At 35.1% G+C, this 72089-nt stretch overlaps 3 protein-coding genes across 47 annotated transcripts in view; 2 read left to right on the forward strand and 1 right to left on the reverse strand.

The window, feature by feature from the left end:
- Positions 1–8721: 8721 nt before the first annotated feature.
- Positions 8722–14892, forward strand: LOC18427211 (uncharacterized). The gene is made up of 6 exons (XM_006836265.4): positions 8722–9015; positions 9594–9762; positions 10093–10698; positions 11664–12165; positions 13080–13161; positions 14494–14892. The coding sequence occupies exons 1-6, from the start codon at positions 8986–8988 to the stop codon at positions 14701–14703; spliced, it is 1599 nt and encodes a 532-aa protein (XP_006836328.2). The 5' UTR covers positions 8722–8985; the 3' UTR covers positions 14704–14892.
- An 11338-nt stretch (positions 14893–26230) lies between these two features.
- ARF6 (auxin response factor 6) lies at positions 26231–35884 on the reverse strand. Its single transcript, NM_001305826.1, has 14 exons — positions 35651–35884; positions 34124–34236; positions 33152–33250; positions 33010–33066; positions 32755–32910; positions 32443–32527; positions 30788–30878; positions 30446–30610; positions 30235–30357; positions 29785–29860; positions 29440–29587; positions 27935–29133; positions 27067–27257; positions 26231–26628 (listed from the first exon to the last, which is right to left on the reverse strand). The coding sequence occupies exons 1-14, from the start codon at positions 35691–35693 to the stop codon at positions 26430–26432; spliced, it is 2745 nt and encodes a 914-aa protein (NP_001292755.1). The 5' UTR covers positions 35694–35884; the 3' UTR covers positions 26231–26429.
- Positions 35885–67507: 31623 nt separating this feature from the next.
- PTAC12 (plastid transcriptionally active 12) overlaps positions 67508–72089 on the forward strand; it is a 19475-nt gene continuing 14893 nt past the window's right edge. For 7 of the 45 annotated variants that reach the window (XR_016048828.1, XR_016048832.1, XR_016048838.1 and 4 more), the window contains exons 1-3: positions 67889–67944; positions 68859–68947; positions 69043–69101. Coding sequence is in view for 15 of the 45 variants with exons in the window: in XM_020662981.2 (XP_020518640.2) it covers positions 68914–68947; positions 69043–69101 (93 nt within the window). In the remaining 30 variants the exon portion in view is untranslated. Of the gene's footprint in view, positions 67945–68858; positions 68948–69042; positions 69121–72089 lie in introns of all 45 variants that reach the window. The other 38 variants (XR_016048834.1, XR_016048837.1, XM_088857352.1 and 35 more) reach the window with 16 other exon arrangements.

The raw sequence follows: 72089 nt of genomic DNA on the forward strand, positions 1-72089 counted from the left end.
AAAAATTATTCAAAAAATTGTTTAGAAAACCATACCAGCAATATCCATCTATATGAGAAAGATTACCTTAGCTAATAGTTGGAATTTGTGATTTCTCTAAACTTGATCAAACTTCATTTGTTGTAAATAATATCGTATTAGAAAAATCGAGAATTGCCTATAGGCAGAGGTGGACAGGGTGGTTGGTGCCACAACGTGACGTCTATAAAGCTTCATTTATCCCATATTAACATTTCAAAAGAATAATCATAGCATAAAATGAATCATAAGATGGTCGGGCCAGATGAAATTTTAAAGCTAATCCTCATATTTTCCTGTCTAGTGATAAAGTTGCATCCATTTGTTGCTTTCTTCAAGAATCATTCCTTTGTCCAATAGTAAGTCCTTGATTATTCAATGGAACTCCTAAATATCTTCTATGTCTCCCACTGACATTCAAAGTCTAGATATCCAAGGAAAAATTTACAAGCAAGAGACATACTACTAATTTGCTCTTCAAGTTGTCCTAAGAAGAAAATGAGTATTACTTTGGTTTTGGTTTAAAGAAATTGAAAAAAAGAAATGGGTTAGGAATTTGTGAGTGCCATAAAAACCTTTGGGATAGAAAAAAGTTGATAATTTCATATTTGCCTAAAAAATGAACTTAAAAAATGAGTTATATGATACATGTAAATATTTTTTGGTGAATTTTCTATGGTTACTAAAAATAATAAAATAAAACAATATTTCAATTTATAATGCAAAGTAATCAAATACAATATCATCTTTAATAACTTGTCATTTTTATCAAAATTCGATCGCGTAGCAAAGATTATTTATTTATGATTAAAATAGTAGTACCAAGACCAAGTATTACCATAGGGCATTGAAAGATCAAATGTCAAGGCCAGGGTTTTAAAAATCACACCAAGACCTTAAATTAGGACTCCAACATGTTCACCCCATGATCACATTAAGTCAATATATTAAAAATATTAATTTTTAGAATGATTTGGGTTCTTAGACCTGGTTTAATCTTTCTACACTCTTATTCAATTTTTTTAAAATTTGCTGAGTTGATCGAGGCGATTGATTAAAGGCTAGTAGTCATTTTCCCCAAGTGGTCCCAAAGGCCCACACAATCTCCACGAGTTGCTTTTCTTGGTCTTTCCATTTTCTCTAGAAAGTAGTTTTTGAGCCATCCCCAAGTCATCGATCTAAGTATCGTTGGCACTATGGGGTCGCAATGGACTCGAATCAGACTCCGGAGCCGAGGGATAGACTTGATCTGGGTTTGGGTATGAGTTCAAAAATTAAAACCAGCAGATCAGTTTTGGGTTCAAATCTTGGACCCGAATACTATTCGGATCTGGATCTGGTAATATTTTTTGGGTCTTAATATATGAAATACTTTTAAATATAATTAAATATATAAATATTTTATTTTTTAGATCGGCTAGACCGGACCCGACCTGTTGCCACCCTTGGTACAAAAATAGGGCAGGTAATAGAACGGGTTGGCTTCGGGTCACCAAAAACTTTAGCGAGTCACATCGCTAATACCCTAATTGAAACGAGCTTGGTTTGTCGTTTCCTTCATCAATTGACTCAACACCAATACAATCCGGCATTCCGATTTCAAACCAAAATGTGGGGAGACAGAAATGGGGGAAAAGAGTGAGACGGAAAACAAGCCCCTCATCAAGAGCTTTTTTTTTTTGTAATGCTCAGCACTAAGGCCTTTTCATGGAATTGGCTGCTGGAGCACGTATTATATGCTTTCATTGGAGCATAGTGTATATCTACTCCCTCAGTTAAAAGACTTTCTTAAGGATCACCAGATGATCATTGTTAAAAAATTTGAAATTTGACTTTTCTAACACTTAGATCTCATCCTCTGAAAATTGGATGGTCTCTTTTTAATCTTGAGACTGTATTTTTTTCTAAGTGAGATGCAATTAAGATTTTTTTTTATTGAAGTTAATTTGTGGGCTGAAGAGGTTGTTGCATCCCCAAAATTAATCTTAGAAAAGTTTTACAGTGAGGGGGTAACAGTATAATCTAGGAGAAATATAATATCTTTTGGCTTTTCTTTATATGGATGGAATTTTTCTTTGCATATACAAAGAGATATATAGGGGAAGAGAGAGAGAAGCGGAATTCTTCCATAGACTTTGTAGGGAGAGAGATTGGGGTCATGGTGGTAGCGCCCCGACAACGTAGTCATCATGTTATGGTTTTTATTTTACCAACACAACGCTGCTAACACATTCAAAAACTTTAACTCTTAAACTATTTGAAAAAAACGGATAGGGACTCGTCATCCCCACTTTAATTATCCAAATGAGAGAGTGTGTGTGTGAGTGAATGGGGGATTAGAAAGAAAAGCCATCCAATTGAGACATAAGATAGAAAATCCACCTAAATAGAGAAGGGTTGAAGGAGATATTTTCACACTAATGATGTGGTTTGTATAATGCCGAAACTCTAAACAAGCAAGGTGCACCTTCAAATAGTGTCAAAAGATATTATTTTAGTAATAAAAATCTTTATGACGGCTTCAAAATTTATTTTTATCTTTAAATATAAAATTTAAAGCTCATCATGTTGTGGTTTTCATTCCCACAACTAACACCATCCCACTAATACTTTCAGAACCCTTACTCCTAATCTATATAGTGTAGATTGAGCAGAACTATAAACACTTCAAAATCTTGAAAATTGACCGTCAAAATAATATATTGCAAAATGCATTATTTCTAAAACTTGAAATTTAATTTTTTTTATGTCCATATATCTTGAGGTCGAAATGATCAATTTAAATAATTTTGAACATCATAAACAAAATCTCTTAATAAATTTTAAGGCGTCCCTTAATTTGATTCTTTGGGGCCTCACACTTATATTAACTTTTCCCCACTAAAGGAAAAGTAACCTCAAGCCAAATAAATATGTGCAGGTTCTAAGTTACATCAGCCGTAAGTAAGGGCCATTAATTTTTGAAGTTTTTCAACCAATAGTAATGGATTATGGTTATGGGAATTGTTAAAAAATAATATAAAATTTTAATGAAAAATAATCATATTTGAGCATGAAGGGTCACATTATAGAATTCCGTGACCTGACAAATATAATACTTAAACATTAAATTCCATAATTAAAAATAAAAAACAATTTTAGGAATCAGACTTATTGGGAACTACGTTTGACTGAATCTTTTTTAAGGACGAATTTGGACGAAAGGACTCGCTCACTATTCCTCGCGGAAAACTCGGCGATTTATTGAGAAATGAAATTACTCAAAATAAATAAATATTTAATAAGTTTTGAGAGGGTACACTTTGCCCCTCCGGGAGCATTATATACGTTTACTCCATCAGGCAAAACATTTATTTCGGAGATTTATTTTGATTCAAAATTTTGAGAACTATTTAATTATTACTAGATGATTCTTTTCAAAAAAAAAAATTGGATTATAAGTTCTTAATCATTCCCTCCAATGGTTCGCGATGCTCATTTTTTAGGGTGTAGTTTGTGTAAGGCTAAAACCGCAACAAATCAAAGTAAGATGCACCTTTAAATAGTATCAAAACATGTTTCAGGATTAGAAATCTTTGTAGTGGCTTTAAATTTTATTTTTATATCTAATTATAAAACCTAAAGATTTTAAAAAACTGTAGATCGAACAAAACTATGAACACTTGAAAATCAAGAAAATTGACGGTTTAGATAATACAATTCAAGATGCACTATTTTCAATACTTGAAATCTATTTTTTTTCATGTCCATATATATTGAGATCGAGATGATCTAATTAATAATTTTTTTGCATCGAAACAACCTCTTTTAGTGAATTTTTGAAGTGCATTTTAATTTGATTGTTTAGGGCTTCATCTTTATATAAACTTTTTTTATTTCTTATAGATGGAGAGTGTGAGTTAATCTTTCTCTTTTTTTTAATTTTGTTGCTGGATTCTAGATATCACATCCCCAAAATTTGGGATCTAAAGGCATTTCTAATGTAAGTTTTTCCCGAGGGAGTATATTGATAGTACACTCCCATAGTAGTATGAAACCTAAGTTTTTATTAGAGGGGGAGAGATATAAGGTTACGGACCCACTTGCACGTGCGATTCTTTGTTTGTGGGTGTGGTTGATTCTCGGATTATTTGGAAACATATATTTTCTATTTCGAGAGATTTGTTTTAGGGTAATGATCCTAGGAGACCTTCCTACATTCATGTGTGTAGGATTTCAAATGATCACTATTAAATTTGACATAGATATGTAGAAAAGTGATTACATGGTGGAAGATTTGACTTTTCTAGATATTTGAGTTAAATTTAATGATGATCCTTTGAAGTCCTACACATATAGATGCAGGAGGGTCTACACATATGGATGTGGGAGGGTCTCACAATATCATTTCTCTTTTATTAATATACTTCTAATTTGCTTACAATTTAATCATTTTTCATTTTCCACTATCCAAAAGTATGTGATTGGGACAGTTATTTGTGTCCACTCACTCATTAAACATCCATTTTTAAGATGGATTTCAAAAAATGGTGCCCTACCAAAATTCAAAATGAATGGTGTTGAAAAAAAGAAAATAATTGTTATTAGGATCGGAACAATCGCCGAACTAGTGGAGGCATTAGTTTAATTAATATCACTCTGACTACTAGTCAACCAATTTGACTAGATTTTAAAATATAAAAGCAATATGAATAATTTTTTTTTAAAAAAACATTGGTCAACTTTATTGGGTTGTTCAAACTAGTCGAAAATGGCCGATTCGAATGCTTTTGACCGGTGTTTTTCATCAAGCTAGGTTTTTAATTTGGACAAGACCGACCAAGACGTTGTCGGCGGTTTGATCGGTCAGACCACCAATCACGTCCATTCTCGATAAATATGGTAAAATTTGTCATTTACAAATTTAATAGTTATTTTTCTTTTTTATATTTGTGTTTTTTATGGTTGAGATTCTTGACCCCTAAAATATTGGATCCAAATTCCATTTCTATAATGGGTTTTGAAGAAGGGGCACATGTAAATGGATGAATTGTTGGCTTATCAAAACTTTAACCTTCGGCTATTCCAACTCATGATCATGTATACTTGATGGATTTTTAAATTAAAATCAAATAAAATAACAAATAAATAATTCATCTTTTAGGCCCATGTACCTCTGTCTCTCTCTCACTCCCTCTCTCCCCATGGCTTTATGAAATTTTAAGTCACATAAAAGGAAAACTATCAACTTTGAGAGATGAACAATTAAAATCCACATTACGCGAATTGGAATAGTTACAAATAATCAAAATGTTAAATACTTTGTCTCTAATGGATCTTAAGATAAATTTCCTATAAATGAAAATTCAATGTCGAAATATTTTGAAGTGTTTATTTCGCCCTTGACTGTAACCCTTAAAGCTTAAAAAACAATACAAATATAGTAGACCTATGAAGATATAAAAAAATCCATAATCATTTTTATAACTTAAAGGCCTTTCATGCTTTTCGTTTGATTCATAATAGGAGACAGATCTACAATGTTTTCATCATTTTCCTGATATTTGAAATTCAGCCTTTGTAAGCCCGCGTTTCCACCAAACACTTTCCCAATCTCATTTAACACCAATTGCTGTGTCTCTTTCTTTTCTTTTCTTTTTCTTTTTTTTTTGTTTTTTTGGGTGAGTTAGTAGGGAGAGGGCCTTACCCGGGTAGGAATTGAGCCTAGGACGTAGCGTTATCTCAATCTCTTTTAACACCAATTCTTTGCTGTGTCTCCTTTTTTTTTTTTTTTTGGGTGAGTTATTAAGGAGAGGGCCTTACCCGGGTAGAAATTGAGCCTGGGACGTAGCGTTATGTCATATCTCTTGACAAGGCATTTAACCTATGAAGGTTGACAAGACTTAGAAACTTTTTTTCGGAGATCTTGTTATGGAAAATTGTTTCATGCGGGCTGGATTGCATTTTTATAATATGCAGTCCAGAGGTATAAAGCATCCATTTTGAAGATGGATGCAAATAGGTGGTCCATCTAAAAACAAGTATAACTAACTGTCCAAATGTTTTCTTAATATAATTATTATTTTTAGTTTTTTTTTAAAAACAATATTTTCATATTCATGATCTCCATGTTAAAAATTATATATTCTCTAAAAATTGAGATAAAATTATATTTAAAAAAAATATTTATTACCAAGCCGGCATTTTTAGACTATGCAGGCTAGCCGCATAGAAACCGTGTCCTTTTTTTATTTCATTTTTGGAGAGGGTATGTTTTGTATAAGGTTGAGGCCCTAAACAATCAAACTAAGACATACTTTCAAATAGTATCAAAAGATATTGGTTAAGTACGAAATCTTTGTAATAGCTTGAAAAGTTATTTTTATCTCTAATTATAAAACTTAAAGCTTAAAAGATGTTGTACATCAAACATATCTATGAACACTTGAAAATCTTAAAAATTAACAGTCTAGAAAAAGTGTTACAAGATACACTATTTGAAAAACTTGAAATCTATTTTTTCTCATGTCCATATATATAGAGGTCGAGATGATTGATTTAAGGATTTTTTAACATCAAAATAGCATCTTCTAGTGAATTTTTGAAGTGCACCTTAGGGCCTCACCCTTATATAAACTTTGGCCTTTAATCCCTACTTGAAAAATTAGATTGGCTTTAATGCATAGCTATTTTCTTGCAACATTTTATTCAAAATATTATATAGATATAATGACATAGAAAACCCACCTACCAAGGATGGCATCATGAATCAATTTAGTGGCTTTAATATTCTTGTAGAAATTTTTGGGTAGGTATTAGCGTTTATTGAGAAAATATGTACCCTATCATATCATGTTTTCAGTTTATAAGAACTGGTGTGTACCTTAACTCTAAAAACATGCACTGAAAAGAAAACTGTATGTACCTTAAAAGGCCTGGCCTACACTTAATATTTTTTCAACCCCATAATAATTCAAGGATTGGAATAATTATTGCATTGTATAGGATAGTTATGAAGGCCGGATCGGATCACTTGATTCTACTAGTCGAACCACCTACTAGTGCTTTAGCCAATCTTTGATCTGACTGGTGCTTTAGCCAATCCTTGATCTGAAGTACTATTGTATGTGGTAGAAAATATGTCAAAATTGATGCTTGATCGGAAATTGGTTGGTTGCCAACTGATTTTAATCAATATAGTTGATTAAAACAAAGTTGGGCAATTTTTTGTAATGTAGATCATGCTTTTAAATTACTCTTGGTATGTTTTTTTTTTTCAATATTTAAAAATTCAATCCAATCAGCTCAACCATCCAATTTTAACTTAGCCCAAACCCTCATAATTGGCAAGTCCCATGCGGATAACACTATTGCATAGCTTTATTGAGAACGAGGCATAATTATCTTTCTAAATCAACTCCCTCTATTTTCCTTCAAAAGTATTGAACCGCCTCATGCATCTACCTGGTTTTCGAGGGATTCAAAACTCAACAAATCCCCTAAGCAATTGTAAATCCATTTCTGCCTCAAATCTGTAAATTTGGACGTCCCACACGCCATGCAGATCGAACTTTCTACAAAAATTAAGATGAGCATTCAAAAAATACAAAAGCCACAAAACATTATACTCGTGTAGGAGTATAGTGTCCATTTACTCCGTAAGGTAAAACCTCATTTAGCCTTAATTTTAGGGCCCCAATTTGAGGAAATGACCTTTTCAACTATAGATTAACCTCAATAACCAAATAATAATAATCTAATTGCACATCTATGCACATAAAAAAAAAAATGTCTCAAAGACTGTCCAATTCTTAGAGTTTGAGATCTAAGTGCTAAAAAATTATAATTTCAAATTTGTTTTTAGAGAATAATCATCTAGTGATTCTTAGCTAGTTCCCAAAATTTAAGATTGAAAAAAAAGAAGTCCCTAGTAGGTCTTTTGATTGAGGTAGTATATGCTCTCAATCCAAAATAGACTATTAGAACTCGAAACTCCTTTTTATTGGATTTATGAAATTCTCATTTATACTATCTATTGGGATTGTATACTATGAGACCATTTAGCTATGTTACAAAAACATCATAATCGATGCTAGGCATTAGATGTTAAAATTAATTAGTTTGGGGTGTCGCATGAAGTCCAAGAATTTTTGTTTTGAATTTTGAGTGTAGTCATTGCCACTCTTACAATCATCAATTTGAAATTTAATAGACAATAATGTTTTGTGACATATTGTGCGAAAAATATAAAACGTATTTTTATATAAGAAAAAAAATATATAGATCCTCGCTCTAAATTAACTTTTCCCTATAAATAATGAAAGGTACAATAATCTATGCTTCAACTTTATTGTCACCCTCTAATAATATTGTATGTTTAAAATTTAAAATTAAATGCTTCATTTCTTCACACTATAAATGATCATTTGTGTGATATAACTAATATCTCCTTGTGATAGAAATTTGGAAATAGAATTGTCATTTAAAAGAGAAAAAAAGTGCAAAAAATTGCTATTATACATTAATGGAAAATTTTAGAAAAATTCCTTGAACAAAAATGGAAAAAATTAGAACTATTTTTCTTTATCATATGCAGAACTGGAGCTGGCGCTGAATTGGCGGGGTATTCCAAAAACTCGCCGAGTTCTCCCCCCTGTCTCTCTCTCTCCAGTCCTGCTGCATTTGCTCTTTCTCTCTCTCTTGCTGCATTTGCCATCTGTTCTATCTCTCTCTACATTCTTGACAGCATTTGCCATCTCTTTCTACACCCTTCACTGCATTTGTCATCTCTCTGTAACACTCTGAAGCATGTGCCATATATAATAATACAACTCTCTCTCTCTCTCTCTCTCTCTCTAGTACACAGACCACCCGGAAGAAGTGCAACCCTGTGAATCGCTATTCTTTCTCTCTCTGAGTACATACTACATTGAGCAACCGCTAGAACTGCAACTCAGTACTCTCTCTCTCTCTGTGAGGCCAGCTTCAATGGACTACGAGAGGATACACAAAGTGCAGGTACTTCAACAGTTAAGACATTACAGCCATTGAGTTTGCAAGTGGTTTAGTTGTCTATCTTTTCTCTATTTGAAATCATTTGGGCCATGTGGTGAACTTGGGTTCTTTGATTTGTTCTGGGTTGTTACTTCGTAGAGGGGCTCTGATTGGTTGTAGAGAAAACAGTTATACTGTGGTTTTCATGGAGTTGTCCTATCTCTTAATCTTAATGGTTTCGCAGCTTTTGCTTAATTTGGTCAGGTCAGGAGCACATTGGTTTTCCCCATGACTTTCTCTCTCTCTCTCTCTCTCTCTCTCTCTCTCTGGTTTTCATGGAGTTTTGGGCTTTTAGCTTCTCGTCTACTGTGGTTTTCATGGAGTCTTGGCTTATCACTTCCTTCTCTCAGGGTGGTTTTCATGGAGTTTTGGCCTATCTCTTAGTGAGTTTTATTTAAATTGGTGTGTAAAAGGTTGTTCTCTCTCTCTGGTTTGCTTAAGGTGGTCTGGAAGAAAGTTTTTTCTCTCTCTCTCTTGACACTCTTGAAATGATAGTTGATGGAAATTTGATTGTGTAAATTTGCCCCCTTTCCTGAATATAGGGAGGAACACGTTCTCCTACTAAAATAAGGCTTAAACTATTGGGATCTCAAAATAAGAGGAAGGAAGGAGGGAGTGATTCATCAAGAACATCTCCTACTAAGTTTGAGGACTCAGAATTTGCTAGAAACAGCTTATTGAAAGGAGATGGTGAAGAACTATGTGAGCCATGTAAGCAGTTATTTTTCACTTCAAGTTTAGCATTTTATTTCAACTTGAAACAGGGTCCTCTCTCTCCTGTAGGTAGGACTTTGTTCTATTTCTCTTCATAAACCACTGATTATTGCCCTTCTTTTATTTCTATTGCATGCTTGCAGTTACTAATTCAAATTTCTAGAATGTGGGGCTTTGGAGTTAGAACTTGTGTACTTGTCTTCCATGAATGAGTGACTGTTTTTAGTGGTTATAAGCATTTTATCATTTTTCTTTTATTTCGTGGGTTTCAAAATTCAACAATTTGGGATTTTTCTTCTTATGAATTTGTTTTAAAACTCCAATCAGGTGCATCAAATGATCTCGAAGAATGCCAACCCCACTACTCTTCCATAGCCCTCACTAATGAGGAGGGTTTTCTTGATTCAAGCCCAGTTGATCAGAAGGAAGTCCAAACCAAGGAAAGTGAACCAGTTCACTTCAGGGTTCAGAATTCTGCAAGACTTATTAGTGACACAGTTGGGTCTAACAGTAACTTGGATTTAGTCCATCATTCAGTGAGAAACTCAGAAGATTATAATGAAGAAAGCACCAATTACTCTAGTTTCGAGTTTTACAAAGAAGAGAAAGGAGGTCAAAAATCATCACTGGGGCCATTGACTAGGACTTCAAGCTCCAGCTCGAAGTGGGTTGATGCGGAGAAATGGGTTATTAACAAACCAAGAGTTCAATATCATCCCACTATAAATACAAATCCAATTAAGAAGAATTCATTTCAGGGTCAGGTGACCAAGCAATCAGGGATTCATGCAACAAGGGTGGCACCAGAAGCCATGGCTTCAGACCAAAAGGTTCTCCTTTCCCATATTTTGGTGACAAAGAAATTTGATTCAGAACTATCCGTATCTGAAGTTAGGCCTCCGGTTCATATAGAGAGGACTTCAGGTGCAGCTAGTAAGTGGGGTTTTATCTGATTGATTTGTGTATTGCTTAGTTAAAATATCTCTTTGAAATGGAATTTGATGTCATATTTTTTAAGACTCCGAAGTAATTTTAGTTACTGTGCTTGAATCGATTATGTGATATGGATACAAGTGGTTTGTTTATGTGATATGTCTTTGCTCTGTTCTCTAAGATTATAGTAAACTTTCAATGTGAAATATTGAATTTTAACCCATAAGCAAACTCAAATTGATAGATTTGGTTGGAATAAAATTTACATTCTAAAATTATTATATTCTTTGGACCAATGCATAAGAATACTTGTTCTTAGGTTGTTGCTCTGTTTTCTTCAATATTTTTATTCGACAGAATATTTTTGCAGAGCAACCTACGCCTGCCTATAGAATCTGACTTTCATTAAGGCAATAACATTTTTCCAGTAATTTTTCATTTTCCATTGAAATTTTCCTGATGACCGTTATGTCATTGGCCCAGACCTTTTCTGTTTTGTTCAATACTGATGTGTTGTCACTCATTTTTTTCACTCAAAGGGAGGGAGCCACCAGACCAGGGGCCCACTCGCTCTCCTTATCACTGTCCATCATTTCATCTGACAGTAATGAACCCAATGAATAACAGCTTTCCTTTGTGCATCGGACTGTAGTCTATTCAACTGTAAGAACCCAGAAAATGAATTTTCTTGATGACCGTTATGTCATTGGCCAAGACCTTTTCTTTTTTGTTCTTTTTTGTTCAATTGTGATGTGTTATCACTCATTTTTTTCACTCAAAGGGCAGGGGCCACCAGAACAGGCCATGGCCACAACAGTGGGTCCCACTTGCTCTCCTTATCACCGTTCATCATTTCATCGAACAGTCATGAACCCAATGAATGACAGTTTTCCTTTGTGCATCGGACGGTAGTCTATTCAACCATAAGAACCTCAGATTCTTACCTCAATTTGTAATTTTTACAGCTAATCAAGGACCGTATTTCCATTACAATGGAGTTGAAACCAGTAACTCCGAAGTTTCAGCAGCTGTGAAATCGGTGTGTATGAGAGATATGGGAACAGAGATGACCCCAAGTGCTAGCCAAGAGCCTTCAAGGACTGGTACTCCTACTAAAGCTACAACACCAATAAGAAGCCCTGTTTCTTCTCTTCCTTCTACACCAGGAAGAGCTGAACCTGCTAGTTCTCCAAGAGAGACAACTGGTCAAGAGTTAGCTCAAAATTTAGATTATCACAAGAGAGAGTTATCTGAAAGAGAATTGCATTTGAAGACTAGGAGAGAGATTATGGCACTTGGTATGCAGCTAGGAAAGATGAACATTGCAGCTTGGGCAAGCAAAGAAGAAGAGGACCATCGTGCTTCTGAGTCTCTCAAGACCATGGATGAAAGTGAACTTCTAGAGAGAATGTTCAGAGCGCGTGCATCAGAGTGGGAGGAAGCTGAAAATACAAAGCATAATGCCAGGTATACATAGATATGGCTCCCCTGATCCCGTTGGAATTTCTTGGTTGTTTAGCGAATTTGTCATATGACTGGGCTCTCTCTCTCTCTCTGTGCAAATTAAGAAAGCAAGGACATTTCAAAAGTAAGGGCATGAAAAGAAGAACACACAATGAAGCAAATGTAAACTGGCAACTTATTATGTAGGACGAAAATTGCTTACATATAACAATAACTTCCCAAGTTTTTTCAACTGTGTTATCCATGCATACTTTACAGAACAGAAAAATTAAAAATTCGCTCTTCAGAATCTGTTGTTTGAATAATATCTCAATGACACTAAAGAATTTCTGAAATTTGTTCCATTAAAGGATTAGGGATTTTTAAAACATGAATTTGAAACATCATAGGTTGATGAAAAATGCTGAATGCCCTCTGGAATGCTGTATACCATAACATTTTGGAATATGGTATGCTTTCTCTTCCAAATAAGAGGTAAAGTTGTAGTATTTGTTATAGCTTGGAAATAGAATACAAGATTTTCAACTCGCAAAACCATTGATCATTGTTGCTAGAATATACCGGTGTGGTTGTGCTGAAAAAGGTTCAGTTTTATTTGAAAGTTTAATTATACTATAGTCCAATGAAGAGTTGAAAAAACATAGACATAGTCCATCGGGGTCATTACTGTCCAATTGAATGGATAGTGATAGCAAGAGAGTAGGATCCACCATTAAAGTCATGGCCACTCTGTTGGGCCATACTCTCCCTCAATCCATCATTTCATGGGACATGTCCATAATCCCTGAGGACTGCTGCTTCCCATAGTCCATTACAATTATTGAGTACGCTCTCCCTGCTGGAATTGGTCTCTCTGCAGCATAAATAAATACGTAGCTTGCAGTCAATAATAATACTCAGTAATTTAAATTTTCCAGATACAAGCGTGAAGAAATCAAAATACAAACATGGGAGGCTCACCAGAAAGCCAAAACAGAAGCTGAAATGAGGAGAATTGAGGTACTCTATGCCACTCACTACTTGCAAATTTTTATACTTACAGTAATAGGCATAAGTTATCACTTTACCATAATTGTAGAAACTGGTATTTAGTTGCAGTTGTTTGTTTAGCATGACTTGTTGCCCAACTTTGCCATCTTTCTATTTCTTATTATGATAAATCAGATCTCCTTTTTTCCATGTTATTATCATTGGGGGAACAAATTGGGGTGCTTTTTAAACATGTTTACACGCACATACACACACAACATCCACCATAATTTTCTATATTGAAGGAAATATGTACTTGTTATTATCATTCTTCCTAATAAAATCTCTGTCGTCGTCATCACCATTTTCTTTTCATAATATGCAAAGAAACACAAACTACTTGTAGATTGAGATGGTATGCTATACAACCATGGAGAATATAAATGGTTAGCTCTGCGGTTGTTCACCCAGTGATGAACAATGGAAATTCACCTGTGGTTCACCTTTGTTACGACTAAGCTCTTCCATCTGTCACCGATAACAGATATAGCTGATGCCCCCGTAGTGCACCGTGCACCACAACATCCATGCACCTCATACCATTGGTGTGCCATATTATCATCTACAATATAACCAATACAAAACCGCGTGATCATGGTAAGTGGTAACAGTATGGCTCCTCACCGTCCCATCAATGGTTTTGATGGAGATGGAGGGAGACTGCGTCCCTCAAAAATGTCACTAATTCACTGGTACATACCAGTCTTCATGACTGTCCATTGATTAGATGGCGATGATGTCAACTACCTTATTGTTCCTGAGATCATATGTCATAGTATATCTTTTCATACAATTTACCATACCATATAACATTTATACTATATAACTTTCTCCAGTGAGCAGTATATGAAATATATAAAAGAGTATGTAGTAATGACTATCAGTATATGACTATCAGTATGACTACAATATATAAAATAGTATGTACTATTCAGTATAAAGTAGAATGACTATTATGTAGTAGTATATACCAATGTTCATGAACAAGGTCGGACTCGGTAGTCAGTAAGGTCTCGAGTCAGTGTCATATATTCCAACGTGGCTTACTTAGCTGAGTATGTATAAGTAATAATGATAAAATATAGGAATAGCTCCTCGGCACTCTGCTGAGTCTGAGTAACTCGGGCGAGTCCAGTGGACATGCCCGAGTTTTAGAAGACCGGTATATACTATACTATATATTATATGCCTATGGAATGTACCGTACGATTCCATACCACACTATATATTATATGCCTATGAAATATACCATACGATTACATACCACATACCAGTTTAATTAGCATTATCTGTAATATACAGATTCAGTTGGAACAAATGAGAGCTCGGGCGTATGAGAAGCTGATGAACAAGCTGGCGGCAGCTAGGAGGGAAGCAGAAGAAAAACGAGAAAATGCTGAAGCCAAAAGGAATCAACAGGTGATTAGAGCAGCTCGACAAGCTGACCACATTCGTCACACTGGTCGAATTCCGGTGTCTCTCCTTTGTTGTAGTTGGTTCACTCGCTACTGACGATTTTTCTCTCTTCTTATTTGGGGAAGCAGGCCTGAAACTGATCCCAATGAATCAGTTGTAAAAATGTGGAATATCATCTATTGATGTCATCAGATTTAGAAGCAACTAGCTACCCACTTTGTAATTTTATGAGATTTTCATGTTCGACCCCATATTGAAGAGCGAGATTAAGAGTTTAGAAGAGTATATTACTTTAATTTTCATGTTAAGCATGTGTCTAAGTGTCTTTTCTCATATGATATGTCATTCTTAACATGTTTGAGAGAAAGAAGCGGGGGGCGGGGGGGGGGGGAAGAATGAAATGAAAGACATTTTCAACAATCCGATTAAGATCTGATGGCTGGGAGCATCTCAATCTAAGATGTATGGATGTAGAAAAGAAAAAAAAAAAAGAGACTTTCAAAATCTAAAAAAGAGTACATCTTGTAATACATTATCTAGACCAATCATTCTCAAGATTTTCATGCTTGTAGATTTGTTCGATATATACTATATTTTGATTTTTAAATTTCATAACTAGATGTGAAATAGATTGTCATGTCATTATTGAAATTATATCTTTTGACGGGCTTTGGAGGTGTGCCTGGATAATTTAAGGTTGACACTTTATATAAACCACACTAATAATTGAAATGAATTATCCAAAGAAAATACAAGATGGATAACCTTTTAGGCTCAAAATTCATTTTCTATATAATACATGGTTGATGGTAGACCTATGAAGTTTCAGATCCCCAACTCTACTCCAAGATTTATTTTGGAAGGGTAAACACGATATAATAGATGCATTTAGGGACGCGTTTAAACCCTAACCTTAAAATGCAATACCTTTTACCCAAAGTTATTGGGGATTGTCTACGAAGAGACTTTTTGTCTTTTATACATGGAGGTTATAATCATTTTTATTCATTAGATGTCAAATTGAATGGTTTGGGATGAGTCACGAAGTCTAAGAATTATTTTTGTGTAACTTTGTGTCTATTCAATGAAACTCTTACAACCGCCCATTTTGAAATTTAAGAGACACGAATTATTATAATCTTCATGCATAAAAGATAAATGATCTCTTTATAGACAATCTCAAATTGTTGGACACTGGGTGCACATTACCAGCCAAACTATAATTGAAAAAGTATTTAATGAGTCCACTGACAAAGGATTTAGGACCCAAAACACATCCTAAATTGCTACAAGCTTATTTTCACCTCAAATTTCAGAATTTGGAACTCCAAACAGGCAAATATCATGATCTGTGTGTCATAATTTATTATAAAGATTTTAAAACTCAAATTATTTTTTGTCAGATTCATGATACTCTGATCGAGGGAATAAACCTAAGAGATTTTAGGTTCAAAATCCATCTCAAATCGATTGACAGAGGGCAGCCTCACTATAACAGCGTTGAATTGGGAATCTACATCAGTTGTCAAAGGACAGTGGATGGGAACCATAGTGCACATGATGGAAGGACACCATCACCCTTCCATCTTGAGAATGGACGGTGGTAAGCCCATTTGTGTAGGTAGACCATACACAAGGGATTGTCCTTTGCCTACAACTTTTGGGTTCTTATTAAATTTCTCGAATGACTCATATAGAAATGAGTCACCCCTTAAAAATCTATTTTTTAGATGAATTTTTTCACCTAATTTTGAAGAACATGTAATCTCTAACGTAGAGATCATGAATATGAAAAAATAAGTAAGTTTTGAAAATTAAAAATAATAAGTCTATTAAAAAAATATTTAGAACCATTAATTTCGATTGTTTTTAGATGAACCACCTATTTACATCCATCTTTAAGATAGATACTCTATACCTCGGGGACCGCAAATGTAGAAATGCGGTCCCCGACACATGAAATAATTTTCCTTCTCAATTACATTGATCAATTTCCCAAACCCCATAAATATGATACGGGGTGAATTATTTTCCTTTGCCAAATTACAACTAATGGGGGAGTTGTCTATACTTCCCTTACTGCATAAAGCTAATATATTTCTCCCTATCCAACTATTCATTTTGACTGGTCGTTTTGAATGGGCGGCTGAGACGACCCCAATCATAATGTCACGTATCTATACTATTTTATTTTTAACCTTTTTTTTACAAAATATTTTTACACCAAATTTTGGGCATCCACTTCTCTCTTAAACATATAAAAAATATATTAAAAAATTATTCCCAAAAATAAAATAACTAAAATGCCCCTAAAAGTTTCAAGTGTATTTTGGTTATTGTATTCTATCAAAATATTTTTTAAATTTTTTTTTTATGTGCCCTTGAGATGATAGCACGTACCAATTTTTATATTCATGTAATTTGTAGGAACAAAATTAAAAATAAAATACTTTGAGGCGTTAGCCTAGATTAAACAATAAATGACTCACTTAATCTGCATTGTATGCTGGATGAGGGCAAATATATATCTTCTATACAGTAATACAGTAGGGGAAGTATAAAAACCTTTCACATTACTAACTCCCCCCTGAAGAGCACGATACTATTTAGGCAGATCCAGTTTTGGTTTGTTAGCTATCTCGTCTATTTATATATGTCCCCCCTCCAAATTCATTTTCGAGATGAAATTTGGATTTAAATTTCTAGGGGTCGAAAATCTCTACCAATGTAATTATCAAAATAAATAAATAAATTTAAAATTTTAAAAATAATATTTTTAAAAATTATCTTTCAATCAGTGATTTCACCTTTTTGGGGGCATCATTTTGTTACAAATAGGCTCCAACGGACATTTTGGGGAACATTGTCCAACAACTAAGTCTCCTTACGCATCAAATTCTTTCCTTATTTAGATTTGCGACATGATCAGTACTTTTAACAACACTTTTCTTATCAATTGAAATAATTTGATATTTGGAACACTCAATGTTGCAATTTGATGTTTCAAATAGTTTACGCATCATTCAATAAGATTTCATGCTCTCTCATAACTATCTTTCTATTTACTCCCTCCGTTAAAACCTAATCTAAGAGTATTTTAAGACTCCAAATTCTACGGATGTGCAGTTTTCAAGTTATAGACTAATCTCAATAAATAAATAAAAATAAATTGCATTCTCTATGCATTTGAAAAATAATAATGTGCCAAGATTAAACAAAAATTGTTCAATTTTTAGACAGTGACATCTAAGTATAAAAAACTCTATATTTAAAAGTTCTTTTCATTTAAAAATAATCATCCAATAATTCTTAGATGTTTCCCAAAAATTCATATTAGTTGATCTTCTAACCGATGCAGTAGGTGTGCAATATATGCTCCCGCCAGGAGCACAACGTACACGCTCTTTGAAATATTGAGGATTACAAAGTATTTCCACTAAACATTGATTAATTCTCAATATGAATGAGACGGCAAATAATTTGTTAACGAATACCAATTAACGGCTCTCATCACTACTCTCATCATCATTGTCAAAGCTTTTTTTCAACTAATTGAGATCGGCTACATGAATCTTAATCTGCCATTAAGCTCTATTACCCTACGTGAGGTCATGAGTCCTCAATTTTATTTTTATTACTTCAAACCATGTCATTTGGGACCCTACCATTTACCCCTTTTTAACCTTCAACTTGAACTAACTCGTACCTCGTAACATGTTTATCGGGTCTGCACCACATATAGCCAGCACACCGAAGTCTGGATTTGATGCTATCCAAAATCACCCACATAAAGAAATCCCATATTATGTTGAATTGGGTTTGATATTGATAGGTTTTTTAAAGGAAATAGAAATTAAAAAAAATACGACTCTTGAATAAATCACTTGGTTTTTGAGATATATGTAACAGTTATAGGAAGTGTCCTGAAGTTTCCTATTTAGTGTAGATTGCTAAATATATATATGGGATGAAAGAGCAAAGAATTTGTGTGCCCCCTCTAGAGAGAGAGGGGGCCATGAGTTTCCTGTGCATGAGATGCAAGGTCTCCCCTTAAAGAGAAGAGAGCTTCTTATGAAGAGAAATATTATAATAGTACCGCCTTTAGACTCCTAAAGATTGAAATGATGGTGTCTCCTTTAGACTCCTGAAAATTGAGAGGTTGGTTTCTTATAGATAAGTGGTTCCCATAGAGATTTTGGTGATTTCTCCTTTTAGTTAAAAAGAAAGTCAGTTTCTTGTTGCTTTCACGTCTTTATATGGTGTTGTTGGTAATGATTGCCAAAATAAAAGAGAAGAAAAAACGACATGTGGTGTTAGTCAGGAGAGTGGCTTAAAAGGTTGTTCGACTGGGTTTTTGTTGAGGGTTAACTCTGTGTTCTAAAATCTCTGATATAACTTTCATTGGTATAGTGGATTTCAGTTTGTTGTGTCCATGGATATAGTTATGTGATGAACCACATAAATTATTTGTGTTTTTGTAGTATGTGTTTCATGCTTTATTTGCCAAAATAAACGCATCAGATTTAGAGCTTCCTCGTACATCTTATCGCCTATTGGTGCCAACCTAAATTTTCTCGAATGTATTCATTTTGAATTCTATTCATTCTTATCTTGTCACTCATCCATCTTAACATCCTCATCTCTACTACACTCATTCCATGAGTGTAATGTTTATTGACTGCCAAACATTCCACCTCATAGAGCAAAGCTAGTCTCATTCAAGTTCATTGGTATGCATCAACCACATAAAATTCAGTTGTACATCTTCACTTCACCCACCCAACTCTCATCATTCCGCTAACGCAAACCAAGCCTACTATGTGCTAGCTAAGTATTAGAAAAGGGCAACAAGCCGTTTTAACCCTACTTTAAAGGCCTGTTTTTAAAAAGAGAAATCAACATTAACATCCCACGTATTACCGATATTTATTTAGAATTATACATTAGGGGATCATTTACTGTTGTTACAAGAAGGCCACAATCACTTTTAACCATTAGATTTCAAATTGAAGGGCTTGAAGTGTATCAGAAATTAACCTTTTCTTTTTAGAACTTTGAGTCTAGTCACGCTTACAAGTACCCGATCTAAAATTTGACAAAAAAGAGTAATTGTGACATCCTTGTACTAAAGTAAATGGTATATTTGTAAACATTTTCTATTTAAAAATCCCACTTAAGAATAGTTTTTTACATTCATACCACTTTTTCCATTTCTTTTTCTTCCAAATTGCCCCTATTCTAGACTTTAAACGTCTAAAGTTGAGTTTGAAGTTCTAGACCTTGAAGATTCCCTCGGATGAAATCTAAAGTCGGTGTTATTTGGACCTTAAAGGTCCGAAGTTGACAACTTCATACCTTAAGTTGTTCCAAACTCAACTTCGAACCTTCATAATATGAAGTAAGGACATGGTAGACAATATAAGGTGTAAATGTAATAAAAAGAATTTAAGGGAAGTACAACCGTATAGAATATATCCGAGTAGATTCTCTCCCCACCACCCTCCAACCTATTCAGCCGTCTAATTTAGATTAAGTGAACCACAGATAGTTTGATCTACATAAGATGCCTTAAGAGTTTTTTTTTTTTAATTTTTTTTTTACAAATTATATGAATATAGAATTTGATATGTGACATCATCTCAATACGATGCACCTAAAAAATATTTAAAAATATTTTTTTGTAAAATACAAAAATCATAATTCCTCTAAAACTTCCAAAAGCATTTTGGTCATTTCATTTCATTGGGAATATTTTTTTATAGGTGCGAGTTTAAACGATGAGTTGATGCTCAAAATTTAGTGTCAAAATGTTTTGTAGAGAAAAAAATTAAAAATAAAATATTTTTGAGATGCGACATTGTGATTGAGACTATCTCAACCATCTATTCAAAATCGACAGTTGGATAGAGGAAATACATATAATTTATACAATAGGAGAAGTATAGAAAGCTTGCCTAAATTTTAAAAGAGAATTCTTAAATAACAGATATTTGGGGTTTATCGGCGTAAAATTTTCTATTTTAAAAAACGAGATGAAATAATTCCATAATGAAAGTCACATGACGCCAGCCTGTACACTAAGATTTTTGAAAAAAAAAAAAAAAAAGAGCAGGACATGCGAAAAGCCATCCAAATCGATTGGTCCAACTTGAGCAATTCCCTAGATTGGATCATACGGCTGAGTCACCAAATCGATGGGTCCAACTTGGGCAATTCCCTGGATTGGATCATTCGGCCGAGTCAGATTGTGGCATGTATGCAACAGGAAAATAAAAAGGGGGGGGCAGAAAGAGGCACAAGTGAAGAGCTCCTCAAACTAGAATCACCCACACACCAATTTTCAACCAACTCAAAACAATTCTGAATCTGCTCAGTGATTTTTAAAACCCTGATTCTCTCAGAGGCAACATTATTATTCCTTCTTTTTTTCTCTTGATGGAACCACAAAGAGAAATAGCCATCACGACAGCCTTTGTAAAGCTTATTTTTTATCTTGGTGCTGGCACATAGGTTAGCTAGACTTAAAAACTCCCCTAAAATGTGGCAAGGGTCAAAATTGTGTCAAACCAAATTACCCACTATATAGTTTTAGGCAAAGTTAAGAGCCAAAATTTGACAATAATGGTAAACTTGAATATGGGCCACCTAAAATTCACATATCAGCACTGGAATTTCCACCATTTTCAACCAAAAATCAAGTGAGCTTCAATCTAGATGCCACCCTAATCACATGGTAAGTGGTAACATTCAAGATTGATGTGTATCATTGGCAAAGTGACAAATATGTCAGGGTTAGAGCAAGGGTTGCTAGGAGAGGGAAGGGGCCACCATAAGGGTCACTGGGGCAGCAAGCATTGAAGAGAGAGAAAATGGAACTCACCAAAAGCAACAAGAGGCCATACCATGTGTAAAGGACCCACACCATAAAGATTAGGGTTGGACCTTCAAAAAATGATAATGCATGGTGAATCACCCCCTAAAAGACCTCCCACCAAACCATGACCCCACACACACACTCTCTCTCTCTCTCTCTCTACAATAGACAGCAAAGGCTAACCCCTTTACAGCCTGCCCACCTCTCATAAAAGGTAATGTATTGATACATATCCACAAAATCAAGTAGGAGATCGTTCAATCAATCCAGGAAAATGCATACCTACATATTTACAAGCATACATCCATATGCGCAGTACACATCAGCCCGTGTTCACTTGCAACAAATGCAAACATCTTTTGGACACTCTCTCACACACCAAAAAAAATGCATACACGTGCTAACCTCTCCAACACTGTCACACACCAAAAACATGCATACACCTGCTAATCTGTCTCTCCCTCCAAGAAACATGCACACACGTGCTAATCTCTCTCTCTCTCTCCCCACAGACCAAAATATCATGCATATACGTGTTAACCCCTGTCTCATGCATACACGTGCTACCCTCTCTCCCTTCCTCTGTCTCACTCTAGCTCAAACATACACACACACCCCACATGCACAAATAAGTATGCATCCAATGAAGTCACTCAAGGGTTCAAACCTTGATGGCCCCGGAACTTACCAAGCTAGATCCCAAATAAAACATAAAAGTTTACCGGACCCTCTTCTATTTCGTATATGTATGGGAATAAGGACAGAAACCCACAAAAGGCGAAATCAAGTTCACGAGCAACACGAATCTCCATGTGAATTTAGTGATGGAGAATGAAGGGGACTTGGAACATAAAACCGAAGAGGTCAACAACTGAAAGGAAAAGGAGCCCATGAGCCTGCCATACTGAGTGAGGGCCCTCCACAATAATGAGACATTTGAAGCTCTCCAAATTCTAAATATTAGGTCCCACCATGTGATTTATGAGCAAAATAAAGAGGTTAGATAGTGCAGTTCAATCGAAAACTCCCGGATTTGACATATTCCGGCATTGCATGGGCAGAAAAGGGACACACGGCTAGAGAAAGGAAGGAATCTAAAGTTCTAAACTGAAAGGGTTAATGTGCTCAATTTTTTGACCAATAAAAAAAAGGCAACTATTCTCATTTCATTGAAGCTATATAAATTTATGGCTGTCGCTGAAATTCTTAGAATCTAAGGACTGTTTCGTGTGGGTTCAGCAAAAGGCATATGCCCAAAGAAGGCCGTTCACTAACAATTACCTAAAGAAGGCCGTTCACTAACAATTACCTGCCGAGCCTCTAATGGAACCAGTAAGCGAGACAGTTCTTCTATTTCAGACGAAAAAGGGGGAGGGGCAGCACACAAAGAAGAGAAACAAAGGGTACTGACTTGACTGCTCTGTCATACATAAAACACATAAAATAAGAGGTTAGCAAAAAATCAACAATTAATTAATGAATTAATTAATCATCTGATTGATTCGTTAATTATTAGTTTCCGACATGTCAATATGACAGCTCTGTCATACATAGCACACACAAAATACGAGGTTAGCCAACAATCAACAATTAATCAATTAATTAATCAGATTGATTCATTAATGACTGGTTTCCGACATGTTTTTAGTTTAAATATCTACTGCCCCACTAAGTTTGGACAAGTTTGCCTCCATGTAAACGAATTGTTTTGTGGATAAAACTGAGTGAAATACAACAAGAAAGTGCTTCTTGTACCTTATGTCTATCAGAAGAAGGCAACTAAACTAATCAAGGACCCCTTTTCTAATAAATTTAAATCCCGCATCAATTTCCTAAGGATGATCAAAAGATTACCAGATATGGTTATGAAAGCTAATGCCTAAACACAATACTTTGGGGAACTAGTTTATATTTGCTTCCTAAGTTAGAGAGAGACGTCCTGAATATGAATAATGTCCTAAAGGTGATAGGAAGAAAAGATGATGCATGGTGAAATCACCCATGGAGACCTCTCAACAACCACCAAACCCAGGCCCCACTAGTCCCCACAATAAGACAGCAAAAACCCAAAGCCCTTACAGCCTACCCACTTGCCCCTAAAAGTAACCTAGTGACTCATTTATGCCACCAGTTCCTGTATAGGCACACAAAATCTAGCAAATCAGTATCCAATTCACACACATATATATACGCAAGTACACACATACATAAGTACGTATATATAATGCATGCAATAAATTTAAATTTACATGCACCTATGCTTATGGGTGTGCGTGCGTATCTTGTGCATCAAGCAATGACGAAGTTAAAGAAAGATCAAACATCTTGAAAAAACAAAGTCAATAGGAAAAAAAGACAGATGAAAATTCCAACTTTCAAGGAACAACATAATTGCAAACAGATTATTTTTAGAGGATAAATGAGTGTTTAGATTCATTTTTCATAGAGAATCAAACAGAATGTTCCAGTACAAAAAATCTAAATTATTTACGAAGTAGAACAGGTCAAAGACATATTTGCCCCAAAAAAATGGTGCTAAAAAATGGTGCCTTTTGGAATTGGGATTAACTGGGTGGCTAATGGTATAGATAATTTTCCAGCTTGAACTGCCAAAGATTCCTTGTGTGGAAACTACCAGGTTATTGCAAGAAAAATGATTTTGAAGCATGAAAATAATTTCAACTATTAATGCTACCTAAATACACCAACAAAATGTACAAAAACAACTGGTTTAAAAACTCTACATGTGCTTTATGAATGCATAGGGATTCCCAACAAACTTCTACTTTGAACCTAAGTTTTTGGGTAAAAGACACCCCACCGACTGATGCAATTCAGTTTTGGGTTGAGGTAACCTTCGCTACGTGCTAAAAGCACAAATGGAACTGCAATACAAATATATGGGTATTTGCATCGAGTGCACACAATTATTGCACTGAGATCAGCCAAATGGATCGTCAATGTGTCAAACCAAAACAAACACCTGTCATTTTCAAGTCCTCGACAAAGGACAAAACAAACATCCCCACCCCCACGCCCACCCCACCACCTGCAGGAGCCCCACAAAATAAAACCAAAATATAGAAAAGTAAACCCAAAAATAAATTGTACATCAAAGGACAAGGTAAATTTCTCCTCATTAAAACTCCAATTATATATAAATATAAATATGTATATATAGCGACAGAGAGAGAGAGAGGAGCGAGGGAGGGAGGGAGAGAACAGTGACCCACAAAAAAATTGAAACCAAGTTCACGTGCTGGAAGTCCACAAGAAATGGGTGCGGAAAGAATGAAGGCAACCTGGACAGAGCGAGACTTAAAAGGGTCAACATCTAGGCCAAAAAGGAAAAAGGTGCCCACGAGCCTGCCATACTGAAAGAGGCACCTCCACTTCCTTAATAATTAGACATCACAACGTCACCGAATTCTAGTTTTTGCCCCACCACATGTTCCCAGTTGAAGAAGTGATGTAGAAAGCAGCCTAAAATCTAACGGGTGCTGCCATGGCATGGTCAGAATAGGACTCAAGCCGTAAGAAAGAAAGTGGGCGAGGCTCACTGTTCTTCTCAGTTTCAGAAGAGTCTTTCACTTTTATGTAGTTGAAATCCACAAAATCGAAGGGTTGTCGGTGTGGGTTAGGTTTGAATCCACAAAATCTAAGGGTTGTCGGAGTGGGTTGGGTAGGTGGCCACACCCACAATGCACATGCCGCCTATCCAACAGTGAGAACTATCAGGTACCAGTCAGCAAGCCCTGAGGGATGTCCCCCTTGGACTACTTGAAAATATATCAACTTATTTCTCATGTTACTCGAAATAAACCCAAGGATAATGAAGACATAACAAGATATCCAAAAACAATTTAGACGAAAGGTTGGAAAATCCCCAATATGTTATGGACCACAGATTTCTAGTGCTGGATAATGCATAGCAAGAAGACCATATAGGTTTCTTGAACGAATAAATAAACAATTGTTAGGTTCATTTATCATTGATTTTCGAAATGGACTTCTCTTAGTATACTGCTACGTAGATCCCAGACAAGAAAAGAATTATACTGCTATATCGATCCCAGAAAAGAAAACAATCACATTCTTCATTTAAACGTAGATATTTAAAAAACTTCAGAATCTGAAAACAGGAACATACTTTGGGCAAACTACCTAGTTCTTCAGAAGACAACTTAAGCCTCTAGGATATCATAGTCTAACAAATGTGACCCCTGCTGATATTTTATTGGAAGAAGTGTTTAGACGAAGTGTGGTCAGGATGTTAACCACAGGATATCACAACAAATGGTTTATAAGCTATTGTACGTTGACACTAATTCAGAACTGCTTGAAATCTTACCTAGTTAAGTTACTTTAAGTTCTTGAACTATTCTTGATCAATTGTTCTGCCCATTAAGTCCTGAAAATGGTAGGAATAAGAGAGGGACTTAAAAAAATTAAAACCCCCAAAAAATGATAGGTAGCTGTTATTTATCAATCTTTATGTAAACTCAACCAAAGATAAAAACACAATTTCAATTGGAACCCATGAAACCCTGCAGAACTATTTTTCCAATAAGCATTCAGAAGTCCGACTCAGAAAACTGCCAGTGCCCCAAAGCCCATCCACATTAACCCCACAGTTTCCGAAAAGGAAAGGAAGGAAGGCACAAGACCACAAAAGAATCTAGGAGCTCAACTTACCTTAAGAAGACACAAAAACACATAAAAAACAAACTGCTCCTCTCTCTTCTCCTGAACACAAAATCTCCAGTCTGTAATATAAATTGCATGATATTCAAACACACTAGTGGGCTCAGCTTCCAGCAGTCTCGTAACACGTATATATTTATAATACAGTAACCATCTACCTAGCTACTTACTCAGTGCTCTTGCCAATTCGCAAAGGGGAGCTCATATTACAGAGGCTTCAGAAACCTGAAATTTTTCCTAGAGTTCAATATTCCAAAGGACCCACAGATGCGATCCCATTACTTAAATTTCGTGAGTCCTGTCGACTTACATAGTCATCACAGATGCTGCTTTGCTGCCTCTGCATTGGAACCGTCCTCAGAAGCTCGATTCCCTGCTTCCCCATCTGCTGCAACTCCTGTGGCGAGAGTATTTTGATACACGAAGCATTCTTCACAAAGTCCCTGTAAAGAACAAGAAGCATGACCTCAGGTCCATCTAAGAGTATAAGGATGAGTAACTAGCATAAGAAATTATGGCACCGTACAGCGTACTACAACTGAGTATATATATATATATACGTATATATATATATATATATATATATATATATATATATATATATATATGGATAGTCCAAGGCTATAACCAATGTCCCTTCTGATGGATGGTTTGGGGATTAACTAAACCCAAGTGAACGTCCATGCAAGCCCCAGTCCAATTGGTATCCAACCATACATCAAAAGAAGGAATCCTGAATCTAGCAAAGGAGTACCGCACACTTAGGTCCAAACCGAACTATGTCATATATTCCCAAAAGTCACAATTCCACAAGACATGTTTTAGCATACAAAAAGTAGCAAGAAAAATAAATCTAAACAGTAAAGAGATATAGGAGTTACGGCCAGGGGTCGTCGCCAAGGAGAAGAACATCATTGTCCCTGTCGATGTATATAAGCTGCCAGCCTGATCTCAGAGGGTCCTCCAACTGGCCTTCAAGGCCAAACATACGAGCGAGCTCACTGCGCAGCTCAAGGTAGCTGCTAAACCTTGTGATTTCCAGTGACCTCCCGAAGGACCCTGACTTACAAACCTAGAAAGGGGACAACATAATCATGAGAAATGAAAGAAAAAAGAGGAGCATGGCAAAGGAATGTAGAAGTTGACTTTTATATACTGAAGAAATACAGGTTAAAAGTTATGTAAAAGCAGCCAAAACCCAAATGAAACAAAAAATCATATATTTTCATAGCCTCGCCTAGGTCCTGGCAAATATATTTAAACCTACATTTCTTTCCGTAATTAAAAATAATTTACAACTAATTAGAAAAGGTAAACCATGAAATCTAGATCAAAAAACATGGTACACACCACACATATCAAAGGAAAAACTATCAAGGACCACACCAGAAGAATATCCAACAGACAATTGTAGTAGCAGTTTGGTAGTTTCTTAAACATATGAATTAAAGGAGAGATACATTGGCCTAAGATAAATTATGGAACAGGAAGGGGGGAAGGAAGAAAATCATGTTCTCCAGAATAAAAATATTAATAAACAACTTCAGTAAAACTGTATGGAATATGTGGCCATAAGTGCTTCATTCTAACCTGAAAATATAGTTCTGACAGTACAACCAAATCCCAATACAACCAGAAAAAAAAGCCAGCAAATTTCTGTTATTCTAAGAGTAAGAACCCATAAAAATAATTGAGCATCAACCTTTTACTAACAAAACCAAACAAAGCATACCATGCAGCATCTTTTACCTTCACAAAATTTTGTGGATTTATCTGACCCACATTCTCCGGTGAAGGCAAGAACCCAGATTCATTCAAGCAACCGCTACCCGCCATCCCTGGGTTCAGAAAATCCGTTCCCGTATTCCCTAAGAAATTTGATGCCGCATATGACAAAGCAGCCGAAGGATCTATATCTCCACCCAGTCCTCTAAGAGCCGAAACCCCATTTTGCATCATGAGAGATGAAGAGTCTATGTTCACACCAAACAGTAGATGGCTTTGTGGGTCTCCAACGCTACCTTCCTGATCAACTGAGCACTCTCTTCCTGGAAATGGTAGCAAAGAGACTGGGTGTTGTGCCATATTGGGTTGTGTAGCCAATTGCTCCACATGGGGCAATACAATTGGCCCTCCTGATGGTAGAGAAGAATCAATAGAAATCCTCTTGGAGAGCCAAGGAGCAGAAGGTAACATGTGATCCCTTGGAAGAGTTGCAGAGTTGGTTCTTGGCAAGTTGAGGTGGGAGCTCTCATCAGGTGGGAACGACCCCAATATACTCTGTAATGGGGATATGCTAGTAGTTGTAACGGGGTTTCCATTGGAGTCTGAGAAGCTAGATTGCTGGCATAATGAAGAAGAGATAGATTGGAGAGATGGGGATTGTGAAGAGGAGGCGAGTTGTGAAAGGGCTGAGACCACATTAGGGATTTGGAACTGTTGTTGCTGGGTTTGTTGTTGATCAGGCAATTGTTGTTGGTTTTGTTGTGAGTTGTGCTGCGAGTTTTGCTGCTGCTGATCATTGAAGGAATGTTGGTGCTGCAACTGATGAGAGAGAATATGATTTGGAGATTGCGTCTCTTGGATCGCTTGGAGAAGCGTTTGCTGGGATTGAGGGGGTTGAGTTTGTTGCATTATTTGTCGTTGCAGCATAGGGTTTGGTCTCGATTGAAGGCTTTGTTGAGTTTGTTGAAGAGGTTGTTGAAACTGGAGAAGGGAAGCAGCCCCTTGTTTTGAAGGATCAATACCCCCCCTCATCTCTTGAAGGGCAGCTGCAGCCATTGCTTGGTATACATCAGATTGCATGCCAAGAAGGGAGGAGTCAAACCTTTGAGGCATCCAAGGGGAAACCCCAAGTCCTTGAAAATTGAGAGACTGCATGTTCCGGTCTGCACCATCCCTCAGCCACATCAGAGGAGCACTCATGCCCAAATCATCATCTTTGTTGCCTGCAAAACATTATCAAGTTTAAGAAACACACAACACAAAAAGGTAATCATCGGTGTGCATGTATGTACACGATCACAGTCCACAGAGAATATGTATGTGTGCACATAGAGAATTTTCTTTTTTCAATTTATAAAAAAAAAATAGAATGGTAGATATATGCTTTTGTGTGTGTGTAGCGCAAACGTGTCTACATGTGCCATATGTACCGAGTACAAATGAATAGGTGTAGATGTGGAAAGAAAAGATGAACTTGAAGGTTTCCTTATGACCTTGTGTCATTTCTGAAGAACTAGCAGAAAAAATACCATGAAGAGAGGGTAATCCAGGGGGCCATGGCCGTTTTAGCCTGAGAGGAAAAGGAGATGGATACATTGGGAATGTCGTTAAAGGCTCGATCTCCCACAGGGAGACCCTCGGCTGCCTCTCCCCTGCCGTGGACTCATCCCAGCCAACCTTCAGAAATTAAGAAACGGAAAGACATTATGGCACTTCTACCAAAAATCTTCTCTGGTAAAACCATAACAATACGAAGTTCATGAAGAAATAAACTCAACAATCCATTTTCAACGTCAAGAAAGTCAGGGCAACATTTATTTTCCATAATAAGTAAATGAACCAGTTATCCAGTAAATAAACCACAATCAACACACCTTGACAGAACGCCAGTGTGAGTTAGGCCAACGAACGGGATCTAGATCACTGATGCCAGTGATAGTTCCCATATACCTGCCAGAACCATTTTGCGATTATAACAGTTCATAAGATATCCTAATATTTACATGTAGAGCAGAATCAAGCAGAAAATTGCGTCAAATAGAAAAGCAAAAGAAAATATCGAGGAGAGCATTTTATTTACTAGAATGAAATCTTTGCTTGAAAGAAAAATTTTGAAACCGAGACAAAAAATCAATCTTTTGCTATTTCCGTTCGAACAGTTTGAAATCTAATTTTTCCGACAATGAATTTCACTGAAATTCAAACTTTTCCTTTGCATCACCAAGACCAAATTATTACATATTAAAGGATTTCAAGCCAGGATAAATCATAGCCAACATCTAGTAATTGTCATCCAAGAATTTCCATAGGAAAAAAATATCTACCTCCGTACACTCGACTCTTCAGTCTCAAACAGCATTCGGAAACGCATTCCAACTGAGACACGTGTATGGTACACAGCTTTAACATATTTGGCAAGAGGTATCACAAATTCAGAGGGGCTTGCCCTGAAAAAAAATATAATCTATAAATTAACCCATGCAAACAAATTAGCATCAGAGACGCAAATTGATATTCTGTGAACCGAACAGCTACCTTGGGTTATAGAAAATAGTAAATCGACTATTTGTAGCAGCAGCATGAGCAGCTGCAGCAAGAAGCCCAATATGCATACTATCACTTGATAGAACAGACGAAGGCATGACAGTTTGAGGGCGATTAGCACGCCGGATACCCAGGAGTAACTGATTCTTTTCATTCCTGATATTAATAAACAGTACGAAAAGTGAGAAATGTGAAGAAACAGAGCAATACCTATTTTTCCTTTCCTTTGGGGTATCCATTTTTTTCTTTTTTAGGGAAAAAGGAACAATGCATTATAATGAACCTGAATGAACAAGAACATAACAAAGAGGCCAACAGGAAGATTCAGAATACCAGATAAAAAGGACTGAGTCGCCAGCAACAAGCCTCTTTGCACTAACAAATACACTCCACCCTGTTGTAAGAAGATGCCTCTTAGGCTGACCTGCAGAATACAAAACCAAATGAGAGCACAAATAGAGTAGCTTTTCTTTTTAATCTAATAGCAGATAGATTAATTTCATCCCTAGATGACCTGCTAGAGGACACATATGGTTACAGATACCATAACCATAAAATGTGAAATCCTTCATTTTATAATCAATTGGCAAGGAAAAAACAACACTTATTTCCAAAGTGCCTTTTCATGTTTCACAGAACAATTTATATTACAATCTCACGTCTCAGCATTAATGGGGAATAATGTACAGTATAGCAGCTTTCATTTCACCATTTACTATAGAATATAAAATTGCAGGACTTTCATAGGCAAAGACGAAGCTAAACAATAAATTGGCAGTTTGGAGAAGTGTAATACTTTTCCACTCCCTGAGCCCATTCATGAGGAAATAACATTCACCAAGCATATCAAAGTACAAGCGCATAAATAAGGAATCTGATGTCATAGCAAGAGAATTATGCATTGGGTAGCAATATTGCCCCTGAACTAGTGCCTTCCCTGCAATTTTGATAAGATCCCTAATGCGAAATCATAACTTTGCATCTCCATGTACTAAGTGCTGTTTCCTCGACATCTCTAGTATAAGCCACACGGCCAATCACATCAAACTCCATGCTATGTGTAAGCTAATGAGTCAGCCTACATCAAAAACCTCAATGGATGGATCAAAAAGGGTACAATTCAAATAACACAAGTCACTAGGGCCATAAAAACCAGAGGTTAAGTTCGAACTCAGCAAAATTCAGATCAATGTAGTACAAGCATTCCTAATTTGTCTTAGCACTCCTCCTCAGGTGACAAGGCTCCAAATGAGCTCCAAAATAGTGAACTTTAGTGCTCCCCATTTGTGCACGCACAACCAAATTTTTTAATTTTGGTTTCACAGGACAGCCTTGCGGTCCCATTCACCTTTGACAAACCAAGCCATCCACAATAATGCCTAAAAGTCATTCTAGATAAGTTTCCACCATATGATGGTCCCTTTGATTTTCTCTCCCAGTTCAGCACTGCAGATTTTCTTCAGAACATTCTCACGTTCATTTTCCTCCATAAACTGTTAAAGGGCCATCTCCCAAAGGAAATATCCACTTTACAAGAATGGTCTGCAAAACCAACTCTCAAGGAAACTCAAGAGATGAAAAAAAGGTCTAAGAAAAAGCACCACATACTTATTGTGAAAATGCAAAGTGAACATATGGATAAACTACCCGCAGACAATGCACCAAATGCGTTAAATGAACCCCAAGAAGTATCATGTGACTTGTCTGACATCATCCATCATCCAAAAGCAAGGGCACAAACTTCACATAGGCCAACAGGATGGTATCAACTTCTTCATCCTCAGTAATTAAAGAGCAGAAGAAGTTTATAATTCCTTGAAGGCAGACCACAACTTTCCCCAAGAGTAACTTCAAGGTGAATAGTTTTCAAATGAATCAATGTACTTGTTACATATCAGTCTGGGATGAAAAAAAAAATGAAGTACAGAATATAAAAATCCTAGATGCAAAACACATACTGTACTACTGAAGCAAAAGAAGATACCCACCACGAAAGATGTGGCGGAATTTCCACTCATTATCATGAAGGTCCCTTGCAATCAGCTCTTGAGCAGGTGGTTGTTGAGTGAAGTCCTAAAGCAAGAGGCACAAAATAGAAGATAGGTCTAATAAATTAGACGATATAAACAAATAAGGAAAGCATACTGTATCCAATGGAATGTGGAAAAGTCCATTGATCACCGTCCACTGAAATGAACAACGGCGACAGAAAGTGGGACCCACCATTGGGTTGTGTCCCAATTGTGGTTTCTTTTTGGACTTCTTCAGCAGGAGAGAAAGGATCTGAATATGAGACTAACCAATGGAGGGAACACTTTCTCAGCAGCGCGTCTAGGAACAGAGAATCCCCCATGTGTACTGGTATCACTCGCAGTCAAAGTCTTACAAAAGTAGTTTGTTGGTTGCTTGCCAGAGGTACCCAAGTCGGCCGGGAGGAAAGCATCCTTTTGCTCTTGCTATAGAAAAGCATTGTAGAATTAGATATAGAATATGCCCAGGTCTGGCAGATATAAAGAAAACGGATTGATAAATCAGTAGTAGCAATCTATAATTACCGGATTCAATGGTTGCAAGGTCATTTGAGCATAAACCTCATCTGTCTCCACATCTGCCTGAATTATGACAGCTTACCGTCACTGAGAGCAGTTCAGAAAGTGTAGAAATCCAGATATATGACAAATGTAAAAAAAAACTCACATGCATGGTGACATTGTGAAGCTGGCAGATAAGTTGGGGAGGCAAGCTGGGATAATTGGGTATATGAGCATCAACTTCTTTATTTGTTGAAGCAGCCACCTGCAAGCACACAATCAGCATTCAACATATTTGAAATAAGAAAAATGGAAGTTTTTTGTTCAAATATCATGAGAGCATAGGAGGTTGCATGCCACGAATGCAGCCTTTAGATACAGCCACACACGTATGAACGTTGATTATCAAGGTTGCTTCAGCTATTCTCCAAATAACATTTCTCAATGAAATTGGACAAGTTTTACAAGGAAATTCGGCCAAATTTATTTATTTAACTCACAAACACGTTGCATGAAGACACCCACCACTCACTGCAACGCATCACAGTTGCTTTTTTTAACACTTCACAGTCATGACTCATGCAAAACTAATAGAGAACCTTTTCCGAATTGTGTCAGACAGGCAGTATGGTTACTTTCTGATTTTGCCCCTCCACCAAAATACCTGCCTTTCTTTAAAAAAGACTTTCTTTAGAAGAAATAATACTGATATCTTGTTTTACTATTTTAATTAATACCTACTTGAGAAATTTTCAAACACTGATAGCATTCAAAGAACTAATTGCAACATCAAAGTTCAGCATTTCGAAGACCAATATCTCATGACTGGCAAAATGTCAATCTTGAAGGAAACCGATATTTTGAAATGGTGCTTTAAAACAGAAAGAGCTTTCTGGCAGAGGGACAATACGGAAAGTGACCGTCCTACAAATTACTATGTAAATACAAAGAATAAAAGGAGGTGACTCGTCAAAATCACCATCTCCTAAGGCTGATCTCGGATTAAAGAAAAAGAAAAAAGAAAAAAGAAAATAAAAGCCCAAAAGTATTTTCATCCCATTCCCCACACATAAAAAAAGGACATCAGTGGAAACTTTACTTTCAGGAATTAAGCGAAAACAAACAAGCAAATATTTACCTGCTCACTATGACCCTGAGGGAAGTATACCACTCGGCTCCCAACAGCAGGGAGAGACACAAGAGGACCAGCACATGCATGCCATAGTTCTGAATTAAGGCATCTCTTTTCTCCTGCCAAATTCCCATGCAAAATGCAGTTGCTATTAAATCACACAAAAATAATTCAAACAACCAAAATTTCAAAAAAACTATTTTTTCACTTCAACTTCTTTTTGAAGATTCATTCTTTCACTTCATCAGTACTAACAACAACATGAATGTGGGATTAGGTCTTGGGCTTGATTGGTTAAGGTGTTAATGCTTGCAACACAACATCCAAAGTTCGAATATTACCACTGAACTTCGAAATAGAAAATGAATATCATGCAGATAAGAACAAAATAGAATATCTATTAAGAACAAAATATAATATCCACTAATCAACGAAAAAAAAAAATCAATGCTGGCAAATCACATAATTAGACAGTATGCACAAAAAAAGTAAAAAAGGGCACAAAAGGAAAAGGCACAGCCAACGAATTTAGTAATCTAAAATCCATTTCTAATAATGGTGTTTTTATCTATCCAAAATTCATTGGAAATATTGGTGTAGAACTCATCAGAAAATACCATCTCACCAAAAAATAAGTTTTATTTTTAAGATCTTGGGTGGCATCTGTCAACAGTTTTAAATACAGCTTTATCAAGGCTACATGTATCATTCCTGTTTCCAATTAATATAGCATATATACCGGAATAAAATGAAAAAAAACCAGAAAAAGAAAAATAAGTATGTCCAAAAACAAAGCAAGCAGATGAAGTGGCTAAGAAGCTGAGAACTGCCAAAATAGAATTCCTGTTCAGAAAAAAAGAACTGCCAAAACAGAATTCAACTTTCTGGTCCCCACATCGTATCAAGCAAATGAACAGCCCAAAACGACATCCCCACATTCAAATGGCATAAATTATAGGGTTTGAGAGAGGAATCAGAAGGTGGGACAGTAATAGAAAAACCAAACTCGAGTGAGGCATGAAGTAAGCACCACAGAATAAGGAGAAGTACTCATTCTTGAAAACTTCAAAGAAAGAAAGATGGTGTGGTGGAAACAGAAAGCAGAGTGAAGAATTAATAAACAAGCCTTTTTTTTCTAGAGAACAGTAATAAACAACCCTCTACACAGTCACAGGTAAAATATAGTGTCAACCTATCCTTTTAAAAGAATGAAACAAAGCATCCCAGAAAGTTCAGCAACCATTGATAATACAAGCAAAATCATCATTATAAGAATAAATTGGGAATATATAAAAAATAAAAATCAAGAACAGTCCCCACTTGAAAAGAGACCAGAGAAGACGTTCTTTTGTGCTAACTAAAAACTTCAAAATTTACTAGAAAAAGAAGAGACCACCTATCCAGGGAAGCAGCAAAAAGCATGAGGTAAATAGTGATTCATATTAAATTTGAAGCCAGGAATTCAGAAATCTGGTTCATGCATGTTGTAAAAATTTCAAGGAGAACCAAAAAAGACTACTAAGAAAGCAATACCTTCCTGTGATTGATGTGAGAAACTTGAAGAAGAAAGCTTCATTTGTGCTTATGCGTATACAGCTTCAACAAGGTAAGAGACGCCCCAAAACAGATGCTTGAGTAACTATGACCCTGGTTTTTCTCTTATTTGCTAACCAATATTATGGGCACTGATCACACTCTCCTCTTGACTATCAAAGACACCCAAACTCTCTCCCCATATGGCTCCAAGAGCTTCAATGTCAGCAAATCCTCAGCTGTTCCAATCATCTGCAAGGAAAAGAAGAGGACCGAAGTTCCAGTCAAGACTCGAATCCTTTTCTGACTAGGCTGAAGATGAAGCCCCAATTTTCTTCAACTGAATTCCAGCAAACCCCAAGCGCCCAGGTGATTCGAACAGGAAATAGCGATCACCATCAACCACGTTCATGCAAGGAACCAGGTTTCTTCTACCAAATTAAAAGCATAAATACCAATTTCCTCTCTGAAAAAGTTTCAGCAGAACCCTTAACAACCTCCCCTCCCTTTACGATGAAGTATAGGCAAAAAAACGAACACCGCCAGCTTCAACCAAACCCAGTTCCACTGCAACTTTTATTGCGTTTAAACCTCATTCGGTCCAGGTGATCAAGAAAACCCAAAACCCAAGGCTTGTCGACTGATCTTTTAAGGAGCGGAGCATCTCTCAGCCGAAAACTAGAGGATTTCCTCACATGATTTAACCAGAACTCGCCTTCTCAGGAGCTTCATTTTAAATCCCCTCTTAAGCCTCATCAGCATCAGATCCCCAAAATCAAGGTCCAGCGTTTAAACACCAAAAATTAGGGATTAAACACTGGAAAATCAAAGAAAACACCAAGGTGCATGCACTTGAATTTACAGAAGAGTAAAATAGGAATTCAAGCACAGGATCAGTGCACAAATACTACCATGACAAATAGCACTTGCAAATTCGGCCACCCCAGATCTCTCTGAAAAGAATAATCAGGGTTTCAACGCAAAAGAGTGAGAAAATTTGCCCTGATTTTTAAAGTTAACAGCATGTACCTCCACTGAGACACAAATGAGAGCTTCACTTACTGGAAATGATCACCCTAAGTGGTAAAGTAAGAATCTCGACACAAAAACTAGGGCTTTAACACCTATCCGGAAGGGAAGCCCTCAAGCACTAACTCACTGAAACTTACGAGAGAGTTGCAGAGGTCATTAGCCAGACTGTTGCTTCACAAAAGTCTTATTTTACATAAAACTTCAATATCTCTTAAACAAGATCGCTGAAAGCGCAGTAAATTAGGCTTTCAAGGCCAAAAGCTAAAGACCTTAGCATCGGAACTGAAAGAAACACCAAGGCAGTTCCCCTGAAACTTACAGAAAAGCTGAAAAACTTCCTTAAATAGAGCTTCTTTCAAAAAAAAACACCATTTTAGACCCCATTCTCAACTAAAATCGAACCAGATCCCCTTGAAACCGCCGCTTAGGGTTTCAGACTTACAAAGAAGCTACACTGAAGCTCTAAAAGTAAAGCTTCGACCGAACAAGCGAATGATTCAGGCCCTGACAAGGAGAGACACAGTGGAAACACTGAGTAAACATGTGAAACTACAGAGACGGAAAGTCCTCGACAATTACGATCTAAACTCTCAGATCTCAGCCCCTAGAGGTCTAAAAAAGCTCCAGCTCCAGAGCTCCTTCTATACAACAGATGGGACCAGACAAACAAGAGAAGGGGTTCTTTTCTCTCTCTAAAACTGGCTTCTTCTGGTTCTTCTGGACAAACCAGAGCTCTGCAATTCCTCTCCTCCTTCCCTTAAGCTCCCTTTCAAGCTCAACAGTGTACGGGGGGCTCCTGCTTTTTCCACAGCGATCAATCACTGAGCCAAATAGAGGAATGTGTTACTTATTTCTTCCTTTTTATATACTAGAGAGATTCCTAGAGAGAGAAAGATAGAGAGAAGGTAGGTTGTGACGTGAAAGAGTGGACAGCAAAGAGGGAAGAAAGACCCTCACACTTATGCTAGAGGGAGAAAATTGGAGGTGGTGAGAAAATTTCGGATGGCCGTCCGTGGATACGTAGAATCTAGAGAGAGAAAATGTAGGTACATAAATTTTAGAGAGAGAAAAAGCGGAGTGAAAAACTGAGATGGCCTTAGATCTTATACAACAATAGTTTTTGGGGTAGATGCATAGAGAGAGAGAGAGTGTGATGGGGAAAGAGAGAGAAAATAGTGAGAGAAGAGGTGCGGATATACATAACTTATAGAGAGGGGAATGAAAAGGATATAGGCTTTGATAATGGGGGACTATACGAATTACTACTCGTATTAATTTGCTTGGGGTAGAGAGAGAAATAATATGTCGAGGGAGATAGGAGACAAGGAAAGTATGGAGGTAAGATGAAGTGAATAGATATAATGCGGTACTTTTGGTTTGTGTGAAAATATTGTTTTTAAAAAAAATTAACATAGGAAAAAATTCTTTTATACGGTCAAATGTAGGAATATTTTTGTATCAATTGGTTTTAGTATATTTTTTCATATCAATTGATAACTAATTGATGTAAAAATATTTCCACACTTTATCCCACAAGAAGAATTTTTTATTTTTTACACGAACCAAACGTTTAATTATAGAGAGAGAAGGGAGACCATTTATTTTTTTTCTATCCTTTCTCTAAATCGAAAATTATTATTTAGAGAGGGAAGAAAAAAAAAAAAGATGGTCTTATGTAATTAATAATTTAATTTAAAGATCACATATCTGACTTGAATTTGCTCAAGTTAGATCGGGATCAGCTGCCAAGCAATTCTGAATTGTAGAAGCCAAAATCACCAGGATCTCTTGGATCTTTTATCTTATCCATTAAATTTTCTTTTTCTTTTTTTTTTGTTTATGTATCACCTGCATTTGAATGGGCCAATCATAATGATTTTGACCCTTGCAAGTTAGAACTCAATTCCGATTTTTTAAACTTTATCCAACCCTTGTGAATCGAAATCCGACTCCAATTTTTGAAACACCAAAGAGAGAATGCATGAGGGAGATAGTGGAGTGAATGAAAGTTTTACATATTGACAATAAATGAGGGAGATAGTGGAGAACAATAAAGTTTTACCTCAAATTATTACTAAATACCACTAGTGTTAATTAAGAATTAGAATCCGAATCTAAAGCGTCTGAGCCGATTTTTTATTTTGAAACTTTATACAACACCTACAGGATGGCGCCGGATTCGGATTTTTGAAACATTGGAAGGCCATAATAACATCGATAATGACTCCACAACTCACTCATTTGTGGTAGGTAGAGAGAGAAAGTACAAAAAGAATAGAGGAGAGAGAAAAATCAGAGGATGAGATGAGGTGAGAGAGAGATCAGAGATGAGGTGAGAGAGAAGGTCATGGGAAGTGATTGGACTCTTTCCTTGTGAAGGTGGACGGAGTGAGAAACGGGCGTCGTTAGACGGTTGAATTCTAGAGAGAGAAAACATGGAGACGGTATGCTCCCACGAGGTAATCGAGTACAAAACCAAGTATGGACGGAGTGAGAAACGGATACCGTTAGAGAGAGAAAGCAAGAAGACAACATTTTTAGAGAGAGAGATATAGATATTGTTAAAAGCGCAGGAAAAGAGGGAATGGTTGAGACTTGGGAGTGATATTGTTTTAGAGAGAGAATATCTGGACAAAACGGATACCGTTAGAGAAAAACAGTAAGACTAACATTTTTAGAGAGAGATATAGATATCGTTAAAGGCACTGGAAAGGAGGGAATGGTTCAGACCTGAGAATGCTATTGTTTTAGAGAGAGAAAATCTAGAAAAGAGGGAATGGTTGAGACTGGAGAGCATTATTGTTTTAGAGAGAAAAAACTTAGGGACTAGAGAATATTAATGTATTAGAGAGAGAAATGAAGAGCAGATTCTTAGATAGGAATGGGAAAATAAGGCATAATTTAGATTTGGAAAGTCTGAGAGAGAGGAGTGTGGAAAGTGGAATGGTTTGAATATTGTGGCCATGAATAAATGGGAGAGAGACATGTCAAGAGAGGTGAAACAAAAATGGCCGATGGAAGAGAGAGAATATACATTCTGGAGAGAGAAAGTTAGGGGAAAGATGTGAAGTGAGGAGAGAGAAGATTGTGGTGGGATAAGGAAGGAAAGGGCAGTGAGAGATGACGATTTTAGAGAGAGAAAGAAAGGAGAGGATTAGGATTCATGATTTAGTGAGAGAAAGTATAGTGCTACACGCTTTGTGGTTGCGGTCTTAGAGACAGAAGAGTCGAGAGGCAAAATCTGCATGGTGGGGTTGGTACAATCGTGGCCGTCGATATGGCGTGTGCGGGCCCCCAACGGTGATGTGACGTGACATGTGCCACAGTATGCTTTATCGGTCGCTGTCAGCGTACGGTGGCTTTCACACAATGAATAAACCGCGGCTCATTATTTTCTCTCTCTTGATTTAAAGGACTTTTCCTCCCTAGATTTTTTAGCCTCTTCCTTGTGTTTCTCTCTCTAAAAAATTTTAACCATTTTTTTTTATTTTTTTGCGTGCTGAAATAAATCAGGGGAAAATAAAAAAAAAGGCGCTAATTAATTTTCTTGGGTTTTAAAATATTAAAAAAAATAAGGATCAAAAATAAAAGTTTTTGTGGGTACACGAGGGCTGCTTTGACGGTGCCGTGCCGCTCTTTGACCGCCTCAATTCCTCGCCGAATGACTACGGCGACATTTTAGCCCTGTGCTGCAAGTCGCACGTACCACGATGTTGCACACGTGAGAGATTTTCGCACGTAGCATTTGCTGCACGCGTGTTTACCGTGTGAAACATATTGGAAGAGGATAATTGCCGATCCGGATTGAGAATCGATAATAGCATTCTTATGAAACTGAGATTGCTTCGACTTTGTGAGGAATAACTTGATAAGTTTATCATGGAGCGAAGCAATTTCGATTGGCCGAATTACTCCTTTTTGTTTTATTTTTATTTTTTAAAAGTTTTAGATGTTTAATTAAAAAATATTATTTATTTCATTTTGTTGGAAAGATTTTCACATCAAAGAATCTAATATTAATATGTTTGTCTTTTTAATTGGGAGTTTACTAGAGGGTGCTGTGCGCATAGGGTTGCAATATTAAATATTATTATTAATTAAATAAAAATAATAAATTAATTTAAAGCAAATTTTTATTGAGATTGAAAGTTATGAATCCAAATTAACCAAAAAAAAATCAATTTTACATATGACAAAGTTTACATTCCTATGCGTACATAAAAATGATGATGTCAAAACTCATTATCCAACTTAATATTTGTAACTTATATGTTCCTTGTCTGCATTGATGATTTTAAAGTTATTTTTATGTGAATGAAATATTTATTTCTATATTGGGAATTTTATTTTTTTTGTTACATAATGTTATTATTTAGAAGTATATTTATTGTGATAGCAAAGAGTTGTCTTTATATGTCACGATAAATTCATTCTACAATGACACTATCACAGTTGTTGTCGACAATATAAATTATCGGGATAAAATAAAAATAGTTTTAATTTATTAGAGATAATTGTCGCAAAGTTCGAACATCACAAATCAGAATCAAGCTAGCCTCACTCATGTCCACCAAAAGGGAACGGGGCTGGTGGTTTTTTTTTTTTAGTTAAGGATTTATAAATAGAACAAATATATAAATAGACTATTTATTTTTAGTACAAATAGATCACAACCACTATTGTTCACCAAATATCAAAAAGAATTTTTTCGAATATCATGACCATACCCCAAACCATGTAATTTGTCATCTAATGGCTATGAAAAACTGTAATATCCTTGTAAAAAAATTAATAGTCTCATAATATACAATTCCAATAAATAACAATTATTGTTTATAATACAACAAAATAGCACCCTGTTTTGCAACGGACGTTTTATCCAAAACCACAGCGATGTTTTTTGGCATTTAGGGACCGTGTTCAATGCTTTTGTGTATCTTAACGGTTTGGCTCCGTTGGTGATATAATAGCCTCTATTTTTACATGTCCAATTTACAACCTGCCTCACATACCTCTCTCTACAGTAAGACATATTGTTCTCTACTTTTTGGTGTGGTTTGATAACGGACCCGACTTTCACCCCTACTGTACATTTTACACGTTTAGAGAAAAGGGGTGAAAGTCGGAGCATCAATTAGCCCCTTTCACGTTCTGTTAAAATAAACAGTGCACTGAGTTTTATTCCATAGTCATGAGTACCATCTTCAAAATCATTACAATGTGAACGTAATTGACAACAGTAGTTTATTCTGAAATCTGAATATTTGCTATGTTTCTCTATCTGATAATTTGTCTTCTTGTTTATTTTTATCAATCTATGCTTTGTTTTGATTTGGGCAATCTCATATATCCAATCACTTTTGCTTGATGTACTCTCACTTTTCTCATTAGATCAATACTTCATTTATAAAAGGATGGAGTTTCTACGAGTCAACCGACAAGTATGTGCGTATGCAGCGCCACTAAAATTTATTTTAAAGATGAATTTATAATCTAATTTTTTTGCAGATTCATCATTTAGGCCAAGATGATCATGAACATGAAAAGAAAATAAACTTTTACAATTTAAAAAATAATTTTTTTAGTATTTTTTTATGCATCGTCCAAATCTTATTTATGGACAATACGTTTTAGATAATGTCCATCTTTAATATTTGTTAGTCAAAGGGCTCTTGCGCCCGCTGGCTCATGAAACACTTTTCCTTTACAAATGTTGTTAAATAATTGCATTTGGCATATCTTATCAAATGAAATAAATAATGAAAGTTGTACAACCAATTTCGAGCTTTCTCAATGCAAACAGGTGAAATTCCCACCACCATACTTTACCAAACATGGTTTCCAGCATTACCAATTTTCTCCCGCTTTTTAAAATCTAGGAAAGTCAGCATCATGGAAGTTTCCCAGAAAAACTACACTGAAAATTATTAAACACCACCTTTATATATCTCTACTCTTTCACTTCTTTCAAAATTCACATAATTATCCTTTTTCAAACTGCTACACATGCCTCTCTTTTTCTTTAGTCTCCCCTGGCTTTTATATATCGTAACTGGTTGGGCCCATTAGTGACATAGCAATCATATTTTCACATAACAGCAGTTTTTTAAAGCCTCCCACATGCCTCTCTCTGCTATGAAACACACCTATTTCTTTCTCTGGCCTCTCTCAACTTTTATATACCATAACGGTCAGACCCTCCTCTGGTGACATAACAACCGTTATTTTCACATAACAACAGTTATTTTCACATAACAACCGTTATTTTCACATAACAACCGTTTTTTAACCTGTCACATCTCTCTCTCTCTATCAACAGTCATATATCAACAATCAGACATGCCTCTCACTCTCTATCATCAAATCCTATTTCATCCATCCTCTCTCCCTTGACATGTCTCTCTCTCTCTCTCTAACATCAAACACCGACTCTTTCTCTCTCTCTCTCGAATGAGATGCTCTATCCGGAGCATTGCATGTGGAACTTATTAAAGGAGGATGATCAATCAGTATCTCTCGCTCTCTCTAGGTTCCATTTAACCCCTTGCATGAAGAACTACTATTTGTTCTAGATTTAATTATTTTTCTATGAGAGAAATCTCTAAGGTTTTATTGAAACATCCAAAACAGTATAACCTATCTTTAAAATAACAAAAACTAGTTCCCTACCAAAGTATTACTTAACAAAAAAATGTTGAATAATTTTATAATAGTATACATTATATAATACCAAACACTTAACAAAATAATATCAATGGGAAAAGTATACAATAAGATCAATTTTCTTTAGCACAAGGTGATCACAATTAATGTCTATCATTTGGATGTAAATTTGCGTGGTTGCATTTATTCCATTGACTAAACTCAAAGTTCAAAATAAATTTATTGAACTTTGTCACACACACGAGCTATCAGATTTTACAGCGGAAGGTGATAAGTAAATATGAATCTTTGTACCAAAGATAAACGGTTTCATTATATATAATTATTTATCAATGAGTGTATTAATTTTAGATGGGATAGTTTATTTCAAATAAAATTGTCATACAATTAGGCCCTACACTAGAAAGAGATAAAGAAGTATTGACATGGAGATAGAGAGAGTTTTTCTTATTGAGATGGTATAATGCCATACTATAAGTGTATACAAGCACCCTTCAACAGTTCAGATTGAACATAGCCTCATCTACAGGTTACAAATAATTTTTTGGTTGTAAGTTATCTTTTTATGAGGGAAAAGTTTATATAGAGTCGAGGCTCTAAACAATCAAATTTGAGCCTACCTCAAAAATTTCGCTAGAAGAGGTTGTTTTGATGCCAATATATCTTTAAATTGATCATCTCAACATCAAGATGCATAGACATGAGAAAAAATGGATTTCAAGTTTTAGCAATAGTGTATTTTGTAACGTATTTTTTTACTGTCAATTTTCAAGATTTTCATAGATCTATCGATGTACACTATTTTTTAAGCTTTAAACTTTATTAATAAATATGAAAATATATTTTAAGGCTATCGAAAAGATTTCCAGTATTGAAACCACATTTCTTGACACTATTTGAAGGTAGGCTCTAATTTGATTGTTTAGAGCCTAGGCTGTATACAAACCGTACCCAATTTTGAAAACTTTAAATGATAAACATTTGGTTGTAAGTTACTTTTTATAAAGAGAATCAAATAAATAATAGCAAAGGAAAACTTTAAATGAAAAATATCAACGGAAACACATTTAGCGTATTGTGTTTGTTTTATTATTTTATTTGGTTCCCTTGATAAAAATTATTTTACACCCTAATTTTCATATTAAAAATTAAAAATAAAATAGATTTTAGCTATTGGATATGGCCTTATTTAAACTTGTGCACCCGTTCAACCGTCTGCATGATGTGAACAAGAGATTTTCCCCTTTAAAATTTTTAGGAAAGAAACAGCCCTTTTCAATGTGGGATTGTCTAGAAAGAGATCATTTATCTTTAGAAAATTGTTTCACTTGGGCTGGACTATATGACTACATATGCGGTCCAAAAAGGGTAAATCATCCATTTTAAAGATGGATGCAAGCAGGGATCCATCTAAAAAAGCGGTTTAGATGTTTCTTACTAGAATTATTATTTTCTAGTTTTTTAAATTTACTTATTTTTTCATATTCATCATCTCCATGTTAAAGATTACATGTCCTTATAAATTAAATCCAAAAATATATTTACTAATAGTCCTATATTTTTGTATATGCGGGCTTGGGCATATAGAAATTTGGTCATTTATATCTTGTACATGAAGGTCACAATCATTCTTGTTCCTTAAATTTCAAAATAGGTGGTTGTTAAAATGCCATTTAATAGATATAAAATTCAAAAAATATATATTATCATACTTTGTAACTCACTCCAAACTATCCAATTTGACATCTAATGAATGTGAATGATTGTCACCTTCATGTACAAAATATACATGGTCTCTTTATAGACAGTTCATTTTGATATTATGGATTATAGAGAGAGAGAAAGTGACAAGATCTAGGGAGAGAGAGAGACCTCCTTATAAAAGTTACAAAAGAGAGTGAACCCTCTTAGGTAGGGTAGGGCAGTGTTTAAAAACATAAATGTGTGCCAACCAGCTATTAGGCTATTCAGATGGACGATTTATAGTTTCGATCATCAATTCTTTTGGACAATCTAGGAAATAGTAAAATCTTATTTTTATATTTTGAAATCATTAAAAACTACATAAAACTTTAAAAAGTAATTGGGGGAGAACTGAACTATTCGATAGACCGATATTGCCTATATTATGAGAGACTCATCCAATTCCTAAGCAGAATAGGGCGAGTCCCTCTAAATCAAGCTGATTCTCTAGCTCCGATTGAACTCAATCCAGATTGCCCATATGTTATCCAGAACGCAATTTCTGAAACGCCAGGTTAAAGAGAAGTAATCCTTCGATCTATTGGGAGGGTACGTGACATGGCCATTGCCATTGCGCTGTGCCTAAAGAGGGGATTTATATGTCAAATCTGTGTTTCAAAACTTGTTGATGTTTTATCAAGAGGGAGTCAGTGGCGACCAAACCAGTTCTAGCATCATTTGGTTCCTAGACTGAATCTCCCAAAAAAATCGTCATTTTCCTCTTCTTTTTTTCCCTTTCTTTAAGCTTATGTAATATGTCATTGACCCCCCTAAATCCCCACGTCATGAACCTCAGTTTTAACTTTTACTCTACTTATTTTATTTTTGAATCTTTCTGGATCACTGACCTGACAATCCAAGAACCATCGAGATGGTCGATCCAACTAATCCAAATTGAGTTTTGAAGGGGATGAGTTGTGACAACCAATCCGTTTCTCAAAAGCATCAAACACTACAATCGAATGAATACAGGGCTCATGCCATCCCATCCACACTCTATACCATACAATATTTACCGATAGTATTACACCAATCTTTTTCTTTTTGAAAAAAAAAGAAGAAAAAGTTTATGGTTGCAAGTTGCAACACGAAGAATTAAGGTGCACATAAAAAACTCATCATAAAATTTTGTTTTGATGTTAGAAAACTCTCTAATTGATAATCTTTGTGAAGAGTCCCATGTTTTTATGAAGAGACTCAATGTTTATTAATCATATGAATATATAGAATTGTCTTTTATAGACAAATTACAGGTGAGAAAATATAGAAAAAAATCACATATTCCTATACTATACCCAGACTTACCATAAATACAATATATTGTATCTACCATTCCCAAATATACATATTACAATATACACTTTCTAGATAACAACATATGTTTTCCTTTCACACTCCCTCTCAAACTCAAGATGTTATGAGAGAGAACAACTAGAGTTTGAACACTAATTTTGGTTGGTTCTTCAGGTGTATAGCATGACCAGTAGATGCAATGATTGTCATGCTCAGATTGCTTGCACATAAAACAACAGCAGATCAACAAGCCTCGAGAACAGATGGACTTAGGGCCAAATCAGAGTTGGCTCGATCAATCAGATAAAAATTCCAGACAAAACAGCCGAAAGAATCAAATGACACTTGGAATAATTAACAGAACTCGATGTGGATCTGAGACGGATTCAACAGCTCGTAGACCGTAACAAACAGGATCGAGTAACAGAATAGCGTACGTGATTACACATAAACATAATAGATAGAAAAACAATTTAAAAAACATAACATGATTTTTCCGATTTTTTTTTTCTTCATATAGAATGAAAGATTCCCTTAATGAACCACAGGATTTACCAATTTTCACTTCCTTAGTTATGCCTCAATAAATTAACAAAATCTCTCTCTATACGAAAGCAACATCTACCAAATACCAACCTATATCTAAATAGTTCCTGCAAAACAACAGATATAGAGTCATCTCAAACCAATCCTCTCTCTCTCTCTCATATGGGATCTGCAAAACAACAGATATACAGTCATCTCAAACCAATCCTCTCTCTCTCTCTCTCTCTCATATGGGATCTGAATATACACTGCATTGCACATGGACACGCCCCCAAGCGCCCACTGCATGCACTCACGCACTGTAAAGAGGTATCCAACCGTGATGCCAGTTCAAAAAGTGCATCCTTGACTTTCCCATTTATTTAAGAGAGAGAGACTGCAGTGGATCTTAGGAGGCCCAAATTCTGTAGATTTTTATTTTTTATTTTTGGCAAAGGATGATTTTCCAGCAAATATTTGGTGCTTGTTTTTCGATAGATCTCCAGTCAAACTGGGTTTTCCAACTAATTGTTTTATTATTAAGATGGATATAGACCCTGAGATAAAGATCCAAAGATTGTTGAGCAGCTGTTTTGAAACAACCTGATAGTGGGGCTCAGATAAGAGGATTCGGAAGACAAAAAAAGAAGTAGAAGAGATCAGAAAAATCAGATAGTTGAAACACGGCTTGATAAAAATTGCACCAACTGGGTGAACAACAGACTCATATTGAAAATCAACGACAATGCTTAAGAGAATCGGAATGGACACAACTAAGATGAATCTAGCTTTGATACTATGTGAAGATTCTCAAGTTCTCTGAATAGACTCAGTGTCTATCGAATATACAAACTTGTATTTTATAGACAAATTACAGATGAGACAATATAAAAATAATTCACATATTCCTTTATTATACCCATACTTACCATAAATAAAATATATTGTATTTACTATTCCGAAATATACATATTACAATATACACCTTTTCTTTCACAATTTCGACATCGAGATGTATGAACATTAAAAATAAAAAGGATTTTGGGTCCTAAAAATACTGTATCTTACAACACGTTATATGGACCATCAAGTTTCAAGATTTTCTAGTGTTCATAGATCTAATTGATTAACCATTTTTTGAGTTCAAAATTTCATAATTAGCGATGAACATATATTCTCAAGCCATCCTAAAAATATTTTACCCTAAAATTATATTTCTGATAAATTTTGAAGGTGCGTCTTAATTTGATTATTTAAGGTTGCGGCCTTATACAAACCACACCCAAAAAAAATAAAAAAAATACTACACTCTACAATATAAAAGGCCTTATACAAACCACACCCAAAAAAAATAAAAAAAAATACTACACTCTACAATATACAATTTTTATTGTGCAATAAATTACCAAATAGACCATTATATTCCTCTAGGTGAAGGCCATTTCAAGCTAGATCACGTGTGCTGGTGATTTAAAATCTAGGCCGTCCATCCAAGTGACCTGCACGATGTGCACATGCGAAATGGCCGTGCGATTAAAAAATAAAGCCACAAAAGAAAAAAAAAAGTTTTTCCACTCCTAGTCTACTCGTTCCACGTATTTCCTCCTATTTTTTTATTAATAATATTCTATGTAGACTGACCCAATTAGGCATAAAAATAAAGTTTGCATAAGGATCAAGTATCAATACTAATATTTTTTTATTTTTTCTTTATTTTTTGATATTCAAGTTCCAAGAAGGCCCTTAGGGCATCACCGAGGTTTCATAATTTAATGTACTTAATAATTTAATAAATCTTATTTAATAAATTAATAAATGAGTATTATTAATTGGTGGGGTATTTAATGAAAAATTTACACAGATTCATGTATATTATGTATCTATGGCTAGACTCCAACTTCTTGGTGTTTTTTTATTAGAATTAAATAATAGTCAATGTCTCACGCTCTTAGGGTTGTGAAGTGAACATAGGACTCCGAACTTTATAGAGAAGTAGATATATCTACTAATTCATTTGTTTCTTCAATTTTTATATCCATCATTTCATTTATTTTTTCAACATTCTTTTATCCCTTTGTTTTCCTTCTTGGTTTTTCCCCCTTTTCTCTCTCTATATATGAATGTATCTTTATATATAGTGGTTAGGGAAATAGCAACATGGTCTAGGCCTCTAGGGTTTGATCCATAGCCACCGACCCCAAAAAGAAGGCCTGTCCTTGCTAAATATATCGCAAAAGCAGGTGTGGCAATGGATTCGGGTCCGATTCCGGATCTTGTAATATCTTTAGGGTATCAATATATAAAATATAATTAAACAATAGATATTTTAATTTTTCGGTTCAGTTCGGGTCTCATATCATTTTTTGGTCCAGGTCCAAGTCCAGCCAACCCAACCCATTGCCACCCCTACGCAAAAGTAAAAAAGAGAACGACGCGGTTAGGGTAATGCTGCAGCTTTATGCTAAAAAGGACAAGCTGCCCCTCAAAAATCCATTAGAGTATGCAACTGCAAATATATACTTTAAAAACTATTTATCTTTTGTACAAAGAGGTCACGATCATTTTTTACAGTTATATTTGAATTGGAAAGCTGAGAGTATGTAATTGATTAGCTTCAAAGTTCATAGAATTTTTTTTAATTACGTGACGTGCTTTATGTTGTCTGATTTGAAATTTGACAGCTAAGATGAGTTCTAATTTCCTTACTCTAAAGATAAATGGTCTTACAGTGTACAATCCCCATGTAGTTTTAGTGTTGAAAACTAGTATGCCAAATCTATCTTCATCTTATGAAATGTCGAGCTCCAAAAATATTATATATCTAAAATAATTGTGAACACTAGAAAAAGAACAATCCATATAATGCCTTGCAATGTACACAATTTTTACGGTTTGAGATCAAATGTTTTCTCTTTTTTCTCTCTTTTTTTTCAAATATTATCATGGCCAAGAATTATTGAATAGGGAATTTATCACGATACTGGTGAGAGGTGCACTATGTAACTTTTCACGCATTTGCTACCATTGGAACTCATGGTGATGTGTTTATTAAAAGTTATGTTGAAATTAAATCAAACTATATGAATAAAATATTGAAGAAACATTTTTCGTGCGGGCTGAACCTCATGGCCTACATACGCGGTCCAATATTAAAACCATATTTCTCGACACTATTTGAAGGTAGGTTCTAATTTGATTGTTTAGAGCCTAAGCTCTATGCAAACCGCACCCTTATCTAAAATGTTATCTAGAATCACGAAATTAGTATTTTTAAAATAATAAAGAAAATTGAATCCCAAAATACATGGATCTTACCATCCAAAAAGTATACTATCTCTATTTAATCCTAAAGTTTTATTTATTTAAATTATATTAAATGGCCAAATAAGTTTTGTTTTATTTTAATTTTTTAGGTTGCAGCTTGAAGAGGTTGCATCCCCAAAAATAGTAATTCGACCTCTAAATAGGGCTCTACTTGAGTGTGAATATATAATATGCTCTTTTCTTTTTCACAAGGGTATTGCTATTTTATTGATATTAGCAAAGGACAATTGTTTCATGGAGCTGGACCGCATTTCTACAATATGCGGTCCCAAGGTATGACACATCCATCTTAAAGATGGATGCATGCAAATACGTAATCCATCTAAAAACAATTAAAACTAACGGTACAAATGTTGGTTTTTTATAAAATCATTATTTTTACTTCTTAAGATTTATTTATTTATTTTATATTCATTATCTCCATGTTAGAGATTACATATCAGGATCCAAAAATCCATCTCAAAAATAGATTTTTAAGAGTCGACTGATCTCTACATGGACTCATAAAAATTGTGTCCATAAGAAAATGACAATAAAATTACAAAAGAGATACGAAAGTGATATCCCCTTGTGGGGGCATATATTAGCCAGTACCTGACCGACTCGGGGCAGTTACCCGAACTGGTCCCGAATTACCTGGACCTGGCCCATGTCCAGTTTCCACAGTTGGTTCGTGCAATTGAACAATGAGTGTGATCACCAATTCCACTCCCAAAGAAACAAATAAAGAAACTCCTTAGTATCAATGTGATCAAAATTGGATTGGCCAAACTAGCCAGGGTCCGGAGTTTGATTATGGGATGATTTGGATTGGATTAAAAATATTGAAAATAAAATGTTTGGACAAGGCTGCCCCACCTAAAAGTCACCGAAAATTGTAGTCCTGGCATAAAAGAACTTTCAAAACAATCTTCTTAGCCTTGCTATTATGATTGTGAAAAAATGATTTCAAACTTTAAAAATAATGTATATAAGACATTATATTATCTAAGATCATCCATTTTGCCCTAATCCACAAAATCTGTACTATCTTTGAGTTTCAAAATTCGTAATCAGTGTTGAAACTTAATTTTAGAGCCATCATAGAAATTTCTGATGCCCAAAATGCTTTATGGATGAGGATTTGACGCGAGACCTTACTTTGTTTTTATAGAGCCCAGGTCCTTATAGAAACTGCATCTTTATGAGAATTATAAAATTTTAAAATATAAATATATTTAAAGAATTAGCTAATCAATTTGAACAAACTTAGTTAGTCTAACAAGTCAAAATCAATAAAAAACAGATAATTGACTAGTTTTTTACTAAATTAAGTTATTGTTTTAACAAAACTGGCCAAAGCACTGTCTACAATCTAACTAGTAAGACTGGCAACGGGCCAACGCTGGGCTAGTTCAAGCTAAGCCTGGGCTGAGGCCACAACAAGTTCAACCTGCCATGCCACTCTTTTCCTTCTTCTTATTTTTATTGTTTTTATCTATCTTTAGAGTCCATCATAGCCTATCTTGGTTCGAGCCAAAGTGGGCGTGAGTCAGGGGGTAGTTGACCTAGTCTTGACCGGATTGGGCTCAGGCGGCTCCTACATAAACTAGGGACCCTCTTCATCACCGTAATTGGGATGAGAGAGACAAAAATAAAAGATCGGGACCGTCCAAACTCTCATTCAAAAATTGGGACCGTCCAAATACTACTCCCCATGCAAGCCATCAACCCTCGGAACATCGCGATTTATTCCCGATCTTTGCAACCCCGAATGCTCATAATATTTTCCTGTTTACCCCTCGTCTAAGTCTAACCAAGTTCAACTTTTCCACTAACCACGGTTAGTTTCCTACATCGTCGTAACGTTTTCCGTACGTTGCCGTTAAGGCAAATGGACATCATCTTGGCACATTACCTCATATATTTCTCTATGGGGCTCCAAGTTTTACTTTTTTTAAAAAAAAAAAAAAATTATTAAAGAAGAATTTGAAAATACCACAAAATAGTGAAATTTGGGAAAACAAAAATAAAAAATGAATAATATATTGGAGTATTACGAAGGAAAAAATCAGAAAAAATATCTTCTTCCAATGTGGTGGGTCATAGACTTCATAGCCCATCCTTGGCTGTATTTTTAGTTGGCTTGTGGCTAAAAATTAACACGCCATTTCATGTTTTTAATAGAAATAGTTGTAATCTTATACTATATAAGTAAGGTAAATCTAAAAAATTAAGTAGAAAAGAGTTTCTAATTCGAAAAAACCTTGTTTGCTTATTTGCTGCAGGGCCTAAAACTATTAAAGGAAAGACTTTTGGGGCACTTATATGTGGTGGAAGGTAGATTCTTTGAATGTCGTCGAATGGTGTAACATAGAACAACAGGTACCATAGCTATTGAGATCTATTTGGTTGAAAACGATGGATTTGCTTTACTCTTTGAATATATCCTTCAACCATATCTATAGAAAAACAAATAATGCTGCGGATTTACTGGCAAAAAAGGGTTTAATTTTATGATATTAGAATTTCAAGTAATGTAAATGACTTGTTGTAATCTCTTTGATTGATGAATAAATTTCTTTGAATATCAGGCAAAGAAAACTTCTAATTTATCATCTCAACCTTTAGATGTATAGATATAAAGAAAAAAAATCAAGTTGTAAACATAGTGAACCTTGTAATAAGTCATATAAGTTGTCTATTTTCAAGATGTTCAAGTATTTGTATATCTACTCCATTTACATTGTTTTTTAAATTTAATCTTTAGAGTTTAACATGAATTTTCAAGCCATAAGAAGCTTTCTTATATCGAAACTACTAGCAACATCTAGAGGTGCAGCCTACTTATATAGTATAAAGTGGGCACCTAATACAAACTTCACCGTTTTCGAATTTACCAGTGTTTTTTATTTGTTTTCTTATTCGGATTTAGGGTTATCTACATATTTTTACAATCTCCAAATTTAGTAAAAGGTACATGACTTTTGTCTTTTCCTTTGTTTGGAGTTGTTTAGCGATCACATTTTCCTTGTTCTTTTGGGGTGGGGTTATTTACTTATTTTGCATCCATTTTTCCCTTCTCCAAATTTAGTACAAGGCTTGCATTTTTATGTAACTTGTGTTTGTTTTGTATTCACATTTTCCTTGTCTGTCTAAACTTTTCTTGCTTTCTCATGCTCCACATTTTCCTTCCTCCAAATTTAGAGCACAACTTTAACAATTATTTTGGTGGGGCTATTGTCCATCCATTGTCATTTTCGCCAAATTTGGTGGGGACTTTCTTACTTTTTTCTTTTTGGGTGGGGTTTTTTTGTATCCATATTCTTCTTATCTAAAATAGCTAAGTTTATTTCTCTTCTCGGAGATGAGGTCATAAGATAGATACTTGTTTTGGAACTGTATTCTTTTTTCCCAATACAAACAGCCCCAAATGCATTACATTTCTCTAGCTGTCTCAGTAACATATGCACATGGGTCTATGGTTTTTGTTTGTGTCGACCGCCGAAGACACGACACTTGTCTTCGACTATTCAAAAGTCATACACTTAATATGCGATTTGAACCCCTTTTTAATAAATACTACTACAAAAATCATTATAAACCATGAATGTACTAATGTCATCTAAAATCTTATCACATTTGCTACCTATTTAATATGTGTCGTGATTGAAAAAGGAATTTTAAAATTATTATTTATTGTACTTATATCCATTTTAGATACTAACAGGTGTATATATGTCTATTTAACATAACTCGTCAGTAAACTAAGTTAAGCATTTCTTAATATTTAGTGAAATTCTAGACTCTCAACTATCTCTCCTTCATCACAAATAATTTCCTTATAAATTTTGCCCTTTTCCTTTTCTACCTCGTTGATTTATTGAACTATTTCATAGCTAAATTTGAAGAAATTAGGTTTTGATACCCTAGGGGCCACTTTTATTCAACACATATTGAATTATTTTCAAGTTCAAGGAGTTAACACAGATCTCAGTGCAATTGATTATCAAGCAATGTCCACTAAATTTCAATTATTCAAAGCAGTTAACAGTCCCACTTATCAATGATAAACTACCATTTACATAACAAATTGCCTTATGGCTTTGGTTGGTGCAAGATTGGATAGGTGGTTGCATTGTGCTCTTCAATGTGTGCTTGTGTGCATGAGAGAGAGAGAGAAAGTGAAACTGCAGTTTTATGACTTATGGAAAGGTTGCACTACATGATTAGGCAAGAAGTACCAGATCTAGGGCTCCAAAGCCATAAAACTTTGTAATGCCATGCAATATTATTTTCTCCTGGCTATGGAATTTGACGCTCGAAAGTGATATGATCTAGAAGCTTAGGAAAACTTAAAATAGCTATTTAAAATAGTTTTGCTGCATGGATTACTTTCTTGGCTAGAAATCTATTCTCTTTTTTCTTTTTTTTTTTCTTTTTATCCATCATTTCGAGTTACAGATGATTAGTTTATAGTGATTCTTAAATTGGAACTCAAATTTGAGATGTGGTTGTATAAAATCGCAACTTTACAAAATACTCCGGAATCAAGCTTAGACTCGAGTGATTTTAGCAGTTGACTTTAGCAATGGCAACTTTCAAATTTAATTCCTACAGCGAAACTACCAAGGAAGAAAATAACTTAACCAAATACTCACCAAATAAAAAAGGATTAAAGAAGGCAAAGACATTCACTCCTCAAGATGCCAGAGACAATCCATCAGTTTCTTAGGCAGTGCTTAGAAACTTGGATCGACCAGGTGAATCATGTGGTTACTGGACCAATCCATTCCATCGATTCTCCTAGTTACTCTGAAGAATATCAAATATTTTGTATGTATAAGATAATTTAAAATGAAAAATATTCAAAAATTAAATTGGGTGAAAATCGGGTGATTTGAATAGCTCGTTCCACGACATAAACGACCTCTCATTAACAAAACTAGACGAATCTCTCAACCAGGGCTTATTCTTGGTTATGATAACGAACTAAGCCAATCTCTTGCAGATCCCGATCTTGATCATCGATTCCCAAATACACTAGAATTGAATCATGGGAAAGGTTTTTATATTTCCCCTGCTGTATAGAAAAAATATACTTTCACCCCATCCAGCCGTCCAATTTAGATAAAATGAGCCACTGACCGTTGGATCTAGATCCAGAGTATTTTATTTTTAATTTTTTTCTAGAAACTATATGAATATTAAATTTGGTATGTGTCATGGTGTCAATGAGGTGCACCTAAAACAGGTATTAAAAAATTATTTTCGATGAATATAACAATCAAAATATCCTTGAAACTTTCAAGGGCACGTTGGTTATTTGATTTGATCGAAAACATTATTTTATATTTTTTAGTTTACGATCGGAGTGGGCAACCAAAATTTAGTATCAAAATATTTTATATAAAAAATCACAAATAAAATAGTACAGAAGCTTGATATTGTTATCAGGATCATCTTAACCGTCTATTTAAAATGGATAGTTGAATAGGGAGAAATATATAAGTTATTTGCCGTACAGGAAGTAGAGAGCTTGCCCCTAGTCATCTGGATTATCGATTCTAAATAATTTTACAAACATAGTGATCAAGGAAGGGGCATAATAGATGTTGCGACAAGTTATGGAGGCTAATTTGGTCATTAGATGTGAAAGTGGGCTGGCGACTGGATAAAGCTGCAATCCAAGACAGCTGAGCAACAATCGAGGAGCTCATTAATTCCTTAGCCTAAAAAAGTTAAAAATAAAATTAAAATATATATTTAATTTTTCATCTCATTTCATAAAATATTTAAATTGGCATCTAATTTAACAATATACGACCAATCAAATATTGACATTTGTAAACATATAAGCGGAGAAGGCACCAGCTCACTCTAGATGTGTGGGACCCACGCCAGCGCGTTGACCTCATTTGACGGTGCTTGCAATTTCGACCAAGACGATATTTCCTCGAAACCTCAAATTTTCGCCGATATTTCGCTGGTGACTTTTTCCTTTTTTTGGGCGATGCGGTGGTGGACCTGGGATCCAATCAGTTCGATTGAATTTGAAAAAGTTACAAATAAAAAAATTAGGGGCTGTTAGAGTGACTTCCACTTTTATCCGGAATAGAATATCTTATTTGAAATTAATATACTCTCAATAATATGTTATATGAGATTAATATGGAAAAAATTTATATAAGGTGGAAACCTTAAAATGTAGGATTACAAATGCACCTCAAAAATCTATCCGAATGGTTGTTTTAATGTTGAAAAACCCTCTAATTGATCATCTCGATATCGAGATGTATGAATATGATTTTTTTTTCTTGAGTCCCATAAATAGTGCATCTTGCAACTAGACCGTACATTTTTCAAGATTTTCACATGTTTATAGATCTACTTGATTTTAAACATTTTTTGAGTATACAATTTCAAATTAGATGTAAAATAGATGTTAAGATAATCCTAAGATTTTTTTATAACAAAATAACATGATAAAATTTGAAGGTGCATCTTAATTAGATTGTTCGAGGTTGCAACCTTATAGAAACCACATCCAATTGATACACTCTGAATAATATTATACTATTAGCAGTTTGGTATGGATATTTATTTTATATCAATATTATTTAATTATTTTAGTTTTTTAGCAATATCCAACCATATTTAGCTATCTCCAACAAAAAAATGATTACCAACAAGTTATTTTGAATAAAGTAAACACAAAAAACAACGCATAGATTTATTTTAGGTAACTATATGATGAATACTACCAAATAATAGATAATATTTTATCATAATTAATTTTATTGAAATGGTAAATTATTAGTGATAACAATCATACCCAAACAAGCCATGATGGTTAAATCATCTAGCGTATATTATTGTTTTTCAAAAAGGGAGTTATACAATCTTGTTTAGTGAGATACATTTAAAGCAATAGTGTGCAGAAAATCAGCTTGAGATTGATTTTGACTAATACATGATTTTGAAACTTGATTAGACCAGATACTGGTAAATGATCCGACTAATAGAACTAGAATTTGATTATAAATGACATGGATTGAAGTTTTTGAAATTTTGGATCCAGAATTTGGTCACATTCATTGGTATTTAAAGAGGGGGTTGATATTTGGAATAAGCGCAAACAAATGTAATTGGCAGAGGATATCCTTAAATGGGGTGGGGTGTTGCATTTGAAAGTTAGGGGTATTTTAATGCCATTTGATTTTAGTCTTTCTCTTAATTTATTTTTGAATGTTTATTCTCACTTAAATGATACAGAAGACTAGAGCTTGAAAACAATAATGAATGACTAGGAGCAATGCCTAAGGGAATGAATCGTGCTTAAAAAATATCAATAAATTTGAACAACTACACTTACATTTAAGAGCAATATGATTTGTAGGAAAAAAAGTTCATTGATTGAGGAGGTAGAGAGAGATGATTTTAGTGGCGATGAGGGAGCATAGTGAGGACGAAGTGATCTGGGAAGTTACGAAGTGGTGTGGGAAGTTGAAAATGATGGACAGTTTTCGGTCAAGTCTATTTACTGCTTATTCTTTTTTGATAGGGTACGCTAGTCATTTTCAGTATTAACTAGAATTTGGAAGTGGCTTATCCCTCATAAGGTGCAAGTATTATTATGGCTTGCGGCTCAAGACAAGATCCACACTATAGATAATTTGATCAAGAGGGACAAAATTATCACAAATATCTGTTTGATGCGTAAGGAGGATGAAGTCTGGGGAGCATATTTTTTTACATTGCTCCTTTATCTCCAATATTTGGTCTTGGTGCTTCCAAATATTGGGGTTTAACTTTACTCTACCACAACATGTGGTGGATTTGCTAACTCAGTTTGAGGTGCCTTTGCCAAAGGTTGGTGCTTCTATCTGGAGGATCTTGTTAGGTGTTGTTTTATAGGAAGTTTGGTTGGAGAGAAACTGTAGAACCTTTGATGGGAAGATTTGTTGCTTTGATAGGGTTCTTAATAACATCAAACTCACTCCTTGGCCTTGGTTGAAAGTTGCTAAGGAATGTCGGGGTATCTCTAAGGTGGATGTCATGATTAACCTCCCCAACCTGTTTGAGTTGGATGTTCCTTTGTTTATACCGGTTGCAAGATGGAAACCACTAGACATTGGTGTTCTCAAGCTTAACTTTAATGGAAGCTCGATGGGAAATCTAAGTCTGGCTGGTTATGGAGGAGCCATTCGGGATTGACAAGGAAATGTCATTATTGCTTATGCAGGGTCGTGCGGAGTTGTGACGGCTAGTTATGCGAAACTTCTTGCTATTTTCCATAGGTTGAAACTTTTAGTGGCAAGAAATAGCATGGAGGGTTTTATTGTTGAAGGGTACTCGTTAAATGTGATTAAATGGTGTAAGAGAGAACAACACCTTCCGTGGCAACTCAAGTTACTTAGGAACCAAATCTTTGCCATCTTGTCTTCTTTGACGGTGTCCCTAGTTCATGTTTATAGGGAAGCAAATGCTCTGGTTGATACCTTGGCCAAAAAGGGAGTTGAGTTGCACATGTTGGTGATTTCTACTAATATCTTTGATATCTTATAATTTTTTCAGTTATCAATAAATTTGGAACATTCATAGAAAAAAATAAAGAAAAAAGAGTGAGACGAGGCAGTAGTCAAGATGCCTACAAGATAAGAGAGAGACTAAAGGACGTGGCAAATTCTACACTTTTCAAATGACCTTGAGTGAACTCATGAGAGAGAAACCCATTAGCATAAGGAGAGAGTTTATATGAGGCCGCAACCTTATACTACCGAAGGAAGGTGCGCCTCAACCTTATACTACCGAAGGAAGGTGCGCCTCAACCTTATACTACCGAAGGAAGGTGCGCCTCAAATACTTCACGGTAGAGGGTGTTTTGAAGTTGGAGAACTATCTAATTGATTATCTCCATCTCGAGATATGTGGATGTAAAGAAAATATAATTTTAAGTTTTTAATCTTAAAAGTAATGCATCTTGTAATAGGTTATTTAGACAGTAGATTTTTAAAATTTTTAAGTGTTTATAAATCTGATTGATTTGTACTATTTTAAAAAATTTAAATTTCACAATAAAAGATTAATATAGATTTTTAATCCGTCATAAGATCTTCGAAACTAAAACTACATATCTTGAATAAATTTGAAGGTTCCGCCTCAAGGTGAGCGCCTCATACAACCTTACCTAGGGCACAATATGAGAGAGAGAGAGAGAGAGAGAGAGAGAGAGGCACAATGGATACATTAAAATAATTTGAGAGAGAGGGGCCCATTACCATAATCTTAGAGGGAGAGAGAGAGCCATTAGAATAATATTAAGAGAGAGAGGGGGCATTAGCATAATCCTCATTGGCATGCCACATTCTCTACTCATGGAATTAGAGAGAGAGAGAGGGTCAAGGATATTGTAGATGATTTTAGTGAGAGAGTGGGGCCTTGGCACCACTAATATCTCCTTTGTAATGCATGCTTTCATCACTTTCGAAGCATAATTGGTGCCCCTTTTCAACGCCAAACCAAGCAAGCAACATTACTCTATGGATCCTTTTTAAGGTGACAAGATGTCACCAACAAAGCCCCATTACTCTTAGAGAGAGAGAGTCTTTTAGATGAGAGAGAGAGAGGGACTAATCTTTTGTGATTTGTTGCTAATGATTAGTGCATCATCGCATGGTCTATGTGATGTAAGCATCGCATTAGTCATGGAATCTGTTGGGGCCCGCCTTAAACCACTACGAATTTGTTGATTAAGACTCAATACATGTTTCCTTGGAGTTGTTAGAGACCAACAAAACACATACTCTCTCTCTCTCTCTCTCTCTCTTTCCCGCACACACACCATGCAGTCACTCTCTCCCTCTCTCTCTTTCCCGCACACACACACCATGCAGCCTCTCTCTCTCTCTTTCCCGCACACACACACCATGCAGCCTCTCTCTCTCTCTCTTTCCCGCACACACACACCATGCAGCCTCTCTCTCTCTCTTTCCCACACACACACACCATGCAGCCTCTCTCTCTCTCTTTCCCGCACACACACCATGCAGTCTCTCTCTCCCTCTCTCTCTTTCCCGCACACACACACCATGCAGCCTCTCTCTCCCTCTCTCTCTTTCCCGCACACACACACCATGCAGCCTCTCTCTCTCTCTTTCCCGCACACACACACCATGCAGCCTCTCTCTCTCTCTTTCCCGCACACACACACCATGCAGCCTCTCTCTCTCTCTTTCCCGCACACACACACCATGCAGCCTCTCTCTCTCTCTTTCCCGCACACACACACCATGCAGTCTCCCTCAATTTGCAAGTTGGATTGGCTTCAATACAACGTCTCTCTCTTTCTCTAAACTTGCAAGTTCGATTTTTGGGCTCCCCCCCTCTATCTCTCTCTCTCTTCTTCGACTGGTAACCTTTGGGTTTTGAGGATCGATTTTAAAATCGCTGATCCAACTTTGAATCGCCCGAGTCATAATAAGATCACAAACCAAGCGACCATGGGTTGAAAAACTTAAAGAATTGTCTGAGTCTCTCAATTTTTCATTCTACTGATAGTTTCTCTTACTCAAACTCATCCGATTCCAATTAGAGGGACCCCAACACAGACCCCTAGCAAGTCAAATACCAAGTCCAACTGTTTAAACATTGATTTTGAAAGTAAGGAAGATCCATATCTCTATCTTCTCTCTCTCATGTCTATTAATAAATGAGATTATGTAATTAGGCAAGGCAGACCACCTAATGTTGGATTTCAAAGTCCTAAGCCCTTGGCAATAACTAGATTAGAGGGGGATTAAACTATACAATATTCCATCTGTTGATCAACATAATTTCTAGTTTATTCAATGTGACATTGATTTATTGGTTTTTGTGTGATTAGAATAAGCACCAAGTATCTTTATGCAGTGCTAAATTTTGAAATAAATTGAGTGTTTAGACCACTCTCATGCGCAGCTTCTTTGCATAAAGGTGCAAGAGAACATTTTAAGAAGAGCATGTACCGCAGGAGCAAATTGTATGCTTAGTTTCTCGATCAAAAGACCTATTTAGGAGGATTTTCTATATTTGAGATTTTGGGATCCATGTCAGAATCACCATATTAGTATTTGAAACATAACGAAAAAGATTTTGAGTCCCTTGACAACTAAATGAGACGAGATAGAAATTAGATAGTCTCAGTTCAATCTTAGGACATTAATTTTTTTAAGCATGTATAAAGCTTGTATGAAGTTCTTTTACTGGGCAGGTCGCAAGTCTGAAGATACTACATCCCAAAATTTGGAGTCCAAAAAAAAAAAAAAACAAAGCCTGCAAGGATTTTTACCAAAGGGAGCGCATGTATGATATGCTCCTGCGGGATCTTATAATTTTTTTGGCTTTTGAGAAAGCAAAACACCTTTAAGATCTTGCTTGTTTTGTCTATAGATATTGGGGACCATAAAGTGCTCAATGAGAATAAAATGATCCCAATAGTAGAAAAGGAGCTTCCATTTTCATATATTATTTGCTCCAAGGAGGAAACACATGTTGCTTTAGATATCCAACTGAATCTTCTCAAATAATTTACCAAATAAATGGGTTGGTCAAATTTCTTTTTCAACCATGTGAGGTAATATAATATTCTCATTCATTCGGTGATTCTTAGACAGATCTCAAAATTTTAAATAAAAAATATTCATTAATTTGCCTCTATTGTTTGAAGGAGCAAAATGGACAGAATACACCCATGGAGTATTTTTTGCATAGGTTAATATTCTCACCCATGTTTTTTGCTATCCCAACCAACAACATGGGTGGAAAATACTAGTTACGAGGGATTTTGCTGTTCACGTACAATTTAAGGTGGGTGTAGAAAAAAAAAGTTGATGAGAAAAGTGTTTGATATTTGGTGCTACTAGGGAGCAAAGTGTACACTTGGTCGCACGGACAAAAAGATGCCTTTGGGGATATATTAGTCATTGGGTGCCAGAAAAGTTAACGTCAACAGGGCTGTCCAAATTATTTATTTTATGCTTATATCTAGGGTTTTGGAAACTCAAAATCCTTTTTTTCGTAAATAATCATTGGGTGATTCTTAAATGGATCTCAAATTTTTAAATAAAAAATAGCCATTAATTTGCCTCTATTGTTTGAAGGAGCAAATGGACAGTATACACCCATGGAGCATTTTTTGCATAGGATAATATTCTCACCCATGTTTTTTTGCTATCCCGTACAATTTGTGGTGGGTGTAGAAAAAACGTTTGTGAGAAACGTGTTTGATATTTGGTGCTGCTAGGGAGCAAAGTGTACACTTGGTCGCACGGACAAAAAGATGCCTTTGGGGATTTATTTGACATCATAACTTGCAGATTTTTTTATTCATGTCCTTAGTAAATGGGAAAAAAATAGAGGCACTGACCATATATTTGATGGACAATATGTTAGATCTAGGTTTTCAAGGTCTCGAAATCTCTTTCTTTCGGTCTGTCTTTTTTTTTTACCATATCATTCAAGAGTCAAAGATGCATTTGCAAAATTTAAACTCAAGGAAATTTTGAAATTGGAGCCCTTCCAAGAAGCATAGCCAATGGAAAGGAAATTCCAGTGGGAGCAAGTGTACAGTTTGCTCCCACAGAAGCATGCAACTATGTGCAATTGCATAAGCAGCGTATATATCTTTCCCTTCTCTCTCTCACTTTAAAAAACTTAAAAATGGGAAAAAATTACATGTAAGAGTACCTCCTTTTAAATGTTTACGTATACGAATGTTGATGTTGAAAATGAGAAAGTAGATAAATAATTAAGGGATTGTATACACTATTTTTTATTGTAATTATCTACAATCATCCGATGTGAAATCTGATAGCTTGAGTGTGTCACAAAATTCGAAAAAATTTCTTTTGAAGTTTGAGCTTGGTCATTGGAAAAAATGTAGCCACCTAATTTCATATCTAATGATTAAGATTAATTGTAACCACTTTGTACCAAAAGTAAATGGTCTCATTCTATATTTTTTCAATACTTAAATGAAATAACAATAAATAAAAACTTGATAAATTACTTAAGTGAAAAAATAATAAATTGAATATGTGCATGCCAACCAAAAGTTATCTGCATTAGAGAGGTCCTTTGATAGTTCTTCAAAAAGTCATTATGTGCATTAGAGTCATTATGTATATACGTCATGAATATATACTTGGGCTCATTTAAATAGACATATCATGGTTTCTCCCTCTCTCTCACACACATTTCTCATATCCGGTATCTCTCTCTCATTTCACATATCATAGTCTCTCTCTTCCCCTCTCTCTAATTTAGCATAGTATAGTCTCTCATTCTCTTTCTTTGATTTGGCATATCATGGTCTCTATCTCTCTCTAATTTGGCTTATCATAAATCTCTCTCTCTCTCTCTCTCTCTCTCCAATTTAGCATATTATCGTCTCTCCCTCTCTCTCTCCCGCTCTCCAATTTGGAATATCATGCTCTCTCTCTCCCTCTCTCTCGAAAGTAAACAAGCAAATTGCGTTTTAATTACACATTGTTTCACATGAAAATATTTTCTAAAAAATATTTTCACGTGAAATAATTTTCTCATGTGATCAGGTGGAAGAATATTTTTACATCAATTGATCCCTGTACATCTTTTCAATCCAATTGGTAACTAATTGATATGAAAAATATTCTCAGAGAGAGATTGTTTTTATGTGAAAAACAAATATGCAATCTATCAACTCAAAATTTGCTATGAATTTTCTCCACACCATCGGCAAGGCGTAGTTGCTCACTTTCATGGCCATACCACCATGCCTTGGCGTGAACTGTGAGTCATTGGATCCACAATCATGTCACATAAAGGCCTATTTTTGTTGTTATATCATCGTTAATAAGCTCATCATCAACATGGCAAGGTGCCTCCAATAAGGTTTGGGCAAGTTTTCTATACTTCTTCTAATGTATAGTACTTATATACTTCTTTTTATCTAGCAGTTAGATCTAAATGAATGGTTAAGACATATCTAATTACAATGTCACGCCTCTATAATGTTTTATTTTTAATTTTTTCTACACAATATTGTGAAACCAAATTTTGGGTGACCATTCCTCTCATAAACTTGCACTTTTAAAAATATTAAAACATATATACTCAATAAATAAAATGACCAAAATACCTATAAAATTTTCAAAGGTAAATTGGTAATTATATGTTACTGAAAATATTATTTTTATATATTTTCTAGGTGCATCCTATTGAGATGATAGCATATACCAAATTTTGTATTCATATAATTTGAAGAATAAAAATTTAAAATAAAATACTTTGAAGTGTCGGGTCTAGATCAAATGGTCAATGACTTATTTGATCTAATTGAACGACTGGATTGGGGGGAGTATAGAACTTCTATACAATAGGGGAAATATAGAAATCTTTCCATAAGTTTTTATCTCGATTTGATATTTCCCTTTGGCAAAATAAAAAATAAGATTGGCTAGTTTTAGTACAAGAATGTGACGACCATCTTTAGCCATTAGATGTGAAATTAGACGATTGATACTGTCACGCTGATTGTGCTCAAGTTCGAAAAAATATTTATCACATTTTGCATGGAGAAATGACACACCTCTAGTTGTTCGCTCTCACATTCGATAACTGAATGTAATTATGGCCTTATTATACCAAAACTAAATAATCGTGTAACACACAATCCCTCATCTTTGTAACAAGTGTTGGTTGGCTACAAGAAAGTACACCATTGGATGACTAGGTTAGTTATTGCTTTGAGAGGAAATTTAATGCTTTGAGAGGAAATTTACTGCGAGAACTTCTATTAAGATACAAACTATTTCTATTTTTAATAGGAATTATCTTAGGGGTGGCTGCCAATCACAGGTATTGTGGATAAAGCTTGCATAATGATGAGGATCTCAGGGGTGGCTAAAAGTGATAAGATATATTTTTTTTTTTGGATTAGAGAAATTCCCCAAAATTTGTTTCTTGGAGCTGAACAATGGATTAATGATAGTCTAGCAAATGAGCAAACCTGTCACCGGCTTGGCAGATTCACCTCATTAAGATCTTCTATTTTTATTCAGATCTTTCTTTCTATTGATTTCATACAAAATGTATTGACCCATTAGATTTTCTTTACTTGTCCTAGATTCCTATTTAATTGGCATTGACGCTGAATTCCGAGAAAGAATTACAAACCCTTAACTTAATCTTATGTTCTTTATCTTTTAGAACAACTATAGATTCTTATTCTATAGAACTATATATATTGAACAATTAACAATAAACTCTATAACAATAACAATTCAGAGATTTTTGTATTTGATTTATAATGTTTTTTTATTTTTTCTTTGAAATATCTGTCTTCTTTTATAAAATCTTATGCCTATTGACTATATTTAAAAATAAGCGTGCTCCTCCTCCCACCTCAAAGGCCATTTTTGAGATGAGTGAAAGAATTCAAAATACTCCAATATAGTCCCTAAATTATCCTTTAAATAAAATTTTGTTTAGATACTTACAAAATAGATAGGATAAGGTTCTAATGATAATGAAGAAGAAAAGATAAATAAAAAAACCTCAGTGGAGAGAGAGAGAGATTGATTTTCCCATTTGCTTTCCTAATTTTTTGTGAGTTTTTCGAGAGAAAATATAATTAAAATGACCAAACCACCTCAAAACATTTATGACATCGTCAAATTAGCGAATTTATCTACAGGATGAATATTATTTTGCTGAAGTATTTGCAAACCTATTTTGTGAAAAAAAAACCTAAGTGCTCTTGTTTTAGATTTTGAAGCTTCAACAAGTTGAGGTATTTTAGTATTTTTTGCTCACTCAAGTGGCTCAAACAAAATGACACGAATGCTTGTTCCAAGTCTCAAACATAGAATGTGCTTTTTCAAAGCTCTTACGGTGAGTATGGAACCAAGAATTGTGATGAAACCAGCTAGCTTGTTTTAGTTTAAAACTCGTTTCTCATTCATCATAATCATAATTTTTTTTAATTAATTAGAGTCGGCTACACGAATTATGGTCTACCATTTTTCATTAAAATATCTTATTTCAAGTATAAAATCTAAAACAAGGGGCAAGATTTAGGTAAGTTGACCCCACAATATTACAAACCAAAAATACCAAAATATACTTGTCCCTTTAAATTTTAAACCTTGCATTTTAAAAAAAACTATATTAGGTATGTGAGTGAAATGATGTTAAAATAGAAAACGATTTTATTGTTTACTAGTTCATTTAATAATGATTTTTTGAGGTGGTTCAATTATCAAATGATAATTTTATTTTTTAATGATATTTCCTAAGCAAAGAGATTATATAACTTGTCCACCTTATACTATGGGAGGCATGTCTTAGAAACCCATCGGAAAAGGTTGTTCTGATGTTGGATAACACTTCAATAAATCATCTTAACATCGAGATAAATGGATTTGAGTATTAAAAAACGTACATCTTGCAATGTATTACGTATATAGTATATTTTCATAATTTAAGGTACTTATAGGTTTGCTCGATCAACACTAATTTTTTAGCTTAATTCTCATAATTAGTAGTTAACATAAAATTTCAAGCAATAGTAAGTGTTTCCAGCATTGGAACTGCATGTTCCAATCGTGTTTGGAGGTGTGCCTTACTTTGATTGTTTAAGGTAGTGCCTTGCACCCATATTCTATTAAGAAAAATATATAATAAGATTATTTATCCTTAGCTCAAAGGTGTTATGATTACTTTTAGCAATTAAATGTTAAATCGAGTAGTTGGCAATGTGCCAAGGGTAAGGTTTGTATAAGGTCACCTTAAATAATCCAAATGAAGTACACCTCCAAATGATCCTAAAATATGATGTTTTAGTGTCAAAAATCCCTATGATAGTTTGAAAATTTATTCCCATATCTACTTATAAAGATTAAAGCTTAAAAAATACAGATCGAGTACATCTATGAACACTATAAAATCTTGAAAATTGTTGATTCAAATAATACATCACAAAATGTACTATTTTCTAGGCTTAAAATTTATATATTTTTTTCCACATCTATGCATGTTGAGGTTGGGATGATCAATTGGAGTGTTTTTTCAACATTATATCAATTTTTTTGAGTGAACATCATACTTATTTTTTTGAGTGAACATCTTACTTATATAATATAAAGTTCTTATAAAAACTCAATTTCAAATGTTATTAATTTGGTTAAAATTAAAAAAATACTTATTGAAACTTTGTAACACACCCCAAATTGTCATATTGTATTTGTGATAATATATCTAGGAGTGATTACCAGCTAAGTTTTAGGTGGTGGGCTCCATCACCTTCTATCCTGGCGACGGTGATAGCCTCTCGTGACCATAACTTTTCATGGTCATACGACCATACTATATATGAGGAACCTCATCCACTTTTCACTCTCAAATCACACTTTCCTTTTTGAGAACTCGAGAGTCTTTACCGAAAGATGCTCTCGAATACATATCTTTCCAATTCGAAATCGTGGGTGTTTTTTTTTTTTTTTTCATTTTTGTGCTCTATTTTCCATATTCTAGGTTTATTTTAGCATTCATTTAGGGTTTTTCATTCTTGTTTCTGCTTTTATTGTTTATCGCCATGCTCTGTTTTAATTGATTCAAACACTGTCTACTTATTTGAAGTCTTGTATGTTGAGTTGCTTTGGTTTTCAGTGAGGAATTTCAAACGTTTCTTACGCTGTCTCTGCAACCCTTTTATTGTAAGCTTTGGTTGAATTTGTTTGATTCTCAGTGCTGCATCAGTTATAGATTTTCACTGTGCTTAATTACTCTTTCTTAAGTCTAAGCTTTAACTTTCTGTTGAATTAATGGATTATTATTGTATTCAACGACCTATTCTCATTTTTTTAAGTCTTTGGGTAATTTTCTTTGATTTTTCAATTATATTAAATTACCTGTGATATTGGGTTTTGTGTTGAATCGATTCAATGCTTGAAATTGGATTCTAGTTTAATTTTTTTTCTTATTTTTGTAGTCTCTGGTTCATGAATGATTTACGTGAACTTGTTTTAGCATTTTCTTGCTGTCTCTAATTTCTACAAGGTTTTGTGCTCCTCTATTTATTATTGTGCTATATGCTAGTGATTGCTCATGAAATTATCCAAACGACTGATATTCTAGGTCTACCTGTGTGATTGCTTCTAATATTGACTCTGTCAAGTAAGAATATGTGGTTTGCTTGTATTATTCTCTCATCTACTCTTGAATTTCTTTGCTAATGGAAATACAGTATTGTTTGCCCATTCAATTACCTTGAGGAGTTTTATCAAGGTCTAGGTTCTTACTTCTATTGCTTTATTTTCAAATTTAGTAGCTTTATGCAAGTGCTAATTTATGTTAAATTATTTGGTTTATAATAACTTACATCTAACGATGCATTCACAGCTTGGTTCTGGTTATCTTAATCTTGAGACTTTCTTTTTTATTCAGAATATGTCAGTAGTATGCTTATAATGATTTCTATGATTTTTCCAAAATGCGATGAATTAACGTCAAGCGAGCAAAACATTTGATGTTCTTAATAAATTATATTTGTTTTTGAATGTTATGTTCTTTGTACATTATTGTACTCTCTGATACTAGCTCTACTGATTTGAGTTATAAACTTTGCCAGATATATCTGCTCGAGTATCTTGAATGGAAATCTGTAGAAGGTCAATCTAATTGAAATGGCTTCTCTATTTGGACCCTGGTCTCATTCAAGTATGTGTCGTAAGTGATTGGCTGCTGAATTAGTCAGTTTTCTTTCTTCTCAAGCTTTGCTTAATGGTGCACATTTCGTGTTTTTTTTTGGGCAGCAGTTCATTGTCATGCTGATAAGTCTAATGTGAAGGGATCTTGTCTTCGGTGTTTCCAGGTTTTCAGACTTGAATAAAGTATTTTTCATAGCATGTTTTTTTACTAAAATTATTACCTTATGTGCTTTTGCTTTCATTCTTGTTCACTGGCTTGTACCTCTCTCTCTTTCTCTCTCATAATTTGATAGGTCTCACTTGTTAAGTAGATACATTGACGTCAATGAACAACAAGTTTTTATAATAAATAACTATGGGTGCGGTGTGTATAGAGCCTAGGCTCAAACAATCAAATTAGAGCCTAGCTTCCAATAGCATCGAGAAATGTGGTTTCAATACTGGAAATCTTTGTGATAGCCTTAAAATATATTTCATATTTATTTATAAAGTTTAAAGCTTCAAAAATAGTGTAGATCGACATCTATGAAAACTTGAAAAATCTTGAAAATTGACGGTTCAAAAATGCGTTACAAAATACATTATTTCCAAACCTTGAAATCCATTTTTTTCTCATGTCTATGCATGTTGATGCCAAGATGATAAATTTGAAGATATTTGAGCATCAAAACAACCTCTTCTAGTTAAATTTTTGAGGTAGGCTCAAATTTGATTGTTTAGAGCCTCGGCTCTATATAAACTTTTCCCTATAACTATTGTCATGTAACTTAACGTTTGGCAGTATGGTCTGGAAAATACATGGGGATCTGGAAATCCTGGATCCTAGAAACCTGGGTTCTGGAGATTTGGAATTGGAAAATCCCTTATCTGATAATCTGTCTGTATTCCTGTGGATTTTAGTATTCCTTGTTTAATTGAACTTGGGATTCCAAAAACCTGAAAATTTGGAAATTAGCCAGTTATAACTGTTCATTGCACATTTCATTTATGAGAGGTTGATATTTGTCCAATAAGGGAGTTTGTATTGTAACCGCACTATTGTAGGACTACAAGATGAGCGGTTGAGATCACCAAAAAATGGCTGAATTTTTGCATTATATTGCATTCAATTATTCATTTTTCTATTTGTGTATTGGTTTTTTTTGTTTTTCACAGTCCATTTGTAATAGTGCATACTCTTGTAAACATGGAGAGGTGGTTAACAAAGTCTCTTCGTCGTGTGAAATGCTTGCTCGACCTTCCTTTGCCTTTGTATGTTTTGCAAGAATGCTTTAGAGCATTACTGTGAACGAGTTCCACGTCCAAATTTTACCAAATATATAGTCAAGAAAAATACAAGGTGACATGTTTATATACAGTGAATGAGCTCCCCATCAAATTTTATAAGCACTATTCTCAATCAACAAACAAATCAAAGATACATCATGGCACCCTCATGGAGGCTTTTCCAAGCTCAAAAGCTCATCTCTATATTTAAAGGCCATTTCAAAATGCCCCTTAAACCCATCTGCCAGAACATTTTGGCCACCTGGAACTAGAGCAGTCTCCTCTATTTTTGCCAAAAATTGGGCTAACTCTTCAAGTCTTCCTTCTGTACTCAGAGACGCATATGTGAAAGAATTAGGAGATAACTTCCTTATTCTTCATATTGTCAAAGATTTCTTGGGCAATTTAAACGTTGCCTCTGTTGCAATTCCCATCAAAATTGTGTTCTATGTTACTACATTGGGCTTAAATTCAAACAGTTTCATGTAACTGAGAAACCCTTTTCGCCTTATTAAATTTTCCTTGTTTACACAACAAATTTATTTTTTGTATCACAGGTAACCATACTCAAAGGGATTTTTAGCCTAAAAATCTCAGCATAGATAACCCAAGCAATGTCTGTCTTGTTTTGCTTCGAAAGAGTGCTTGTAGGAAATTGATTTTTTTCACTTTAATGTGTAACTCGTGGCCTTTCATCAAATAGATTCTTTTTCAAATAGCAACAGGCCTTGATTAACATATTGCACAGTAGTGTATTCTTGGTTTCACAAGCTTCTTTTGCTTTCATCAAAGCATTGAAAATGAAATTATTAAGTCCAAAATCACCATTATTGATTAAAAGAATAAGGGAATATTGCTGTGCTTGATCGTCCTATCGCTTAACAGTTATTGGCTAAGACACAGCTCTCAAGCCTTTTTTGCTTAGGCTTCTTTCCTCTTCTGCAACAACTGATTTTCTGAAAATAAAAGCTTCTTAAGGTTTTAGATAACAGAGGGTTATAACCTAGAGCAATGGACTCTGTGATTCTCTGTGCAAAACTTTCAAACTCTTTAAGATTGGAGAGATGAGCTGGCATGTTCCTGCAAGCTTGGGGAGATGAGCATGGATCTTGTAGACCGAGTGAGAGGGAGAAGCTCGGTGAAGAGAGAAGCCCCCCCCCCTTTCCCTCTCTTCTAGGGGTTGGTAGGAGGTCGAATGAGAGGGAATGGGGGTGGCTCTTTCAACCCAATTAGAGGTTTGCAATCCGGGAATGTGGAACTCTACCTTCTCCTTTTGAATTCCACAATCCCCAATATTTTATTTTTTATTTTTGGGTTTTTTTATTTTTTTTTGGGGGGGGTTGGGGAGATCTCTGTTTTATTACTTCAAATCAAGTTAACAAACTTAAGTATATGGTGTTCCGGGGATTCCCAATCCCGGATTGGGAAATTACCATTAGAAAATGTGCCCTTGAGAATTAGATTTAGCTTGGCAAATTGTCTACGAAGCTCTTTGTTATTATAGTTGGAATCTTATCTTAAATTGCATTATTTTAGATTCTAAAGTCATGTTAGTGTAGATTGAGAGGATATATTGGTCTTTTTGACCATGTGAGTCTTAATATTTTCTTGACTTGATTTACTCTGTTTAACATGATCAATTAAAGCTTATTTATTTTTTATCTTTTACACCTGCTCAATGAACCTGTGCTGTTTTAATGTGGGTATCTTATGTACTTTGATCTACACCTGAATGGATTCTATTTCAGTGAGCTCCTCCAAAAAAATCCCTTCGATGCTTACCAAATCAATTTATTCATGAGTGTGGGCACCATACGTGGATACACGAATGTAAATTAAGAGATTAGCTAGCAACTTAGTGAGAATGATATCACCACTTTGCAACT

The sequence above is a fragment of the Amborella trichopoda genome, chromosome 2, assembly GCF_054954075.1.
Source record: "Amborella trichopoda isolate Santa Cruz 75 chromosome 2, AtrichopodaSantaCruz75HAP2 v2.0, whole genome shotgun sequence".
In the NCBI taxonomy this organism is placed as follows: Eukaryota; Viridiplantae; Streptophyta; class Magnoliopsida; order Amborellales; family Amborellaceae; genus Amborella; species Amborella trichopoda.

What these genes read in the sequence shown, in the direction of transcription:
- LOC18427211 (XM_006836265.4), top strand. Translation starts at nt 8,986, where the DNA reads ATGGACTACGAGAGGATACACAAAGTGCAG. An exon ending in AGAGGATACACAAAGTGCAG is followed by an intron (nt 9,016 to 9,593) that starts GTACTTCAACAG and finishes TCCTGAATATAG; the next exon opens with GGAGGAACACGTTCTCCTAC. An exon ending in TGAAGAACTATGTGAGCCAT is followed by an intron (nt 9,763 to 10,092) that starts GTAAGCAGTTAT and finishes AACTCCAATCAG; the next exon opens with GTGCATCAAATGATCTCGAA.
- ARF6 (NM_001305826.1), bottom strand. Translation starts at nt 35,693, where the DNA reads ATGAAGCTTTCTTCTTCAAGTTTCTCACATCAATCACAGGAAG. An exon ending in TTCACAATGTCACCATGCAT is followed by an intron (nt 33,067 to 33,151) that starts GTGAGTTTTTTT and finishes GTCATAATTCAG; the next exon opens with GCAGATGTGGAGACAGATGA. An exon ending in GACTCAGTCCTTTTTATCTG is followed by an intron (nt 30,611 to 30,787) that starts GTATTCTGAATC and finishes TATTAATATCAG; the next exon opens with GAATGAAAAGAATCAGTTAC.